Below are 72,089 nucleotides of genomic sequence, written 5' to 3' on the forward strand. Positions count from 1 at the left end.
TGGAATAGTGATGTCACTACGAGTTTGCAATATTATAATCACATGTCTGATTTCTATTGCTACTAGTTCACAATGAGGTTAAATGTTCAAGGAAGGATCTAGAAGTCCTAAAACCCATGATATTTCTAACATGTGATTTCAAAAAAGGATGGTGAAAACAGAATGGCACAGTGATATCACAATGTGAATGTGATGTCACAATATCATGTCATAATATTGTTAAGGGTGTTCAGAGGAAGATGGCAGAGGAGAAGCTGAAGGGCAAACAAGCTCTCTCATAGAGAGCAGTTTTAGTGTTCCAGTGAACAGTCCTAGGGTAGAGAATCACACCAAGTGTTCAATAACAGTACAGAGAGTTTGGCCAGAGAGGGAAAATCTAGGCAAGGAGACAGATCTGAACATTACCAGTAGCCGTGGCTGCAGCAGATGCAGAGGCAGTGGCAGCTGTAGCCTCCATACCTACAACAGAGAGAGTCCAGGACAAAGGTGCCTGAAACAGAGGACTAGGTGATTCTACTCACCACCAGAAAGAACTGAGAAGGCGCATATATCTTCATCCTGCAGATCGCAGACCAGTGATGACCCAGGAATCAAGACTCTGGCTTGAGTTGAACCCTGACATCCTCACTCCTTATCAGGGAGCAGAGGTGAGAAGGCCAACCCTTGCCCCCCCACCCCACTGGAGATCTCCATTTTTGTGACTGACAAAGGCTGGGCTGAGCAGCTAGCTCAAACTCAGGCCTTGAAAGAAAACAAAAGAGTCATTTTGCAGGTCATAGGAACTAGAAGTTACCTACCAGGCTCAGTTCAACCGAGGGGAAAGTCACCCAGCCCAGGCCTCTAAAGATAGCTCTGCCCTAAGAAGAGTGACTTTCTTCACCGGGTAAACAGAGCCAAAGTCTGTCCCTCCCTGGAGCAGCCTAGACAAACCATTGAAATTCAGTAAACATAAACCCTGAGAATGGCTTCAAGCTGGGATCTGTGAGTGTCTCAGGAGCTAGCCCCTCAGGGAAAAGCTACTGTATACTGAAAGGCCTCAACCCTACCCAGAACCTAACCTCATCACAGCATCTCCAAACTAAAGGAAACAGCCAACTCCCCCTGTTGTGATACTCAAAGAAGATCTCCCTCCCACTAAACTAGCCTGGAAGGAGGATCACAAATTCCTGCCTAACACAGAGCATTTTCTGCCTGCCCAAACAAAATGACTTAAGAAACCAATCAGGCCATAGGAAAACCAAACACCACAAGCATACCAGAAACTCCACTAAGAGAATGGTTACAGACACAGGGGAGATATAGGGTCTTCCCATTCCCCCCCCCAAAAAAAAACCCAAAAAATCAAAGAACTCTTTTTTGAAACTTTTTTAAAATTTTTATTTTTAAGTGTTTTCTGTTACTCTTTTTATTCTCATAATTTTTATTTTTGGTGTGTGTTTGTGTGTGTGTGTGTGTGTGTGTGTGTGTGTGTGTGTGTGTGTGTGTGTGTGTGTGAGTGAGTGTGTGTGGTGTGTGTGTGTGTGTGTGTGTGTGTGTGTGTGTGTGTGTTTAAACTCTTTTGATCTTTTGGTCTTTTTTTGTTGTTTACATTTTTTCTCTTTCTTTTTTTCATCACTTAATTGTTGCTCTGCTCATGCCCAGATATATACCTGTTGTCAATTATTAGACCTTATTCCCAATTGTGTACATACTTCATCCAGAAATTTATTACTCAACAACCTCTTAGGCTTAATTTCTTTAATAGCAGTATTATCTCTTTATAACTACATAATTTTCAAGTAACTAATTATAAATATATTTTTATTGTGAAAATACTGAACAAAGGGTTTACAATTACATGGGCAAAATAATGAGTACATTTCTTATCAAGCATTGTAGCCTCCTCCTTTGTTTCCCTTTCTCATCCCTTGCCATCCCTCCCGTCCCCCCACCAACTCCCCCCCCAAAGTTGTAAAGTTCGTTTTTCGACATAACAACTTGTACATCTCATTATTGTAATGGGTCCACCTGTATCCTTATTTAAAAGGTTTGTTTTTTTCCCTTGCTTCCACAAATTTATGTTTCCTTTCTATCCCTCCCCTCCTGTCCTCCTATCATTTTCTTCTCAAAATAATATCTTTAAACTTATGTAATTTTAAGTGTTTCACTTCTTAAACCTAAATTTTTGTGTTTCCATTTTTTTTGTTTTTTTTAATCTCTCTCCTATCATTCTGTCCAATTCATTTCCCTCTCAAAGATTAGGACTTGGTTAAATTTACTCTCCTTTTACATCTCCACATGCCTCTAGTCTTATTTTTCCCCACATTTCTCCCTAAAGCTAATAATTTCTGGTTTTCCAAATCCTTCTTTGCTGTTCTTAACCCATTAATCAATGATTGTTTGATGTTGAATAGATTGTGTCTATTGAACTAGATTGTATCTTCAGCCATTTTGATTGTGCAACTATAGGACTCTGGTTGATGTTTGCCTTAAAATAGTGCTCTAGCACAAAATTGGTATTACTTTCATACAAAATGGGCAGAACAAGCCAGAAAAACACAAGAAAAATGGCAAGTCCAGGTATCTGAACTCCCACTCATGATAATCAGGTGACAGAATAGTTAATGAATAATCCAGAAAAAAGTTCCCCCAAAGCTCAACAAATACTACTGGTAAACATGGTAATTGAAATTATTGAAAACTTGCATAGGGAGCAAGAAGAGGCAAACAAAAAATTAATACAGGAATCTTATTAGCATTAAGAAGCTACTTAAATATAAATACAGGAGTTGTGTAAGCAGGGTGAGAACAGTCAAAGAGAAATACAAGAATCACGTGAGCAGGCTGAGAACAGTCATAGAGAATTACAGGAGTTGTGTAAAACATGAGGAAGCTAATCAAAGAGTATTGCAGGAATTGTAAGAGTGGGATGAGAATAGACAAAGAACCATAAAGGTATTCATGGAATCCATAAACTGACAGCAGATAGAATTCAGGAAGACCATAAATGAAATGCTGAATGGAGCCAGACAGAAGGAATGGCAGTCCAAGGAAAACATAACCAATCAACTGAGTGATTTGAGAATAAACACGGAACACCAAATTAAGGAAGTAAAGTTCCTAAAGATCTAAAACAAAGTTCCAACAAAGAATTTGAAGCCATCAAAGCTGACCAAGTAGAAGGAAAAGAAATTAAAAACAAGATAGAGAGACTTGACAGTAAGTTAGACCATGCAGAAGATCCAATCTCGGGGATTGAACACAGCCTAGATATTATAGAGAAAGAACATACAACTATCCAAGACAAATCCAAGAAATATGATAGAACTATTCAATATTTGGAAGACACTATCAGAAGGGCTAATCTGAGGATAAGGGGTGTGGAGGAGCACCTAGAGACAGAAGGTAATGGTCTAGGAAATTTATTTAACAGAATCCTAACAGAGAACTTCCCAAACATCCAAAAAGATATGCCTATTCAGATTCAAGAAGCTTTTAGAACCCCAAATAGACCAGACCAGAAAAGGACATCCCACCATCACATTATAATCCACAAAGCATCAATTCAGGCCAAGTAAAGGATCCTTAATGTTCTCAAAGAGAAAAGATCAATTACCTATAGAGGAAAACCCATTAGAATCACCTCAGATTTCTCAGCAGAAATGATTCAAGCAAGAAGAGCCTGGAAGGATGTATGCCATGCCTTAAAGACAAACAACTGTCAACCAAGAATTCTGTACACAGCTAAACGCTCCTTCATAACCAAAGGTCAAATGAAAAGCATCCATAGCAAAGAAAAATTGAAACAATATATTTCCACCAAACCAGGCCTACTTAAGATGTTCCAAACTTAGAAAACCAAGAAGACCACAGTAAAGGCTAGGAAATGGCATCCAAGGGAATAAAATTAGAACTTAACACCAAAAGCCGCCAAAGAAAGTATTGTACCACATGGCGGCTGAACAACACATTGTTGAATCACCAGTGGGTCATGGGAGAGATTAGAACGGAAATTCACATATTCAAAACATTCAACAAAATGAACACACAAATTGTCAACTCCTCTGGGACACAGAAAATGCAGTACTCAGAGGCAAGTTTATAGATTTGAGTTCCTACATCAATAAATTACAAAGATCTGAAACCAACAATTTAATAAGACATCTGAACCTCCTTGAAAAAGAGCAGCAAGATAAACCCTAATCCAGTAGATGGTAAGAAATAATTAAAATTAAAATTAAATCAAAATTAAATGAATTAGAATCCCAAAACACCATAAAAAGAATCAACAAAACAGAGTTGATTCTTCAAAAAAAATTAACAAAATGGACAGACCCTTAGCAAATCTTATCAGAAAAAGAAGAGAACACACCCAAATAAACAAACTTAGAGATGAGAATGTAAAGATCACCACAGAAACAACCAAAATTCAGAACATTATAAGGGAATACTTCTCAAAGCTTTATGCTAATAAGTTTGAGAACCTGGCAAAAATGGAAGTTTTTCTAGCAAATATTGTCATGCCAAAACTAAACCAAGTTGAATTAAATCAACTTAACATGCCCCTATCAAGCATTGAAATAGAAGCAGCAATAAGAGACCTCCCATCTAAGAAAAGTCGGGACCAGATGGATTTACAACAGAATTCTACAAGGCCTTCAAAGCAGAGCTGACACCAATACCCCTACAACTCTTCAATGAAATTGAAAGAGGAAGTTGATTACCGCACTCATTCTATGAAGCCATCATGACCCTCATCCCAAAACCAGGCAAGGACTCATCAAAGAAAGAGAACTAGAGACCCATTTCTTTGATCTACATTGATGCAAAACTCCTCAACAAAATTTTAGCCAATCGACTTTAACAATTCCTCCAAAAAAACATACACCAAAATCAAACAAGTTTCATTTCAGGGATGCAAATCTGGTTCAATATATGCACATCAATTAATATAATTCATCACATCAACAAGAGGAAGGATAAGAACCACATGTTTACCTCAATAGATGCAGAGAAAGCATTTGACAAGATCCAACACCACTTTATGATGAAGGCTCTGGAAAAACTATGAATCCAGTGAACCTTCGTCAATACAATAAAGGCTGCATATGACAAATCTAAAGCCAGCATTATACTTAATAGTTAAAAACTAAAGCCATTTCCTCTTAGCTCGCAAACAAGGAAAGGATGTCCACTCTCTCCACTTCTGTTCAATTTAGTATTAGGATGCCTATGTACAGCAATAAGACGAGATGGAAACATAAAAGTGATCAAAATAGGGAAAGATGATATAAAACTCTCCCTCTTGGCAGATGACATGGTCTTGTATTTAAGGAATCCCATGGACTCCAATCCCAAATTACTCATGCTGATTCAATACTTTGGCAAAGTAGCAGGGTATAAAATTAACTCTGAAAAATCAATGGCTTTTCTATATGCCAACATTGAGAAAAGTGTGGCTGAAATCAGGAAAGCAACTACATTCATAATAGCCCAACAAAAAATAAAATAACTAGGAATGAACTTAATCAAAGAACTGAGGGATCTTTATGAGGAAAAAAAACTGAAATAGGAAATCAAAACGGAACTTAGAAAGTTGAAAAATCTCTGATGCTCTTGGATTGGAAGGATCCACATCGTGAAAATGGCAATACTTCCCAAGGCTATCTACAAATTCAATGACATACCTATCAATATTCCAAGCTCATTCTTCAAGAAAATAGAAGAGTCAATCCAAAAAGTCATATGGAACAATAAAAGACCCCAAATAGCAAAAATGATACTTAATAGAAAGAACAGTGTTGGAGGAATATCAGTATCAATTTTCAAACTCTACTACCAAGCCATAATAATAAAAACATCTCGGTACTGGCACAAGAACAGACCTCACAACAAAAGGAATAGAATTGAAAACCCAGAAATGAACCCACAGACCTATAGCCACCTAATTTTCGATAAAGGAGCTAAAAAATAGAATGGAAAAAACCAACCTCTTCAGTAAATGGTGCTGGCAAAATTGGTTAATCACTTTTAGAAAACTAAAGCTAGATCCTTATATATCACCCTGCACAAGAATCAACTCCAAATGGATCAAAGACCTTGGAGTCAAGGCAGTAACCCTGAAAACATTACAGATCAAAATAGGAGAAACGATAGATCTCCTTGACATAGGCTGAAATTTTTTAATAGAAATCCAGAAACACAACAAATCAAAGAAAGGTTAGACAAATAGGATTGCATAAAATTCCAGAGCTTCTGCATGGCAAAGGCATAGTTAGCAATATCAATAGAAAGCCCACAGATTGAGAGAAGATCATCACTAGCCATACAACAGACAAGGGTCTCATATCTGAAATATACCTGGAACTCAAAAAACTACATCTCCCAACAACAAATCCTCAAAGAAACAACTGCCCAATAAATAAGTGGGCTAAAGACTTACAGAGAAACTTCTCTGAAGAGGAAATTAGAATGCCCAATAGACACATGAAGAAATGCTCTATTTCTCTAGACATAAAAGAAATGCAAATCAAAACAACATTGAGATTACACCCCACCCCAGTTAGAATGGCTATAATCAAAATCTCTAATCACAACAGATGCTGGAGGGGATGTGGATAGAAGGGAACTTTACTGCATTGTTGTTGAGAGTGAAAACTTGTTCAACTACTTTGGAAAGTAGTATGGAGTTTCCTCAAAAGACTCCACATAGAGCTCCTCTATGACCCAGAAATTACAGTTTGGGGCATCTACCCAAATGATCACAGACAAGGCAATACTAAAGCTATCAGCACAGTATGTTTATCACAGCATTATTTACCATAGTTAAGATATGGGACCCACCCAGCTGCCTCTCAGTAGATCAATGTATCAAGAAAATGTAGCATATTATATATATATATATATATATATATATATATATATAGGAATTTTATGCTTCTATCAGAAATAAGTACATTGCTCCATTTTATAGGAAATGGAAAGACTTGGAAAAAATTATATTAAGTGAAGTAAGCCAGGCCCAAAGAAACATAGGTTCCACGGTTTACCTTATTTGCAATATCTAGTACATATGTAGGACAAACAGTAAAGGCCAAAAGCTATGTACATATGACCATATATGATGATGTTAAGTGAAATGAACCCCAAGATAGGGACACAAATATGTTTTTTCTTTCTTACTATAGTTTCTAATGTCTTTATAATGTGCCATGTAATTTTTTGTTGCTTTGCATGTTCTCCCCTCATGCTATAACCCCTACTGTCACTGTATTTGTTTTCATTGCCCTGCATCTACTCTAATTCAGGGAGCAGAAGGGAAAAAACAAAATGCTTAGAAAAGGATACAAGTTGACCGATATAACAATGAGATGTACAAGACATTATGTTGAAAATGAACTTTACAACTTCGGCAAGGGGGTGTGGTAGTTGTTCAGGTGGGACGGATGTAATGGTAGGGGGAAAACAAAGGAGGAGGCAAGTATTTAGTGATGATAAACTCTAGGGAGGAAGCCAGAGACAAAATGTTGTTAGTAGTTGTATTCTTTTCTGAAAGGATGACCTTTCTCTGTCATGAGAATGACTTGTCACAGAGTTAAACTTTAAGCTGCAGCCTCGTCCAGAGCTGAAAACAATACCCACCATTCTATGTCTTCTTCTTCCTGTAGAAAAAGACCCAATCCTCAGGGTTCTAGGGCACATCACAACACTTATGGCCTCTAGTGCTTGCCCATGTCCAACACACATACACACACATACACACACACACACACACACACACACACACACACACACACACACACACACACACACACACACACACCAACATGCTGAAGAAAATTATCCTCCCTTGATACCAAAGCATTCTTACTTTCTGAGTTGGTCCTATGATATGAAGTTCAAACTGGAGTTGAGAATTTCATTCTGTCTAGATGAGTCTTTGAGGACTTCACACCTACTGAACTCTTCAGGATTTCTAGTGTTAAAGAGAGTTCTCTATTTCCTGAAGCCCAGCAGAGCGTGGGTTTCCTGATCATCTTAGGAAACTACGCTCAGTTTCTAGAAATAACGCTTTTATGCTGTAGGTGCTCCATACATATGGACAACCAACCCCAGATATGTCTGTGTGACTAGAGTCTTCTCAGTCTGATCTCTGCTATCTTTGCTCTGTATATATCTAGGATAGGAAATTTCTTCCAGATAGAATCTGGTGTCTTCTTCATAAAAATGTCTTCTTTGTTTCTTGCCTCAGATAACTGAAACTATATGCAGAGAATGTTATACTTATAAGGAAAGAGAGGCACAGAAAAGTTTCCACAGCTGTGGACAGCACACTTCAAAGGACCAGCCTAAGCTAGCACCACCACTGTTTATGGACACGTGGTTCTGACATCAGCCAAAAGGGATGCTTCTCTGAGCACATACTTCACAAGCCTATTCCTTATGTTCTTCCTGCAGGTAAAGAGTCCCATGGTATTAGAATTGGCACTCACCTTTTGAACAGATAGTTCAGTATATGCTGGGTGTTAGCTAACTTATGGTAGGTGTACAGAAAGGGTGGGCTGTGAAGTCAAGTTCTACAACACCTTGTAATAGACTTAACCCTGTCCAGGTTAAAGTGACAATGTGTTGTACTGTGATATCCTAATGGCATTAGGGAAGACAAACTATACATACAATAATTCTAGCGGCATAGAGATACTCTATCTTTCACTCAAATAGCAGGTAAAATCTTTGTTGTACTATTCATTTTGAGCAGAAATGCCCTATTTTTGCCATTATTGTATGTGGAACATCTGCAATTATAATTCAATTCAATATCCCCTTAATTCTTACAAACACTTAATGGATACATACTTCATCTTAGAAGATTATTCTTTTACTGTTACGGTAAAAGTGATATACAGATGGCTTACTGTTAAGTAAGTCAATTAATGAATACATTTCTTTTTGAACAGCATCAACCCTACCCTTTCTTCCTCCATTTTTATCATCCCAATCTTGCTCACGAGTTGTAGTTCATTTTCAAAATAGTGTCTAGTGATTATCTCTGCTGCATTTTGTCCTACAATTTCTATGCTCCCCCTTTACACTCCCCAAAAGGGTTAAACTTACATACAAGACAAAATGTACAGAAAATAAAAACAAGACAAAGAAAACATAAACAAAATATCGAAACCTTCATTTCCAAGTCTTTGAGTTCATATCTATAAATATCATTTTATATGCTCATATGCAATCACTTATTGGGATTCATGACCCTCTTTAGAATATCCTCCTTGGGTCTCACAGTGTGAATTATTGGAGTCCAGTATAATTTATCATGTGTTTTTGTGTATTTTTTTGTCTTTTTCCATCCAGTGTATTTTTGGCTTTTATCATCCAGCGTGTTTACTTTTAACTTATATGAATATTCTAGTTAGAAAAAAGGAGGGAAACCATGCAACCTATGTCTCTGTGGGTATGGCTTACTTTACTTAATATAATTTTTTCCACATTTTTCCATTTCCTTCTGAGTGGCACAGTATTATTCTGTCTTATGGAAGCATATAATTCCATTGTGTCCTTTTTTGATGCATTTGTCTTTTGTGGGACTTTACTCAGAGTCCTGGAAGCAATTGCTGTCTGCAGAGAGAGAGAGAGAGAGAGAGAGAGAGAGAGAGAGAGAGAGAGAGAGAGAGAGAGAGAGAGAGAGAGAGAGAGAGAGAGAGAGAGAGAGAGAGAGAGAGAGCACCAGGCAGCCATGCCCCTGGGTGTATAGACCCCACATGTGTACACACAAGGCCAGCCCATGTGCTGATTAAATGCTTCTTTTCACAGAGGTTCTTTAGGGACACACTTGCAGCCATCTTCCCTGGACACCGTGTCCAAGTACCAAGGATGCCCTATATTGTGAATGATCATTGTTTTTCAGCACCCTGATGTTTATGAGCTAAAACTTGAGATAAAGCACTACAATATGGACAAAAATGGAAAATTTCGTTTAGGTAGTAACTTCCTGATTAAAACTCCAAATAGCTCAGTAAACAAGAACAAGAAATACCAACTGGGATTATATCAAACTAAAAACTTTTAGCACAACAAAGTAAACAATCAATAGATCAGGAACATTGTTGCTTCCTTAGGCAATGGTAAATGGATGCATTTGTAGAGACCTCTGTATATTGAATCTGGATTGTAACCTGCTTGAATCAACCAGCAATGTTCTGTAGCTGTTTTGGATAATAGGTGTGTGAATTTACCATCTTGGTATGATGCAATAATATCTTTCATTGACATCTCACTGGCATAATTTTTTTGGCCATTTCACCATGCACCTGAAATGGCATATTCTGATGCAATCCGGTTGCGTCATCCCAAATAACTTTGATGCAAATAGTTCCTTGACACAGATATTAGAGCAAATACATCAAAGACAACTTCATCCCTGGGGCATCACTATCTGCTGTCCTGGAGGAAATCACATTACTTAGGATGAAGAAGGAGAATCTGCAAACATGTTTTCAATTCATGTTTTTCTCTGCATTCAGGGCCACAGATGCAGAGCCCCAGGGAAGTTTTACCCATTATTCCTGAGGATTCACAGAGGCTTTAATGAAAGATGCGCTACAGTGTACCTCTCTGTCAATAAAAAGACACATAGACACCAATAAAAAGATTTATGAATATATATACCTGACAGCCAGAATTTCACCTAGGCAGGTGCGTCAAAAATGAGCCTTTTGATGTTCACAATTGTTCTTCTCCAGCTTCCCCTCCTTATCAGGTCCTGTGCTGGCACTGGCTGCTTTTCTACTATGAAGCAACGAGCACACATGGATGGAGATGTAATGATTGCTGGGTTTTTCCCTCTCTACACTTTGGGAACAGATCGCAGTCAAAGTGATGATTCTGGAGATGGACAGAACAAGCCGTAAGTAACTCATCATTGTATTTCCATTTACAAATTTGTTCTCAGGATGGGCAATGGTAACTCCAAGTGCACACATAAATGCTCTGTGTCTTCCCATCCTTTTGCTAGAGAAACACCTCAGTTTCATTATTTTATCTCGCATCTACTTTTGAGCGGTTTTCTGCCTACAAGTAAGAGAGAAATCTAGTTTCCATCCAAGTATATTCTTCTTTCTATGATGGTAAGCTCTTCGTGATATTTACTTCAGTTTTATCTACCTTTTGATTTGTAGAACGTCCTCTTTGCTTGATTGATTATTGCTTCTGTGTTTTCATACTCTATTTCCTTTTCTTTTTGAATTTAATTTTAATATAAAGATGATTATAGAGAGGTTATAGCTATGTAAGTCAGGTAAAGAATACATTTCTTGTTGAACAATGTTACGCCTCCACATGTTTCCTCCCACTGCTTGATCGCCTGACTCCTCTTCTGCTCCAAGATGTAAAATTCATTTCCAAAGCAGTGTCTAGTAAGTATTACTGTTAAATTGGCATACCTTTTGTCTCACTGTTTCTACTTGATTATTTCATTCCTTTTACTAACTTGTGGAAGTTTTTACCATTTCCTAAATTTTCTATAGCCATAGTTTTTTTTAATTTTCTTTTATCTTCATTATTTTATTTTCAATTTTTAAAAATTACATTGTAAAGAATATATACAAAGGGGTTAAATAATTAAGCTAGTGAGTATATTTCTTTTTGAACAGTGTCACTCCCTCCCTCATTCTCCTTCAGTTTCTCCTATCCCGACTACTCTCCCTGACAAGGGGTATAGTTTATGCCATATTGTCTAATGTGTATCATTGCTTAATTGTTTCACCTTTTGTCCCACCCTTTCTGTTTTTCATTCTCTTCCACAAATTAGATAAGCTTATATGCAAAACAGAGGGTAGAGGAATAACAAACAGGACAAGAGGGGATTATACCAAAGAAAAAGCGAAAGGAAAAATGGAAAAAGAGGAAAAAGAAGAACAGAAAACAGTACAATAAAAAAATCAATTTGTTTCTAGTTCTTTCAGATGCAGTGCAGGTGCTTCAGCTAATTATCTGTTCTCTTGACTTATAGGAAAGGTTATGTTTTCCTTTTATTCCCCTTTTTCTATACCAATATGGTTTTCATTTTATTTATTTCATTTTATTTTCATTTATTTTCATTTATTTTCATTTATTTATGGTTTTCATTATATTTATTTCTTGAAATTTGCCTTGAAAACAATTCACTTTATCATCCATTAATCATTTAATTAAATTGAATAATCTTAATTATTATTTTACTACTTAATTTTGGTTAATGGATAATTCATGTAATTTTCATGTTATATGCTTATTTTCCTTTTTAATTTCTATCCTTACTATATGTGTTTGTATATATGCTCAATATACTTTCAACATTTTAAAAATCTGGATGGCTTTGTGTCCCATCCCATGATTGTTTGCTTGGAGAGAAGTTTTACTCAGAAGTTGAATGAGGTGTTCAGCTGGTGTATGTGAGGATCTTCTGATCAAGTTTGAAATTTAGATCTGCTGCCTCCCTGTTGATTTTGTCAGAATGATCCATCCATAAAATCTTCAGCTATTATTATATTGAGGACTATCAAAGTCTGCTTAACATAGTTTAGTGATTGTATAGTATGTAAATACACATTTTGAATTGCTATTTCATCTTGTAAACTTGATATCTTCATCATTACATTACAAAATGTCACTTCATTGCTTTGATTAAAGTCTATTGGATATGTTATACACACTCCTAATTTCTTTTGTATTTCAATTGTATTTTCTGACCTTTCTTATTCTCACTGAGGGCCACTGATGGTGAAGTGAGTTTCTTGGCATCAACGTTTCCTTTGGCCTTGTGTTTTTATTCATTCATCCATTTTAGCTCTTACTGGTAGAATTTCATGCATTTACCTTTGCAGTCATTGTTGACAGGTCACAGTTCCTTATTGCTATTATGTAATTTGTTCTCCATGTTAATTGAAGCTTCTTCGACTTTTTCTCTCCTTCAGTGGTTATGAAGGAAGTTCAATAGTAGTGTCTTTTGATTACTGGATTATGTGCTTTCATTTGCTGTTATATATTTTCTGGTAATTACTGGGCTGAAAATAGATGATAAGAAGCTATTTTGGAATAACAACTCTCTGGGATGAGGAGGATGAAATAAAAAGAGAAAATAAACATACAAGCAATAGAGGGCTATGATCAAAGTCCATAAATGAATGTTCAGAAATGTCATAATGAAATCTTTTAATTTAATTTTAAATTAAATCTTTCATTTAATATATTAAGATGAAATGTTAAAGACAAACAGGAACTGCAACTGCATTATATTCCTCTTATCATTTGTAATATTGGATATCCAATTTTAGATTCTACAGTAATTACAAGATGTAATTATATTAACAATTTTCCCTCTGCATAAAAATTGTGTGTGTGATTTTGCTAGCACATTTACAATGTTAGAGTATTTTCAACTAGTTTTATAGCCACTTTGACTAGTAGGTTTTACACATTCTTGAATATTTTTATTACTCATCTATGGTTCAATCTTTTGCACAAAATGCTTTTCTGTTAACTATGTAAAAATAACTATTTATTTTTGTATACAGTAGTTCCATAAACATTTAACATTTCCCATTTAAAAACTTCTTCAAACAGCTGTCTACCCATTCTGATTTTCTCACAAAGTGGTCATATTACATGTGCATTAAATTTGGATGACAAATAGAATACTTTTGTTGTTTTTTTGTGGAACAGGTGTGTGGGAGTATATTCTTTTAATTGTACTTGTCTGGGAATATCTTTACCCTTTTATCCTTCACTTCTAATGGATGTCTTTGCTGGCAACAGTAATCTTAGTACCCAATTTATCCATTTTTGTCCCTAATATTTTAAAGATTGTCTGCCGTGCTCTCCAGGATTCTATGGATTCTAATGTGGAGTCAGCCATTAGGAAAACAGAGGAATACCTATGTGTTATGAGTTCCATTTATAGCTTCTGTACACGAGTGTGTGTTGTGGTCAAATATTTGATTAAGCTTTCATCTCTAGCTATCTCATATTTCTATCATTGTCTACATTAGGAAAGTTAAATTCTGCCATTGCTTCTTAGAACAAGCATTTTAACTTTTGTCATTCTCAACCATTTACTAAATCCTCAATACACTAATATTTGCTTTTTCAAAATAGTGTTGTCAGCTTTTGACCAATCATTTTCCACACGTCTTCATTCTTCTTTCAGGTTCCTCCTATATATGCATATGTTCAATTAGACTTTATTCAAGCTTACTATTTGTTTCTGTTTAGAAGACATCATTAACATGATAGGCTTCCAAATTGAAATTTCAAGTATGTGTATACCATGAGTTAAACAAGTTAAGCCTCACATTTTTATTTCTTCCTAGCCTCCATTATTTCCTTTTTAAACAATATGTATTGATTCAATATTATTTCTTTAGAATGTGTGTGTACACATACTCACACCATTGCACAGACATAACAGAGAGAGAGAGAGCAAAGTGTTGATTCTCTTTATTCCTCTGTAGTCTTTCTAGAATCTCAACCTAACAATGTTGGGAAGGCAATAGAGATTACTGCATTTTACAATGATGGCCTTGAATCTTTGGATTTCAATGTAAAGCTTACAATTCTTTCATTACTCTTCATGTTGGAGATTTCTTTCTCCATTATGATGTGCTTGTAGTTAGATTCATCCCCTTTGTTTTATTACATAAATAAGAATAAAATTCCTTCACCTGGTATTTGAGCTGTCTTCTGGCTGATATTGCAGGAAGAGCTGTTCAATATTTCAGGTCTGTTAGTTAGAGAAACTTAATATAGAATCTTCCTTAAATAACTATTGAAGATGTATTACTTAGCCCAGCCTGCCTTATAACCACATAAGATAAACTGGGTGACCGAAAACACAAGATTTTTCACACAGTGGAGCTAGTTACTCGAAGATAAAAAGCAAGAGAATATTTGGTGTCTCATGAAAGACTATTCCATGTTTAATGGGCAACATTAGTGTTTGCTGTGGTGCATGTGATTATGGGGAATAAGCAAGCTCTCTCTTAAGTTTCTTAATCTTATGCATGACAAATTCCCTTCATGTCCTTAATCCCATAGAGAAGCATAAAAGACTATATTTGCATTCCATCATAGTTGGGATAATGCTTTAACATATTCATTGGCAGAGAAGCAAGTACTTAGTCCATCAAATTGATGTTTTAAATTTCTATGCTCATTATGCAGGTTTATCTTCAACACCTACCAGTTTGTTTTGGCCTTGGCTTTTGCTATTGAAGAGATCAATGAAAATCCTCATATTTTACATAACTTGACGCTAGGATTTAATATCTGTAATGCTCATATGGAAACTTGGAAAACATTTAAAAATCCCTTCACGAGCCTCTTTGGGAAGGACAACCTTCCAAACTACTCCTGTGTGAGAGTGAGCAAGTCTATAGCAGTACTGACAGGACCATCAGGATTATTATCTTCCCAGATTGGTATATTGCTGAACCTGTACAGGTTTCCCCAGGTGAGAGTGGGAGGAGTGAAGGGATATAAAAAAGTATCTAATTTGGTGCCATTTCATCTGTTAGAAGATAATTATAGGAAGATACTGGATTTATGAGGCTATCAAATTTTGTGATATCAAGAGTAAGTATTCAAAGTAATAGAGATCCACACTACCATTTTTAGTAAAGGGACTGGAAAAGTTAGAGCCACAAAGAGATTGTTTGGACTTTTAAGCATTGTCAATAATTTTCTTAAAAAATCAGGAAATGGAAAAATGACTTTAAAGTATAGCAATATGTTGAGCTGTGTCCTGATGGCTAACTGTAAACCAAGCTACTAAGGAGAAATCTCTAATTAACCAACAAAAAGCAGGAAGTAATGTGTGGTTTGAGTGATAGAGAGGTAGCTTTGAGGGAGAAAGCCAAGGAAGTGCACGAGGCCTTGAGTTCATGCTCCTACAATAGTACACACACACACACTCTCTCTCTCACTCACACACACACACATGTGTGCACATGCACGTAAGATATTATGTTGAATGATATAACTCAGACTCACAAAGGGAAAGGGACATGTGTTCTCTCATATGTGAAAGTTAAATCTAAAATATGAACATGTAATATAAAATAAATATAGGACACACACATATCCATTTACAAATAGATTTGATTAATCTGTAAACTATGGTACACATAGAGGTGGAATCCCATGGTATAACATTTCTGATCAACAAAGAGATATAAAAAACTAGCACTAGAACATTGAAGCATAACTTGTCTGGGGAGAGTTGTTAGAGGGATGTGCAAAGGGGCAGAGAAATATGGAGTAGATGTTGGGAAAATACAACGTATCACATATATGTATGTATATGTCTATATATAGATATTTAGATATATATACATATTCAGATGTGTGTGTGTGAAAATGGACCTAGGAAAGTCAAGGAATGGGTAGAGTTGCTATAAATTGAATGAGTTGATGGAAATAGTGACAAAGATCAAGGAGCTTTGTAGGAACAAATTGAAATGTACAACTATTAAAAACAATTTTTTAAACTAAGAAAAATCTACCTTCCACCTACTTCAAATGGTTATTTAATACATATCATAAGTGAGATCATAATGGATAGAAATCTTCTCATTCATGAAACATTCAATTTTCATTCCGTTTAGCTTACATTTGGGCCTTTTGATCATGCTCTGAGTGACCATAAAAACTTTCCTGCTCTGTATCAGATGGCCTCAAAGGACACATCGATAGCCATTGCCCTGATCTCCTTACTCCTTCATTTCAGCTGGAACTGGGTTGGACTATTGACCTCACAAGATGAGAATGGCTTGTGGATTCTTCCTGAATTAAAAGAAGAGATGGACAAGAATAGAATTTGTGTAGACTTTGAGCTAGCAATCCCAACCTCTGGTTTGGCATATGTTTTTAAAGTCATGGCACTTTATAAACAGATTAATAAATCTTCAGCAAACGTCCTCATCATACATGGTGATAATGAAGCCTTACTAGATATGGTAAGATGTATTGAGCAATTTTTAGTAAAAGGAAAAGTTTGTATCATGAACTCACAGCTAGAGTTCACCATGAGGAGGAAATATTTTGTATTAGGTTCATTACATGTACCTCTCATTTTTTCACACCATCATCCAGATATTTTGGGATTCACAGATTTTGTAAAGGCAGTTAACCCTTTCAAATATCCAGAAGACTTTTTCCTAGCAAGGCTATGGTTTCTGTCTTTTAATTGTTCAGATTCAGAGTCAGACTGTGTAACGTGGGAGAACTGTCCTCATGAAGCCTCCTTGGATTTGTTGCCTGGACACATTTTTGACACGACTATGTCTGGAGACAGTTACCATATATACAATGCTGTGTATGCTGTGGCCCAGGCTCTCCATGAGCTGCTTCTTCATCAAACAGAAGCACAAACAGTGGGAAAGAGGGAAGGGGCAGTGACTTCCCCTGCACAGGTAAGGCCTTCTGTGTTAGATCACATACCCCATAGGCAATGTCACTTCCTAGATAGTTTTCATGCCATATAAAATTTAAGCATTTTTGGTATGTTTTCCAAAAACCAACAAATAATGTTTGTTTAAATGTCTGTGAAGTACTCTGGACGTATTTTAGTGCTCTTCAGGAAAAGCAGGCCATAACATGGATCAAGTGAGTTCCATGTTTCATAAATTCTTTTAATTACAAATAGCCTCAACATATTCATAGGAGATAGTTTTCCGTATTTTTTATTGTCAAGATGATATACAGAGCGGTTACAGTTACACAAGTAAGATAGTAAGTACATTTCTTGTCAAACTTGTTACCCCTTCATTCGTTTTTCTCTTACTTTCCCTCCCTCTCCCCCTAAAATTGTACAGATCATTTCCAAAATATTGTCTTGTATATATTGCTGTTGCTTTGACCCCTCCCTTATAGCAGATGTTTTGAAAACTATAAATGCACCTTGAGTTTCCCTATGAGTTTCTTATGTAATAGCAAAAGAATGACCTGCTGAATAGAATTATCCACATTTTGGATAAGGGACCTAGTTTTATTCTACTTTAAATATTAAAATTTTACCAAGTTCAGATTAGCAACATGCATAAAATTAGTGGTTGTGGGAAACACTGGCTAGACTACTGAGAGTCATCTTATTTGTGACTCTCTAGACTTGGTTTCTTTTGAAAAGATTGCATCTACCCCTTTGCTGAGTGACCAAGATTTGGCAAAATTATTTTTATTCCTCCATAGATTCTCTTCTGGAATGCTTCATTAGGTGGTTCTACTATTCTTTCATTCTACATCAAAATTTAAAGGCAATCAGGAACTTTTTTTCTTCAGGTTTTCTTTCGTAACTCAGGATGTACTTCACCATAAGATGATGTATGTCTTTTAGCTGCACTCTTTTCTGAAGAACATCCAGTTTCACAATACTGCTGGAGATCAAGTGACTTTGGATGAGAAAAGGAAATTGGAAGCAGACTATGACATTGTAAACATATGGAATTTCCCAGAAGGTCTTGAACTTGAGGTGAAAGTAGGAAAGTTTTCTCCATATGCTCATCAACTGTCTTTATCTGAAGATATGGTACACTGGGCCATAGGAACAATAGAGGTGGGTTGGGTTTAATTGCAATGATTTTAAGGACATATAAGTAAGAAAATTTCAGCCTTAAAATGTATATCTGGTTGGATAACATATAAGAAAATTTCAGCCTTAAAATGTATATCTGGTTGGATGCCAGCAACCTATTCCTGTAATACTAGCTAATTAGGAGACTGAGATAAAAATATTGTGGTTTGAAGGCAGTCCAAGCAGGATCTTCTCTGAGAGGCTTATTTTCATTTAACCACCATAAAAGCAGGGCTGGACACTAGTGACTCATGCCTGTAATCCTATCTACTCAGGAGAAAAATATCCTGAGGACTAAGATTACATATCTGTTGAAAGTCCAACTGGGCAGAAAAGTCTTTGAGACTCTTTTCTCAATTGACCATCAAAAACCTCAGATGGAACCTCAGGTCAAGTGGTAGAGTGCTTACCTTCAGGAGAAAAAAGCCCAAGGAAAATGAACATGTACTTATATCAAACCCTGGGACTAGGACAAAAAAAATAGACATTCACAGTCTCTACATGGTGATTTAGAATAGTGTCATAAGATACATATTTCTTTTTTCATTTTTTATTTTTTATTTTATTTTATTTTTTTGTGAACATAGTGTACAGAGTGGTAACAATTACATGGGCAGGATAATGTGTACATTTATTATCAAGCATTGCAGCCTCCTCCTTTGTTTACACTTCACATCCCTTCCCAGCCTCCCCCACTCAGCCACCCAATCCGTCCCCCCTCCCCCCTCCCGCACCAACATTGTAAAGCTCGTTTTCGACATGACAACTTGTACATCTCATTGTTGCAACAGGTCCACCTGTATCCTTAAACGACTTGTTTTTACCCATGTCCTCCACAAGTTACACTGACATCAACTATAGTGAAAGCAGGGGTTATACTGTGGGAAAGGGACATACAAAGCAACGAAGAGATACTCTTATAAATGCGTTAGAAATGCATGAAAGAAAAAAAAAACATTAAAGTACATATCTAAGGGTTCATTTTCCTAACATCACATTATCTGATCTTTTCCACTTGACTCATACATATACAAGATATTGCAATAAGGGAAACCATGGGACCTATGTTTCTTTGGGCCTGGCTTACTTCACTTAATATAATTTTTTCCAAGTTTTTCAATTTCCTAACAAATGGGGCAATGTCATTCTTTCTGATGGAGGCATAGAATTCCATTGTGTATATATACCACATTTTCTTGATCCATTCATCTACTGAGGGGCATCTGGGTTGGTTCCAGATCTTAGCTATGGTAAATAATGCTGCAATAAACATAGTTGTGCTGGTAGATTTAGTGTGGCCTTGTTTGTAAACATTTGGGTAAATGCCCAAAAGTGGGATTGCTGGGTTATAGGGGAGCTCTATGTGAGGTCTTCTGAGGAACATCCATACTGCTTTCCAAAGTGGTTGAACAAGATTACATTCCCACCAACAATGAAGTAAGGTTCCCTTCTGTCCACATCTCCACCAGCATCAGTTGTAGTTAGAGTTCTTGATTTTTGCCATTCTAACTGGAGTGAGGTGGTATCTCCATGTTGTTTTGATTTGCATTTCTTTTATGGCTAGGGACGTTGAGCATTTCTTCATGTGTCTATTGGCCATCCTTCTTTCTTCTTCAGAGAAGTTTCTCTTTAAGTCATTACCCACTTATTAATTGGGCAGTTGTTTCTTTGAGGATTTGTTGTTGGGGTTTTAATTTTTTGATTTCTAAATATATTATAGATATGAGACCCTTGTCTGTTGTATGGTTAGTAAAGATCTTCTCCCAATCCATGGTCTTTCTATTAATCTTGCTAGCTATGTCCTTTGCCATGCATAAGCTCTGCAACTTCATGCAATCCCATTTGTCCAACCTTTCTTTGATTGGTTGTGTTTCCGCGTCTCTATTCAGAAAATTTCAGTTTGGGCCTAGGAGACGTAGGGTTTCTCCTATTCCATCCTGTGATGTTTTCAGAGTGTCTGCTTTGACTTCGTGGTCTTTGATCCATTTGGAGTTGATTCTGGTGCAGGGTCATATATAAGGATCTAGCTTTAGTTTTTACAAGTAGTGAACCAATTTTGCCAGCACCATTTACTGAAGAAGCTGTCTTTCTTCCATTCTGTTTTTCCAGCTCACTTATCAAATATTAGATGGCTATAGGTCTGTAGGTTCATTTCTGGGTTTTCAATTCTATTCCATTGGTCCTGAGGTCTGTTCTTGTGCCAGTACCAAGCTGTTTTGATTACTATGGCTTTATAGTAGACTTTGAAATTTGGTATTGATATTCCTCCAGCAGTGTTCTTTCCATGGAAGAGCGTTTTTGCTATTCAGGGTTTTTATTGTTCCATATGAATTTTTGGATTTCCTCTTCTATTTCCTTGAAGAATGAGGTTGGAATTTTGATAGGTATCGCTTTGAATTTGTAGTTACCCTTGGGAACTATTGCCATTTTCATGATGTTAATCTTTCCAATCCAGGAGCATGGGAGGTTTTGCCATTTTATAAGTTCTCTTTTGATTTCCTTTTTGAAGATTTCAAAGTTTTCATCATAGAGGTCCTTCACTTCTTCGGTTAAGTTAATTACTAGATATTTTATTTTTGTGGGGCTATTACAAATGGGGTTGCTTTCCTAATTTCAGCCCCACTTTTCTCATTGTTGGCATACAGAAAAGCCATTGATTTTGGTGGGTTAATTTTTAAACCCTGCTAATTTGACAAAGTTTTGAAGCAGCTTGAGTAATTTGGGAGTGGAATCTCTGGGCTTCTTTTAATACAAGATCAGGTCATATGCAAAGAGGGAGTGTTTTATTTCTTCTTTCCCTATATGGATCAACATTATGTCTGCATCTTGTCTTATTGCTGAACCTAGGCAATTTAATACTAGATTGAAGAGAAGTGGAGAGAGTGGACATCCTTGTCTTGTTCCTGAGTTAAGAGGAAATGGCTTTAGTTTTTCACCATTAAGTATAATGCTGGCTGTAGATTTGTCATATACAGCCTTTATTATATTGAGGAATGTTCCTTGGATTCCTAATTTTTCCAAAACCTTCATCATAAAGGGGTGTTGGATCTTGTCGAATGCTTTTTCTGCATCTGTTGAGATAACCATGCGGTTCTTTTTCTTGCCCCTGTTGATGTGATGAATAATATTAATTGATTTGCATATATTGAACCAGCTTTGCATCCCTGAAATGAATCCTGTTTGATTGTGGTGTATAATTTTTTGGAAGAATTGTTGAAGGTGATTGGCCAAAATTTGTTGAGAAGTTTTACATCAATTTTCATCAAAGAAATGGGTCTATAGTTCTCTTCCTTTGATGAGTCCTTACCTGGTTTTGGGATGAGGCTTATGATGGCTTCATAGAATGTGTTACGTACTGAACTCTCTCTTTCAATTTCATTGAAGAGTTGGAGGAGTATTGTTGTGAACTCTGCTTTGAAGGCCATGTAAAATTCCGCTGTAACACCATCTGGTCCTGGAGTTTTCTTAGCTGGCAGGTCTCTTATTGCTGTTTCTATTTCAATGCTTGATATGGGCCTGTTAAGATGGTTAAACTCATCTTGGTTTAGTTTTGGCTTGACAATATTTGCTAGGAAAAGGTCCATTTCTGTTAAGTTCTCAAACTTATTAGCATAAAGTTTTGAGAACTATTCCCTTTTAGTGTTCTGAATCTTTGTTGTTTCTGTGGTGATGTTTCCATTCTCATCTCTGAGTTTATTAATTTGGGTGTGTTCTCATCTTTTTCTGAAAAGACTTGCTAAGGGTCTGTCAATTTTGTTAAGTTTGTCGAAGAACCAACTCTTTGTTTTGTTGATTGTTTCTATAATTTTTTGGATTCTGATTCACTTAATTCTGATTTACTTTTAATTATTTCTTTCTGTGTACTGGATTGGGGTTTATCTTGCTACACTTTTTCAAGGAGGTTTAGATGTGTCATTAAATTGTGGGTTGTAGATCTCTCCAATTTGTTGATGTAGGAGCTCAGAGCTATAAACTTGCCTCTGAGTGCTGCTTTTGCTGTGTCCCAGAGGAGCTGGTAATTTGTGTGTTCATTTTTGTTGAATAGCATGAACATTAGAATTTCCTTTCTAATACCTTCCATGACCCACTCGTGATTCAACAGTGTGTTGTTCAGCCTCCATGTGATACCGGATTTTCTTTGGTGGCATTTGGTGTTGAGCTCTAATTTTATTCCCTTTTGGTCAGATAGAATGCAAGGTATAACTTCAATGTTTTTGAATTTAGACAAGTTTGCTTTGTGGCCTAAAATGTGTTCTATTTTAGAAAATAGTGCTGCTGAGAAAAATGTGTATTTTGATGCTGCTGGGTGAAATGTTTGGTAATTGTCTGTTAAATCTTGTTGATCTATGCAGCTGTTTAGATCTGGAGTTTCTCTGTTGACTTTTTGCCAAGTTGAACTATCTAGTGTGGAGATTGGTGTGTTAAAATCTCCAACAATTAATGTCTTTGGATCTATATGGGATTTGAGGGAAAGTAGTGTTTCTTGGATAAATTTGGGTGTTCCATTGTTTGGCGAATAGATATTTAGAATTGTAATATCCTCCTGAAGGAGATATCCCTTAATTAGTATGTAGCCACCGTCTTTATCTCTTCTCACAAATTTTAATTTGAAGTCTATTTTATCTGATATTAGGATTGCAACTCCCGCCTGTTTTATGGGGGCCGTTTGCTTGTTAGATTTTGTTCCAGCCTTTAACATTGAAAATGTGTTTTTTTTTTACGGGCAAGATGTGACTCCTGCAGGCAGCAGATAGAAGGGTCTTGTTTTTTAATCCAACTAGACAGTCTGTGTCGCTTAATTGGAGAGTTAAGTCCGTTAACATTAAGATATAAGACTGAGAGATATTTGGGATTCTTGCCATGTTATCAACCTTCTTGGGGGCTGCAAAAACTGTGTTCTTCCTATGGTTCTTGGAATCTCAGTTTGGATGCAGTTTCTTGGACTTTATTGTGGTCTTGTTGGTTTTCTATGTGTGGGGCATCTTTAACAATCTTTTGTAGGGCTGGTTTGGTGGAGATGTATTGTTTCATTTTTATTTGCTATGGAAGATTTTTATTTGGCCTTCAGTTATGAAGGAGAGTTTAGCTGGTTACAGAATTCTTGGTTGATAGTTGTTTGTTTTTTTGGGCATGGCATACATCATTCAAGGCTCTTCTTGCTTTGATTGTCCCTGCTGAGAAATCTGAGGTGATTCTAATTGGTTTCCCTTTATAGGTGGTTAATCTTTTCTCCTTGACAGCTTTAAGGATCTTTTCCTTGGTTTGATTTGGTCGTGTGTGGATTATAATGTGGCAGTGGTATGTCCTATTCTGGTCTGGTCTATTTGGGGTTCTAAAAGTTTCTTGTATCTGAATAGGCCTATCTTTTTGCATGTTTGGGAAGTTCTCTGCTAGGATTCTGTTCAATAAATTTCCTAGGCCATTAACTTCTGTTTCTAGCTGCTCCTCTACACCCATTATCCTTAGATTAGGCCTTCTGAAGATGTCTTCCAAGGGTTGGACAGAACTATCATATTTCTTGGACTTGTCTTGGATGGTTGTATGTTCTTTCTCTATAATATCTAGACTGTCTTCAATTCCTGAGATTCTATCTTCTGCAATTCGATCTTCTGCAATATCCTGGCTATTATGAACAGTGCTGCAATAAACGTGGAGGTGCATGTGTCCTTGTATAGTGGTTCCTGTTGTTCAGGATAGATGCCTAGAAGTGGTATGACTCAGTCATAAGGGATGTCAATATTCAGCTTTCTAAAGACCCTCCAGACTGCTTTCCAAAGTGGTTGTATAAGTGTACATTCCCACCAGCAGTGTAATAGGGTTCCTCTTTCTCCACATCCCCTCCAGCATTTGTCGTTGGCTGCCTTGATGATGTGGGACATTCTGACTGGGGTAAGGTGGCATCTCAGTGTTGTCTTTATTTGCATTTTCTTCACATCCAGCGATGGTGAACATTTCCTCATGTGTTTCTTTGCCATTTTTATCTCTTCATCTGAGAAGTCTCTCTTTAGTTCCCTTTCCCATTTAGTAATTGGTTTGGAAGGGATTAGTTTCTTGAGTTCCCTGTATGTACTGGATATAAACCCCGTCCCTGATATATTGCTGGTAAATATTTTTTTCCCAATTAGATGGTTGCTTTTCTGGCTTGGTTGTTATAGCTTTAGCTGTGCAGAAGCTTTTTATATTAAGGTAGTCCCATTTGTCGAGACACTTTCCAATTTGTTGTGACCCTGGGACTCTGTTCAGGAATTTCCTTCCTGTGCCTATAAGTTCAAGTTTCTCTCCTACTCTGTCCTGCAATAGTTTCAGAGATGCTGGTTTAATGTTAAGGTCTTTATTCCATCTTGAGCTGATATTAGTGCATGATTATAGCCTGGGGTCCACTTTTAGTCTTCTCCATGTGGCCACCCAGTTTTCCCAGCATCAGTGGTTGAAGAGACTGTGTTTCTTCCATTGTATGTCTTTGGCCTCTTTGTCAAGTATCAGCTGACTGGAGGCCTGTGGTTTTATTTTTGGATTTTCTATTCTATTCCATTGGTCTTCGGGTCTGTTTTCATGCCGGTACCATGCTGTCTTTGTTTTTATGGTTCTATAATAGAGCTTGAAGTTTGGCATGGATATCTCTTCCATGTTATCTTTATTACCTAGAATTGTTTTGGCTATTCTAGGTCTTTTGTTGTTCCACATTGATTTTTGGACTATTTTCTATATTTTAGAGATGTATGTCATTGGGATTTTAATATGAATTGCATTGAATTTGTATATTAATTTTGGCAGTATTGCCATTTTCACTATATTAAGTCTGCCTATCCAAGAGCATGGGAGGTCTTTCCATTTCCTAGTGTCTTCTGTAATTTCTTTCTTTAACTGTTTATAGTTTTCATTAAATAGTTCTTTTACATCTGTGGCTAGGTTAGTTCCTAAATATTTCATTTTGGGGGAGGTTATTGTGAATGGGTTTGCTTCCTTTATTTCCACTCTGCTTGTACATTGTCAGTGTACAGGAAGACAACTGATATTTGTGGGTTGATTTTGTATCCTGCTACTTTGCCAAAGTGATTTATGATTTCTAAGAGTTTGGGGATGGAGTTTTTGTGATCGTGAATGTATAGTATCATGTCATCTGCAAAAAGGGATAGTTTAACTTCTTCTTTTCCTATATGGATCCCTTTAGTGTCTTTTTCTCACCTTATTGCCTGGCTAAGGGTTCCAGGACTATATTGAAGAGGAGTAGAGACAAGGCATCCTTGCCTTTTTGCCTGATTTTAGGAGAATTGGTTGTAACATTTCCCCATTAAGTTTAATATTGGCTATTAGTCTGTAGTAAATGGCTTTTATTGTTTTAAGAAAAGTTCCTTCTATTCCTATTTTCTCCAGAGCTTTTAGCTTGAATGAATGTTGAATTTTATCAAAGGCGATTTCTGCATCTGTGTAGATAATCATGTGATTCTTGACGTTGGCTCTGTTGATGTGTTGGATTACATTTATTGACTTACATATGTTAACCATCCCTGAATCTCTGGGATGAAACCTACCTGGTTGTAGTCTATGATTTTTAATGTTTTTCTGGATTCTATTAGCTAGAATATTGTTAAGGATCTGTGCATCTGCTCATCAAGGAAATTGGACTGTAATTCTCTTTTTTAGTTGGGTCTTTGTCTGATTTTGGGATGAGTGTGATATTGGTATCATAGAATGAGTTTGGGATAGCTCTCTCTATTTCTCTGAAGAGCTTGAGGAGTATGGGTATTATTCCTTCTTTAAGGATCTTAAGGGTCTTCTTTAAGTGTCTTTAAGAATTCTCTTGTCAATCCATCTGGTCCTGGGCTTTTCTCTGTTGGAAGACTTCTGATTGCTTCCTGTATCTTGTTGTAGGATATTGGCTTATTTAATTGATTTACTTCTTTGCTCAGTTTGGGCAACTTGTGTTACTCTAAAAATGCACCCATTTCTGCCAGGTTTTCTTTCTTTAGAGAGTATAACTTTTGAAAGTAGTCAGTTAAAATTGTTTGGATATCTTGGGTATGTGTTGTGATTTTTCCTATGGCATCCCTAATCCTGTTAATATGGGTTTCCTTTCTTCTTTTTTTAAATTAATCTTGCCAGTGGTCCATCAATGTTGTTTATTTTTTCAAAGAAACAGCTTTTTCTTTGGTTAATTTTGGCTATGATTCTCCAATTCTCTATTTCATTGATCTCCACTCTTAGTTTGGTTATCTGGCTCCATCTAGTAACTCTAGGTTCCATTTTTTTCTTTTTTTTTCTAGCTGTTTTAATTGCAACATGAGATTATTTACTTAGTCTGTCTCCATTTTCTTGATGTGGGCACTGAGGGCAATAAATTTGCCCCTCAGGACTGTTTTTGCTGTGTCCACAAGTTTCTTTGTGATGTGTTTTTCATTGTCATTGAGTTGTAGGAATATTTAAATTTCATCTTTGATCGCTTCCATTACCCAGGCATTGCTTAGAAGTGTACTGTTCAATTTTCATGTATTTGAGTAATTTCTGCGGTATGCTTTGTTATTGAGAACTAGTTTGATTCCACTGTGGTCAGATAGGATACAGGGGATTATGTTGATCCCCTTGTATTTCCTTAAGTTCCTTGAATGAACTTTGATATGGTCTATATTGGAGAAAATTCCATGAGTTGCTGAGAAGAATGTGTACTCTGTTGATTCAGTGTGAAATACTCGGTAGATGTCAGTTAGTTCCACATGAAGTATGGCCTCACTTAACTCGGTAGCTTCTTTGCCAATCCTCTGGTTGGTAGACCTAACCTTTGGTGAGAGTGGGGCATTAAAGTCTCCTAGTATTATCAGATTGGGATCTATTTTATTCTGTAAGTTTGAGAGTATTTGCCTAACATATTTGGGTGCACCAATGTTTGCGGAATGTAAGTTGATGATAGTAATATTCTCCTCTTGGATTGTTCCCTGTATTATTATGTTGTGTCCGTCCTTGTCTTTGTGCATTGAATTCAATGAAAAGTTCATTTTGTCAGATATCAGGATTGCTACACCTTCTTTATTGCTACACCTGCCTTCTTACTGGGGGCATTTGATTGGTAGATCCTTTTCAACCCTTCACTCTGAGTTTGTTTGTATGTTTGGCTGAGAAGTGGGTCTCCTGAAGGCAACAGATGGATGGGTCATGTTTTCTGATCCAGTCTGCAGTTCTTTTTCTTTTGATTGGAGAATTAAGCCTGATAATATTAAAAGACAGTATAGAGAGATGCATTGTGGTCCCTGTCATTCCTTGTTTTTCTTCTTTCCTTTCCTACTGTGTTTGCTCAGTTAGACGTCTATTACTGCCTGTCTGGGTACAGATCCCTGTTCCCTGTTGCTATCTTCAGGTTGTGTTCCCCCTCTTAGTATTCTTTGTAATGCTGGCTTAATGTTTATGTATTCATTTAGTTTTTCTTTGCTATTAAAATTTTTCAGTTCTCCATCGAATGTGAATGCTATCTTTGCCGGGTATATCAGTCTGGGTTGGCAGTTGTTTGCTCTCAGGGCTCGTATGGTACTTTCCCAGGCCTTTCTTGCATTCAGTGTTTGTGTGGAGATCTGCAGTGATTCTAATTTTTTCCCGTTGTAGTAGAACTCCTTCTTCATTTTTGCTGCATGCAAGATTGTTTCCTTATTATTCAGACCTATCATTTTTACTATAATGTGTCTAGAGGTGTTTCTCCTAGGATGTTGCTTGTTAGGTTTTCTATATGCTTCTGTAATGTAGGTAAGATGTTCTTTTTGGAGATGGGGAAATTTTCACTGATTATCTTGTTGAATAGGTGTTGCATTCCCTTGCTTTGATATTCCTCACCTTCGTCCACTCCAGTTATACGAAGGTTAAATTTCTTGGCACTATCTGCTTACTCTTTAACTTCCCTTCGGCATAATTTATGTGATTTTTCCATATCTGTAATTTTTTGGTCCAGTTGGTATATTCTGTCTTCTGTATCTGACAATCTACATTTCATTTCGTTCTCTCTGTTATCGGTGTCTTCCATTGTGGTTTGCATGGAGGAAATGGACTCATTTATGGATTTAATATTGGTTCTCAAAGTCCTAATCTCACCTTTCAATGAGGAGTGTACTGCCTCTATTTTGGCGCTAATCTCACCTCGTAGTGAGGTGTGGTCTGCCTCTATTTTTGCTTGCATCTCCTGTTTGATATCCTGCATCTCTTTCGATATTTCGACTCTGTGCTCTTTCAATTTCTGGTCTATTTCTTGCTTTATTCCTTGAGTCATTGCCTACAGCATCTCTTGGATGTGGCTTTTGTCTTCCATTCCTGTTTGCTCCCACTGGAGCTCTCTTCTGCTTGGCTGCTTGCTTTTGGTGATAGCTTGCTATCCTGGGTATTGATAAACCTTGTAATTTTTCTCTGTGATTTTGCAGGGGATTCAGGGATTATTGGAGACTAATCTGAAATTTTGTTTTGTTCAATAGGTGTTTGTCATTGCTTGGTTGCTGTTTCTGTGCTGGTAGAGAGTCTGTAACTGATTTCGGTTCTGTTGGGAGCCAACCTCCAGTTGTTGGTCTGAACCACATAGGGGTTCTTGGCTCTCTGCTGTAGATCACTGGCAGTTCCTGCCTTTAGAAGGTTGAATGGCCTAGACTGCTCCTGTTTTCTCCTACAGATGCTCTTGGCGAGATCGGATGTGCTGGATGCACTCTTCCAGATGTTGGAGTCTGCTATGGGCTCCTGATAATTTTTTTTTGGCCGGTTGTGGGTTTGAACTCTGGGCCTGGGTGCTGCTGTCCCTCAGTTCTACAGGTCAAGGCTGGCACCCTACCATTTGAGCCACAGCACCATTTCGGTCCCTTTCTGCTTATGTGTTGCTGAGTATTCAGATCCACGGCCTCATGCACCCAAGACCAGCACTCTACTGCTGAGCCACCTTACCAGCCTATCTGACTATTATCAGATGCTTATGGCCTGTGTTGTCCAATTCCCAGCCTAGAATATATGGGTCAGGTTCTGGTATGGATTGGGCTTCTCTTGTCCTGACCCCTCGGGTCTTTTGCTGTCACAGGCGTGCTGCCCAAGGGGTGCAGTTCCCTGTTTTTCTCCCCTCTGCTGAGGCATATGCTCAGCTTCTGACTTCAGTTGGGAGGAATTTGTTGTGTTGCTCAGGCACTGGATTCCCATGCCCCCTAGCCTGGGGCATGCCGGTTGGACCTGTGCTGTTGTGTATCCTGCCTAGGTTATGCAGCCTGGAATACACAGTTCAAATTTCTTCCACTGTTGGTTGTCTTGACACAATGGCGGTGTTCCTGGCTTGGGCATTTAAGGTCCCTTCCAGGGGCACTCTTGCTCTAGCCTGGCCAGCTGTGTGTGCTCCATGGGCTGATGGAGCTCTCGAAAAGTTCCCATTTTTAGTGGGTCCTGTGGTCCAGATGTTGGGATAGGGAGGCTGGGTCAGGGTCTGGGGATTCCCACCAGCTGTGGTCTCCCTTGAGGTATACACTGTCCCCTGTAGGGTACTCACCCTGGAGCTAGTAGCTGTTTCTGTGTGATGTAGGTCATTGGTTGTTGTTGCAATCAGAGTTCAGTTGAGGTGGTTGTGGGCTGGGATGGGCGGTGGTCGCTCTGCATGTTTCACTTCTGTCTCTGTCTCAGTTGATGCTGTTCTGGTCTGCGCGGTAGGGTGGGCCTCCAGCATCTGCCCAAAGGTAGGGGAGGGTCCTCCATGCACTGAGCACTGGGGTTTGTCTCTGCTTATGCTCTCTGGATCAGCACTGGTTCCTTGCAGTTTTGCTCTGCTGTTCTGTGGGTGTCCTCTGTAGCTCTGGGGTTCCCGGTGTCGTGCATAGTGGCTTTGGTGGGATGGAACCTCTCTGCTCAGATATACAGTGAGGGGTGGGGGTGGGATTTTTGTGCAAGCTCCTGGCTCAGAGGTTTCTCTGTTCATAGCGATCAGCAGGTCCAACATCGGTACCTTAGGTGGCTTCTGTGTGGGTGACCTGCAGACAAACCCCTGTGTCTCTAGGACTCTGGCAGCCCCCACTGGGCTGGGCTGGCAGCGGCTTCACGTGCAGCAGTGTCGCCAGTAAAGATTGGGGGAGGGGTCTTCGCTTTTCTTTTGTCTGAAATTCTTCTTTTTCTCTCTTATTTTGTTTTTTTTCCTCGTTCTGTTTTTCTCAGGGTGTTTGTCTTTTTGTTGTTGCCGGTCACTTGGGGAGATTAAGCGATGGAACTTGAACTCTCTTTTTTGGGGGGGAGAGCTGTGGTGTTTCCCTACTGCTCAGTTGCCATCTTAGTCCCCCCTCTAGATTCAGTTCTAATAATTCAGTATTTTAATACTATGGATTGTTGGAGCATTATGTAAAGTCTAAACAAATACTGACAAATATCTGCTTGTCCTCAGCCTACTCAATCTGCCTGCAGTGAGAGTTGTGGTCCTGGATTCAGGAAATCCCCTCAGGAAGAAAAGGCAGCCTGTTGCTTTGATTGCACACCGTGCTCAGAGAATGAGATTGCTAATGGGTCAGGTAAGTTCATGCCATAGTGAGAAATTCATTTTCTTTGCTGGTATCCCCAATCCATGCAAGCCAATGCAAAAGTTGTATATTATGATTACAGAATCAAATTCTTCCTTCCTTCACTTAATCATCTAATTGTGACACTGGTTGATTCTTCTTGAAAAAAACATCATGGACTCTGATTTATGCATAAGATTAATTTTTTCTGGTCTATTGTATATATGTTTATTCAAATACTCAGAAATGTAAGCTTAACTTCTATCATAGTAAGTGCAAATCTTTTTAAGCACGAGGACCCCATCTTCTTCAAAATTACCTTCAGACTACAAAGAAAACACAGATCGTGTATATCTTTATTTCCTAGATCTTAGAACTGTTCTTGCAATGGAGAAAATACTCTGGGTTTGGTTTGGTGTAAGATGCAGGCAAAAGTGTTGTGCATAGTATGACTTTATAGTTTCAAAGAGTGATTTCTCCATCCTCTATAGGTGAGTAGAAGAGACAAATATAACAATTTCAAGGAAGGGTCACAGTTGTCCAATTTATATTGTATAGAGAATATAGAGGAAGTTGCAAAGTTTTACTACCCACAATTTTGAATAAGGGGTTTGACTTGTGCACACATGTCTGAGAATTATGGCAGCATGAAGAGGCAGAGAAAATTATTCATAGGATATTAGAAATGGCAAGTAACAATATTTGTGATGGTCATTACAAGCAAAAGAATTTCAATCAGACTAAAGTATGAGAATATGGGAATGAGTGTGGGAACATGACGAAGACATAAAAATAATAGTGATCATGTCTGGTAATACTTGGTAATATTTACTTTATGCTACTAAGAATTCACGTGTCAGTATTATCTCTAGACAGGGACTTTCTAATTTCCTTTTAAGTATTGGAAATGGATAAATGTTTATTTGAATTCTTCACTAGATATGGAGCAGTGTATGAAGTGTCCAGATCATCAGTATGCCAATACAGAGAGAAACCAGTGCCTCCCAAGAGCTGCAAGATTCTTGACTTATGAAGAACCCTTAGGGATGGCCTTGGCCTGCATGGCTCTTTCTTTATCTACACTCACAACAGTTGTTCTTGGGGTCTTTGTGAAACACAAGAACACTCCCATTGTCAAGGCTAATAATCAAGCTCTCAGCTACATCCTACTTATCTCCCTCATCTTCTGCTTCCTCTGTTCCTTGCTCTTCATTGGCCGTCCCAACACCAGCACCTGCATTCTACAACAGACCACATTTGGAGTTGTGTTCACTGTAGCTGTTTCTGCTGTCTTGGCCAAAACTGTAACTGTGGTTCTGGCCTTCAAAGTCACTTCTCCAGGGAGAAGGATGAGGTGGCTTATGCTATCAGGAGCTCCTAACTTCATCATCCCCATCTGCACCCTGATCCAGGTGACTCTCTGTGGAATCTGGCTGGGAACCTCTCCTCCCTTCATTGACACAGATGCACACTCTGAACATGACCACCTCATCATCCTGTGTAACAAGGGCTCCCTCACTGCTTTCTACTGTGTCCTGGGATACCTGGGCTTCCTGGCTCTGGTCAGCTTCACTTTGGCTTTCCTGGCCAGGAATCTGCCTAATACGTTCAATGAGGCCAAGTTCCTGACCTTCAGCATGCTGTTGTTCTGCATTGTCTGGCTCACTTTTCTGCCTGTCTACCACAGTGCCAAGGGGGAGGTCATGGTGGCTGTAGAGATCTTCTCCATCTTGGTGTCTAGTGCAGGACTACTGGGGTGTATCTTTGCCCCCAAGTGCTACATTATCTTGTTAAGACCAGATAGAAATTTTCTGCTTGGCTTCCGGGACAGAAGTCATCCCGGGAGAAATACACCCTCTTAAGGTGAAACTTAAATGTTAGGTCAAATATATTCCTTTTCCCATCAGATATTAGTTTATATTGTTGTAATAACTTCGATGAATAAATGACTCTTACTCATTTTTCTAGCCAGAGCCAAGTAAATTTGAAATTTATTCTCTATATGTTTTATTATCCCATCATGTCAACTACTATATTTTCTCTGTTGACTTGTTTTCTAATATTGCTTTCTTAACCATTTGCCTAAAATTTCCTATTTAGTGCCAGTACTGGGGCTTGAACTTAAATTCTGGGTACTCTCTCTGAGTTTGTTGTTTGTGTTTTTTTACTCAAAACTGTGGCATTTCCACTTAATTCACAGCTCCACTGTTGGCTCTTTGGTGGTTAACGAGATAACATTTTCATGAACTTTCTTGCCCAGTTTGGCTTCATACTGTGATAATCACATCTTAGCTCCTAGAGTAGCTAGAATTATAGTATTTTCTAAATTTTAAAGAACATTAGCTTCTTGCCTACACATCAGTATGCTGCTTAATCCTCAATGAAATCCTTTAATATTGTCCTCATGATGAAGTTCCAGGCTTTTATATACTTTGTAGAGCTTACTTTGTTTGATAATTGTGTATTTACATTCCTACGTGTGTTTTTTGCCAATATTCTTCAATATGTTTTGTTTTGGTTTTCTTTCCCTCTCTCTGTTACTTTTATTTTTCTTCATGTGCCTCGAAGGTCACATTTTCCACATGTATTTAATACCGACTTGCCCCAGCATGACTGCCATACCACGTCCAATGGAGCCAGGCACAGCCGGGACCTCCACCACAGGGATGTCACAGCATCTCCCCATGGTGGTGTGCGACACCCTAAACGCCGTCACCACTTCCCAGGGGAAAAAGCACATGTGGAGAGACCCAGGCCGTGTGGACAGGGACAGGCACGAGAGAGCACACAGCCACCGGTGCTTGGAGGAAAAGAGGGGAAGCAGCGATGGTCTGGGAGTGAGTCAAGGACAGAGCTCAACAGACTGTGCAAGAGTGAGACGTCGTCTTCAGGGACCTAAGTGTGCAACTGAAGCATTCAGGTCAAGCATCTGCCCAACAGCTGGTTATTTTGCATACGTGTGTGTGTGTGTGTGTGTGTGTGTGTGTGTGTGTGTGTGTGTGTGTGTGTGTGTGTGTTTGTGAATAACCAGCTTGGTTTTCCCCAGCATAAGCCATACCTGTAAAAGCTAGAGACAGAATCAGTGAGCAAAACCTTCTTAAGAACAATTACACATCTGAGAAAGATGAGATTTAGCAAAATTTAAGCAGTCAAATTTGGAGTTGGAGAGAGTGACAACTACAGGAATGATCTTAAAAGTGAAGCAATTAAGATAGCCAACAGTGTGCTGTCAGATTACTGTGGACAAAAAGAAGGACTGATGATTTATGTTACCCTTAAATTACGGGGTGAGTTGCCATAACACCATGCCACCACGGGAAAGGTGCAGGTACGGAGATGTGGCCGGCTTCCGGCTGTACCTTCCTGAACTTCACCACTACAAAATATCAGCCAAAAAGTACAAGACAGAACCTTGCGACACTCAAAGAACACGCTCGTGGGTTTAGTGCTGGAGAAGATCTAAGGAATGAGTTGAGGCTGTGTCCCAAACATCTACCAGGCCACCTGCAATGCCTTGACCCTGCCAATCCATGAGTGCGTGCTAGCCATCGCCATCTAGTCAGGCAGAAGCTGCGACCCAGGGCACACAGGTGGGCTCGAGGTTCCTGTGGTCAGCTTCCTCTTCTCCGTCTCCTTATTCTGCTCCTGCTACTTCCTCTTGCCCTACCTTGAACTCTGTATTGGCAAGGACTTGTCCGACCGTATTCTTCAATTTCTACTCTTCTTGGCCATTCCCAGTGTTCTCTTGGTAGCTCTTTTCCTGCCGTTAACTGTGTTAGTGGACATTGGTGTGGACTTGGAGCTGCCCATCCCACCATGGCCAAATGACACGGAGGAGAGGCCTCCACGACCCACAAACCCAGGTGAAGGAAACCGGGAAGGCAGAGTGACACAAGCCTTCGCCCTGCTTCCCACTTCCTCCACGACCCCTTTGATCCCCAAAAGGTCAGCAAATGGGTCTTCAAAAAAGTCTAATGAAAATGGGTCCCTTCCACCAAAACATCCCTGAAGCAAGCATCTGGGTTCCAGAATGCACAACTCGGTCAGAATGACTTCCTCTTCCTCCTCTACCATGCAGCCACTTTTGGCATTCTGGATCCTAGATGACCATCTTTGAGCTACCATCACCTCCTGTTTGAGTTTTCTATCTGCTGCTTCTTGGTTCTCAGGGTTTTCACCTGATGCGCTTCACTGCTGCTTTGGGGCATGTTTCTTCTTGTCGCAGTGGAGGTGTCTTCTGAAGGCCTCACTTCACGGCCATCCACCGAGTGTCAGCAGACTAGGGGCTGCAGGTGGCCACCGTCTGCCCTGGTGGCTGTAGTGGTGGCCGGTCCCCAGCCTTTCCTTTGTCTCCCTCTCTCTAAGGTCGTAGAATTGCAACAATGTGGTGCACATTCTACAAAAACACACTTCAACTGTATATCAAAATAATTGGATTTAGGAGTAATAGCTGAGGGAAGTGTAGATTCCTAATAGTTTGCTTATCCATGGCGGGATATACTTTTCAACTTATTCTTGTTTAATCACTTAAAATATTAAACATACAGGATGTATACACATTTTGTCATTTTATATCATTAATTGATGTTGTTACATCTCTTGATAACAAAAATGTTATATTTCCAGCACTATATTTTTTGAAGAAATGCATTATACATTAATTTTAACAGACTGAATTATTTGGTTCTATACATCTTTAAGGAACACAGGACTATTTAAGACATGGTTGCATAACGGCAGTCTTTCTAGCTGTTTGCTATTGCTCATTTAACCTTTAGAAGTTTGTACTTCTAATAGGCAAGTGATTATATACTGACAATGGGCTTCTATTTAGTTTTAAGTTGGAAATATGATAATGTATTGGGTAAAATTGTATGTTCCTTTATACAGGGATACTATTTAGCAAATATTTATAAATTGTTAATGTTTTATCAAGAGATGGTAAAATATTCCCATTTCTATTGCAGTTCATGTTATATATTTTTTTCTTTATTTGAATGATTTCATCAATGGGGTTGGATTACTGTTGCTGTGTAAAGCACTGCTTACCCATTAAGTAGCACTCAATTAACAATCATCACAACATACGAGTTCCTCAATATCAACTATGAAGAAGTGAGAGTGCCTGGTAGCCATCAGCAAGTTATTAACTCCCTGTAAGGAAAAAGAGACAAGAGACAGTCCTTAAGACATCCTGTCAATGTTGTACAACCATCATCATCTTGGTGAAGTTCTGACTTTAACATTAGTGATCATAAGGCATTAAAAATCAAGAGAACATTCAAATGCTTATGACTCAATTAAATAATAGGTCATGAGAAGAGTAGGCCACTCAAACTGGTAGCAAGTTTGCCACGGAAGTACATAGTAGATATATACATGTATTTTATGCATGTCTATAGTGAGTATTCACTAACAAAGGCAGAGATATGAGTGGTCTGAGGCCACTCACAGTTCCATAGGATGATGTCCCTGGATTTTGATCACCTTAATTTCATGTGAGTCACAAAAAAAGAGTGACGTTGCATTACAATCATGATTAAATGAAGTCACACACTTTTACATTACAGTTCTTGCTGGAGGGTACAGAAGACCAGATTCTCAAACACACAAGAAAAAGCAAAGGAGGTTAAAATCAACAACTCTTTTAGAGACAGAATATTAAGATCAAATGCAATACATAGTATACATATTGGTGATAAAAACAAGACTCAGCCTGGCGCTGGTGGCTCATGTCTGTTAGCCCTAGTTATTCAGGAGGCTGAGATCTGAGTTCAAAGCCAGTTTGGGCAGGAAAGCCTATGACACCTTTATGTCCAACTAACCTCCATCTACCCGAAAATAAAGCCAGAAGTGGGACTGTGGTTCAAATGGTAGAATGCTAACCTCGAGTACAAAAGCTGACAGCACTCAGGCTTTTGTTCCAATCCTTAAGACCTACACACACACACACACACACACACACACACACACACACACACACACACACACACACAAATCAACTTACAAAAGAACAGGTACATATGAAGTCCATCACCGGGCATCTATTTGGGAAGCCTAATCTTTCACTTAGTTGTCCAAAATTGAATTAATGTGATAATCCTTGGATCTCATTGGCCTTCAAGTTCCCAGACCTGCTATTGCTAGGTATGCTCTCTTTTCTTTTCTTGACTAAAAAAATGTCCACACAAGGATGCTTGCTGATGAAAATCAAACAAAATTCTTTGAAAGACGAAATTTAAGTAGCCAAGTAAAAGTAATTTACCCATCACATTTATAATCTGGAAGTAAATACTACATTCTGACATACTTCTATTTATTTAAGTATCGTGACAAAGAATCTGCTTATGTTTAACAATTGCAAAAATGTAGTGTCACCTCTTCTGCCTCAATACTTCTCCCTTTAGGTTGAAAGAAACATGTGGAGTGTACCGCCTTGCTCCAATGTGAAAGCCTACCCTTCTAAACATAGAACTGAAACTAAAACACTGACTTCTTAGAAGAGAGACATGAAAAGGCTGTTTAAAATACAAAGAGCTTTTGTAGGATATAGGTTAAAATACAGTATTAATACGTTGCACTCATTAGTCTAACAATTTTAGTTATGGTTAACTTTTAATAAAGACTTTACTGAGAATATTTTATCCAGAGCTACTGATTCCTTGGGATGAAAAAAAAGATTTTCACATTTAAATAGGAAAAAATTGAGTTTATGGCCTAAGATTAGATACTTAGTTTACACTGATTTCAAACATAGGACTTTAAATCTTATGTTTTCTGAGATATTGCAACACATAGTCTTAAACAGCCCTTTGTTTAAATTTTAAAAGTTTTATACTGAAAAAGTGAAAACAAGCACAACAACCTGTATCATGTCACAACAACAAATATTTCCTAAATGCCTAACCACCTCCGACGTGTATACATCCAAAGATTTCTATACTGGAAGAAGGTGAATCTGAGGTCTGAACTTCTACCATTCTACTATGCAAATGTTCACTCTCCAATGACAATGAAGAAATAAAATATGAAAATAAAATATCAATGGAAATAATATAAATATGAACAATGAAACAGGGAAATAATTTGTCAATGGAAATGAAACAATTTCCAACAAATCTCGGACACAAAACTTATTAGAAAACACTCACTAGCAAGTATAAAGTGTAGTGAAAGGGCTCATAGGCACCATAATGAAAAATTCCTTAGAAACAAGGGGAAAATATGTTTATATATGAAATATCAACAAATAATCAGAAATTACCAAAAAGACTACAGAGAAATTATGCATGTATAAAGTCACTTAAAGGAAGCCATGATTACATTTGCTCAATGGGGCACTAGAGTACGAGGAATAAAAAAAAGTCATGAAGATAAAATTAAGGAAATCATACAGCCTGAAGAAAACAATAAAAGGAAGGGACTCCATCACCAGCTTCCACATTACAGGAACTATTAATAGAAATTTTCTAGAGAGAAGGAAAATGTATATTAAGAACTCAGTACAAAAATGCAGTATTAAGAATACTTACATGAATGTGAAGCAAATTAATCAACTTCTTAAGTTCAAATCTGTATTAAAAAAATGTTTTCTGACAAGATAGGAACCTCAACAATGTAGAAGGAGTTCATAGTAATGATAATATAAAGTGAATGATTTCATTTATTTAAAGGATGGACACCAGGAGTTGGGTACATGCCAAGATACTTACACTGACACAGTACACTGTAATAGGAAAGACCATTTAGATGAATTGTATACATATGTCTGTAAGAGGGACATCAATAACAGTATATGAAATATACTTGATTTCTGAAGGGAGCAGAGAAAACACATAAAGCACCGAATTATAATGAGTGCACAGAAAGCATTAGACATTTATACATAATCTGTAAGGACTAAACAAATAGAAAACGTTCAACTATGCATAATAATCTCAGTAGATCAATGATAACTTTCTATTTGAATTATCTACATATGATAATTAAAATATAGAGACAGTAAACTAGAAGATAAGGACAAAATTTTGTTGCTACACAAGTAAAACCATGTTAAATACAAAAACACATGCTGTGGAGTAGTTCTGGAGATACCATTCAATGGATTGAAATTTTCACCTATACAAAAAACGAGTGACAGATCTATAATAAAAAATGATCACCACAGTTAAGAACATTGAAAGGCACCCGGAAAATCTCCAAGGAATTAGGTTTTAAGTCACCTTACCACAGCAGAATGACAGACAAGAGCTCATATTTACATCAATTGCCTGGTCCATTCGGCAATGTTTACATATTTCAAAACATTATGGTCTATATAATCAAAGTATTACATTTTATGTGTAAATAGATATGGATATTTTAAAAGTAAATCAATATGAAGATATATAGATAACATAAAGGCATAAAAATATATTTATGTGAAACTTCAAATCATACTTCAGAAAAAACTAGACTAAGGGAATAAAGGGACTAAAAGCTCAAGTATTATTCCTAGAGGTATAATTGTCCTTAATTTATTTGATGCTAATAAGTATTATGCTAAAGAGACCATCAAATCACAAAAGGAATAGAAAACTAAAATCAAGATCAGGACTGTATGTGGAGATTTTGACGCATCTAGATCAGTAATAGATTAGAAAGCCAAGAATACCCGTAATTACATCATGGCAATTCACAGCATACTCCATCTACTGAAGTCTTTTGACATTACAGAACACTTCATGTCAACAACTGCAATGTGCGTAATCTACTGAAATAACATAGTGCACTCATCAGCATAGATGATGTCCTGATCTACAAATAGACACTAACAGCTATAACTTTTGTAAATGTTATATGCTCTCAATCTATCCTGAAATAAAAATGGAAATCAACATATTTAAAATATCTGAAGAAACAAGTCATCACAAATTTTAAATTGCACACATTAAAGGGAAGACTTCAGAGAAACTTAAGAATTCCACAGTATGCAGGGGCAGAAATATATGTTACTAGTAGTGAGCTAATGTAATAGCTAGTATGCTCGAGGACATAGAGTCTATGTACAACACCATATAAAAGTGTCAAAATATATGGTAACACGTATTTTGAGAAGAAAAACGTCTTTGTTCTCATATGGCATTAGTGTCTATATAGTCAATACCATGTGTGAACATTCCTGGAACTAATGGATGATAGCAGTATCATACAACACCAGACTAATACACAAAGATGCATCATTTGACTTCATTTACTATAAAATATAAACTTCAAATTAAAAACAGAATACTAGTACTAAGAGGTAAGGAAAAGAAGGAATGGAGAGACAATGGACAGAAAGAGAATACAATATAAAGACAGGAGAGAGATACATTTTCAAATATGAAAGACCACATAGGAACTAAACTCCGTGCAAACAACCATTAAAAATTCTGATGAAATGTTTGTACTACCAAATTTTCTTACTAATTTTGAATCATCCATAGTCATTACACAATTGATGTTTCCTTAACGTAATTTATGATGCAATGAGATTTCAGACAACATAAATAGCATAGTCAATTTATTTTAAAAAGAAACAAATCAAGACATATGGAGAGAAAAGACCAATAAAACAACCCGAAAATATCTTTTAACGTTCACCATAATGTGCAAGTTTATGGCATGTAAACTATTTCTGCATGAGTACATAAAAACCAAAAATAACTCAGAATCCAAGATAGGTAAAACCATGAAAGATGGTAAAAAAAAAAAAGTCTCTTTCACACATACTAAATTAAACAGCCATCAGTCTCCCAGAGAGAGTGCAATAATGATTTGGCATGGTTTTTTTTCTTCCAACAGTTCTGATACCAAACCTGTGGTGTTTCTTTTTTTATTGTGAAAATACCATATAGAGGACTTACAATTACATAGGCAAGATAACGAGTACATTTCTTATCAAGCATTGTTGCCTCCTCTTTGCTTCCCCTTCCCTTCCCTTCCCATACTCTCCCCATCATAACCTACCCCCCACCACCAAAGTTGTAAAGTTCGTTTTTCGACATAAAGACTTGTTCCCAACCCCAACTGAATGGCCCACAATGTAATTCTGACACCACCTAGACTTAGCACAGTCCACACAAGTTCACATCTCAGCCCTGCCACATTTTCTCCAGGGCAGAAGCCAATGCAAAGCATGTGTTCACTCTGTGTAGTCACCAATAATCTTGAAGACAGAGGTCTTGCACCACAGTCACCTCATTAACATCAATTATCAACAGGCTGGAAGATGATTATGAAAAACAAAGATGCTCCTGTTCAAACATGATAGACCTTACACATAGACCAGTCCTTGACATTCATACTGTACAGAATTGGTGCTATGGTTCAAAGAGGTAGAGAACTAGCCTTGAGCAAAAAGATAAGAGACCGTGCCCAGAGTTCAAGCCCCACAACCGACAAAAAAAGGAAACATATTGCACACGCACACCAACACTCAAACACACAAAACCTTTCCCCATCAGGCAGAACCAAAGGTGTCTTTCAGAGTGCCCCTTCTCAACCTTTCTCAAATGCAGTGAATTACCCTGTCTGACCAACTACCTAAAGATAAAACAACAGGTGAAATATTTTGCCCAAATGCTGTAGTCCATCTGGATAAGTAGCTATTATACAGAGCTCTGACTTCAGCCTTTCTGTTTGAAGACATTATAGAGAAAGCAAACATCCTAAAAAGTTACATGAACTCTTCTATCCTCTTTTCTTGTTGTTGTTGTTGTTGTTGTTTGTCATGGGAATGAACTCTGGGCCTGGGCACTGTCCCTCAGCTCTTCAGCTCACGGCAAGCACTCTACAACTTGAGCCATGGCAACACTTCCAGCCTTTTTTCTTTTTGCTTATGTGGTGCTGAAGAATCGAACCCAGAGCCTCATGCATGTGAGGTGAGTGCCCTACCCCTAAGCCACCTTCCCAGCCCCTCTAGGGTCACCTTAAAAACAAGATGATCATAAGGAAAATCTTTTATAGACGGAGAGTTGATTTTGCACATTCAAGCATCTGATATGAATTAGTATCTTTTTAAAAGTCTGTAGAGAGTCACTGGGGCTAAGTGGTCATAGAGGGTCCCCTCTCTTCCCACTCCGGCCTCAGCCACATGTGTAGCAATGTGGGCAAACATGAAGTTCAGAGGCTCCATCAGCAAATCCTGAAGGAATACACTCAAAGCCTCCCTACGGAAGAGAGGGAAGGCACTGAGCCCTCAAGTCTCTCTCAGGTCCCGTCCTATGCAAGTGCAGTCCCCCTGTGCTCCATTGCCTGTATGGAGAGGTAGAGGCCTGGGCAGGGGGACCCAGGCCTCAGGTCCCTCGGAGGGGACTGCAGGAGTCACAGCCAGTCCTCCAGTTTCCCACCCACAGGCGCCATGGTCTTCTCATCTATGTTGTCTCCCCTAATGGATCCCAAAGTTACCAGAGAAACAGTTTCCATGCTGTCCCCACCTTGGGCCTCATGGAACAACAGGTGAACCAGGCGCTGCCATGCCTTGCTTCACTGCCCCTTCTTCTCATTGGACAGTTAGCCTTTGTGATTGGCAATCAATACTGGCCCAGGCCCGTACACTGACTGACAAGCCAGGTAGATCAGATCCTTAATGCCCAGTGCCAGCAACCATCCTCCCTTCTCTGACAGGGGTCCCCACCCCGGCAGGACAGAGAGATTTGCCACAGCAGGTGTCAGCCCTGCCTGTTTCCAGCTTGCCCTCCCTGTTCCCCCTCTTGTAAGCTTCCCCTCTGGGGTGTTCTGCTATCTGTTAGCGCACCTCCCTCCACTGGGGTTTGACTTGCTGCACCCTAGGTCATCTGCTCTCTCCCAGATCAAGTGACCCAGCAGTCCTAGCCACAACCATTGCCCCAAAGTCCCCTCCTGGGGTCACTTGTTACCTTTAACTTCCCCCTGTAATCACAGAACACTCCCCATTCGAAGGGGAACTTTCTACCCCTGCACCCTTAAAAATACTCCCCTGCACATAAACAGGCTACTGCACCCCCTGACAGTGGTGTCTGTCAATTGCTCACAATAAGCTTTGCCATATGTGCTTGGATTTCCGGGGGGTCTTTTGGGCTTGAGCTTTCATTGGTGCCACGACTCTGATCTTGGTCCCCCCCTGGCTCTTGTTCTTCCCCCTGGGAATTCCAGCTGCTCCCAGACCTTGTGCTGGTCTCAGACCCACACAGAGGACCTCCAAGGCTACTCTCCCCACCCCACGACTGTGCATGCTACATCCCCAGCTTCCGGTCCCCCCTCTTCTGGGCGACTGGCCACTTCTCTAGGCCAGGGACTCTGAGTCTGTGTTTTTCAGGGGAGAATCTAGGCACCAAGATCTGAGCATTCTCGGGCCTGGGCCCCAATTGTAAAACCACTCCCCACTACTGGTTAAGGGTGGCTGGAATCCCCCGACAGGCCAGTGGATTTCCAGATGCAGTGCCACGGGCCAATCAGCCGGAGGGACCAGCCCCAAATTACTCAACATTCCTTTCGAGCTTGTCTTTTACACAGCCTGAGGCCCTCAAGGTCTTGCCCAAGCTGAAGCCTATGGGCTAGCACACATAGTTCATCAAGCCTAGCCCCAATATTTGCTGAAAAATGAGTCCAGGTCTCCCAATATTTTATGGAGCCTATGTAATTTCCATGAGTGCATGAGAAAATGGAAGGAAATCCACTATGTGTTCTTTCCCTCTCGCTCTCCTCTCCCTCTCCCTTTCCCCCCCCTCCTCCCTCCCTCCCTTCTTTGCTTGCCTCTCTGCTTGTGCTCTTGAGAGGTGAAGTGCAGACGGGGTCTCAGGGAACCTCCTCTAGGTTCCCTCTCAAGGCAAGCCATCCTGACTTAAATTCTCTTAGCTAAAACTTTCTCTATATCTTCTCGAGTACATCCACACTGTGTTACCGTGTTACTGTGTGATCTGTCTTTCTGTCTTTCTGCTTATATATTTTTCTGCTTCTTGTTTGCCTGCTTCCTCTTCGCTTACTTACTTAATGTTCCACCAAGTTTTCTTACCATCCTGACATGTTTTTTGCCATCTTGGACATGTGGTTGGTTTTTATACAACCCCACACTTTTAGCAAGTATTTAAAGGTCAATTAATGTGATAGTAGGACTTATTATTAAAATTGTTTTAAAGGTTTGACTTTTACATTGTTTGGTGTTGCCTGTTTTTCTAGCATTGAGTCCATGGTTTAATCATAAAATGGCCAAAATGTATTTTGCCACTAAAATTCTGAAGAACTTATGGTCGATTTTCATTTTATTTTAAAAATAATCATGCCTAAAAATTTTTGTGCAAAAGTGTATGTGTGTGTGTGTGTAAATACGTTTAAAGTACTTTCATTGTAATGCATAAAAAATTGTTACCATGATCAAAAATTATTTGCTTTTGGGGCGGGAAGGTGGCTCAGTGGTAGAGCGCTTGTCTTGCATGCATGAGGGCCTGGGTTCAATTCCTCAACATCACATAAGCAAAAAGAAAAAAACCGAAAGTGGCACTGTGGCTCAAGTGGTAGAGTGCTAGCCTTGAGCTGAAGAGCTGAGAGACAGCGCCCAGGCCCAGAGTTCAGGCCCCACGACTGGACCCAAAATTAAATTAAATTAAATTAAAATTAAATTATTTGCTTTTTTCATTTAATGTAACTAATGTGAACCTGGGTCACAGGACATAATTATTAATTTTTCTGCTTGTTAAAAGGAAAAACTTTTATCAATGGAAGTGGTGATGTGAGCCTAAAATCAACGAAATTGATCTGACCATACAGCCTGACTAGGAAGATCCACAGTAAATTGTTTTGAGGAAGTTCTGAGATAGCCTGGCTAGACAGGCCAAAGGAAAAAAAGGGAAATGGTTTTAAACTCAAATATCAGAGAAGCTCATCAATATTGGTGCAAACAAATGTGTCTACGAGTTATCACATTATTTTTTTTTCAAAAAAATAGGGAAAAAGAAAGAAATTAACATTAACCACAAAACAGTTGAGTAACATGATATGAATATATCTTGAATTTTAAAAGATAGGAAAAGGAGTGAAGCCTTGCTAAAGTCGCACCTGCTCAGGGGGTGGAGGAAGAGAGGAATGAAACCCTGGAGAAAATGAAGCATTCTGGAAAGAAGGGAACAGAGCCTCATTAAAGTGGTTCCTGTTGGCTAGGCAGGTCAGAGAGGGGCGGCACTAAGGTGAAAGTAGCAGGAGTTGGCTAGGTGGGGCTATGAAGGGCAGAGCACTGTTCTCACAGCTGAAGGGTTTCCATTTACTGCATCTTGCTGAGCAGGTGAGCTGGAGACTGAAGCTCTGGTGACTTTTGTACTGGGTTTGAAATCACAGGTAGTGATTTCAGATGCTGTGTAGAGGTCTTATTACCTCACCAGATCACAAACCCTCTGAATCTGGCCACCACCTGTCCACATTTAGCTGACTCATGAGACACTTCCCTCATTTGAGAGATGATTCCTCAACTTTTCCATTGAGTAAAAGTAAAGAAACTCTGATGGCAGCACTTCCTATCAGCAATGGGCTGGCGCTTCATTCACCTTCTTTGAAAACAGCAGCAAACATGAACATATAACAGCTCCTGTTATATGTTCCAACCCCTCGTCTTTCTGAGCTCACTTGGTCCTTTCTGAAACCCGGAGGCTATTCAGGAGGCCAAGAACAATATACAGCATGTAGAGTATCAGCTCTAAAGAACAATTATCTGAAATTTCTGAGAAAAATACAAAGAACATAAAGGAATGGAATGGATATCTCTTTGATATCCAGAGGAACTGAAAGATGTGTGTGTGTGTGTGTGTGTGTGTGTGTGTGTGTGTGTACAATATAATAGATAATGACAAACACTCCACTCTCACACTCTTTCTATAATCAGAGTTATGTAATACATAAAACATAAACCAAAAGGTGTTAGAAATTTGCAACTCCAAAGACTTCAAACCCTGTTCCAATATCAAAGGAATGAAATTCTCATGCCAGCCTTTGAGGCAGTACTCAATATACTGGTGGTATTTATTTATCAAGATTCATTAGAATGTCACCTTCTTTGGATTTTTTCCTTTTTCTGTGACTGGAATTATGAATCCTTAGAATTGTATGAATAAATGTCCCCAAACAATATCACAGGAAGCTTCTCTAGTCTGGAAATGGTTTGTTCTGGGAGAAGCCATTCTGACAGAAGGCTAGGAAAACATGAATGAAATGGTCTTATGTCAGAATTGTGGCCTTAACAGGTTAGCTTCAAACTTAAATGGGATGGAGGAGGCAGTTCCATTAGAGGTCATCTCTCTCAAGGGTTTGGAAACCAAGAAAAGTGATGGTGCACTCGGTAGTTAATTGCTATTTGAGACCTCACTATGGGTAATGTAAAAACAGTTGCAGCAGCCAGGCTCTAATCCTAGCTACTTAGGCTGTAAGGACTACAGTTGGAAACCAGCCTGTGCAGTAATGTTCACCACACTCCTATCTCAAATTAACCACCAGAATTCTGGATGTGGAGCAGTGACTAAAGAGATATGGTGTAATGCCTGAGCAAGAAAAGCTCAGGAGCATCCAGGGCCTGAGTTTAATCTCTAGCTTAGGCACAAAAATGTTAAGAGCAAAAATATGTCTACTGTGAAGATTTCAGGACAATTTAGGATGTGGACGTTCCAAACTAACCTTGGAGACTGTGTTTTGATAACGACTCTTACTTTGCCTATAAATGAAGTGTGCCCAACTACAGAAATGAGAGCACACATTGGTAGAATCTTTTCTGAATGTGGGAAGAGGAGAGGCTACCTGGATGATGGAAGAAGTTAAAGTTTGCATCTCTTAAAGCACTGCTCTTACATGGTGGCAATCACCTGATAGTCCCCAGGGTTACCACGGAAGCATGGAGAATAATATGGAAGAAAATTCTTTTCTGGTTGTTTTTTATACTACAGTTATAAGATGAATTGTTTTTCTTACAGCATAAAAGAAAAGTTGTGTCCATGAAAAGAAACCAATAACTCACAGTCCTGGATTGATATTGGAACATCCTTTACCAGATTGTCCTCTAATTCAAGCTGCTTGTGAATGATTACCTGCTGTGCAGCCCTGACCAGGTTGCTAGTTGGGTACTCCCTTAGCCACCATAGAGAGTTGTCATTTTCCACTTAGGTAGTCCTGACTGGAATCTGTGGCTGCCTGGATATGATCCCATGCCCTCAGGACTAGACTATAGGCTGGACTACCAGGCTCTAACTGTGCAAGCCTACACACCTACACATGCTGAAGTGGAAGCGCTGGGACTGGAATGACATCCTTGGCCTGGAAGGAAGACCAACAGAGGAGGGAGAAATGGAAGAAATCTTTGGAGCTAAGATGAAGAAAACAAAGGATTCATTTTGTCTAAGAAAGGGAAAATCCAGCTTAAAGGCTCTCCTTGCATATATGAATGTATGAGGACTTGTTGGGACTATAGCTAGCAAGTGCAAAGTCAAGATATACCCTATGCTGGTGGCAGAGCCATACCTTGGAGTATCCAACATCTCTGAGCCATTGAGTGGACCCTTTATGTCCTCTAGACATGGTAGCAATGGCTTATCATATCTAAGTGGAAGCCAGGCCTTAGGCTCACCCCTCACTCCACCAGCTTCACTAATATACTCTCCTCAACCTCCACGTCTGACAACTGCAGAAGGTCAATAGACACTCCCTTGTGGTATCTGGGCTGGTGCACACCATGAGCACTTAGACTATGAAGATTCTCTCTGATCTAAATGAGAAGATCTTTGCTAGATATAATCTCCCTATGGGGCATGCTCATGTCAGTGAAAGCTGATTTCTGCGATAGTGTGTTAATAATTGTCTAATGGGAACTGGGGAAAGTAGCGTCGTCCATTGAATCCATGTGGATTTAGATTATGATTTAGTAACTAGCAGCAACCACAACAAATTTGGTCAATAAGTCAATATCAAGGACTACTAAAGCTCCATACTGGTTACACATACCTATAATCCCAGCTCCTCAGGAGGTTGAGATGTTATGCTCAGAGTATGAAACCAGACTCTCCAGAAAATTCCTGTAATACTCTTAAGTACAACTAACCATGAAAAAGCTGCAATTGGTAGATCCCTGGCCTTGAGCGTAGGAATAGTACACAGAGCCTCCATTTCAGCATCAGTACTAGCATGCACACACACACACACACACACACACACACACACACACACACACACACACACACACACACACGTGTTTACATGCCCAGACACACACATGTTAACTAGTTAGGCATGGAAGATTGAAATGTAAATTCAGTCTCTAGGCATATGTTACATTTTCCTATCAGACATCAATTACCAGGCAAGATTTGAAATTTACTGTAGCAAGAATTTTAATTTTTATTGCCCAGCTTCTGCCACTGCTGGGATCACATTTCTTTCAACCTCATATATCACCTCAATCTACCTAGCTGCTTTTAAAATATGTACATTGAGTATAATGATTGCATTTATCCACTCTTCCTTTCTCCATGCCTTTGCTCCTTTCCCTTGACTTCATCCTGCCACCACTCACCAACAACACATGTTCCATCTTCCTGATATTTATTTTCTTAAACTGTAAAAATTACTCAAAAGAGTTACACCACTGAAATCCTCTGGTGTATATACTATACTGTAATTATTCAGTTTGTAAGAAATGCATATGACCCTGTATGTGTTTTCATAAATATGTATACTTTAAATCTAACGTCCATATGTGAAAGAAAACATGTTCTTTGTATCTCTGGGCTATACCTATTTCACTTAACATGATTTTTTTCCATCATTTCCTTGAAATTATACAATAATATTCTTCCTTATGGATGAATTAAATTCCATTGTGGATATACCATATTTTCTTGATCCATTTGAAGACATCTAGGCTGATTTCTAACTTGGCTACAGTGAATAGTACAGCAATGAACATGGGTGTGCAAATATCTTTACCATATCATGACTTGTAAACATTTGAATAGATTCCCAAGAGTGGTATGGCTGGATCATCCTACGTTGGTTATTTTAAGAATCCCTAAACTGCCTTCCATAATGTCTACACCATTTTATATTCTCACAAACAATTCATCCTCACTAGCATCTGTTGTTTGTAATTTTGATGATGACCATGCTCACTGGGGTGAAATGGAGTCTCACTTTGTTCTGATTTGCGTTTACTTCATGACCAGAGATGTTCAGCAATTCCTGATATGTTTATTGTCCTTTTTTACTTCTCTTCTTAAGAAATCTGTACTTAGTTGCTTTGCCCATTTATTTATTGGGTTATTAATTCTTTGACTTCTAATTTCATAATCTTTCAATTCTGGATATTAGACCCTTATTGAATGTACAGCTGGTAGCGTTTTCCCATTCTCCTATTTTCTGATGTTATTTATTTCATTGGTCTGAAATACATATATTGCTGTACATGAATTTCAAATGGAAAGCACAAGTTTAATTAAAATAGTTGATTTTAGCTTGGTGCCAGTAGTTCACACCTATAACTCTAACTACTCAGGAGGCTGAAATCTAAGAATTGTAGTTTAAATCCAGCTTAGGCAGGAAAAATCCAGGAGACTCTTACCTCTAATTAATCACCAAAAAGCCAGAGATGGAGGTCAGGCTCAATTGATGGTGCAGTAGAATTAAGATGGAGGGGGAAATATCAAGGACAGCACCTAGACCTCTGAGGTTCAAGCCCCAGGAATGCACGCGCGTGTGCGTGAACCCCTCCCCCCCCCCCACAGTTAACCTTTATTTTATTCATTTTGCTTCTTACAGTATATGGTCTTTTTAAAATTGATTATTTTAAACAATGTGAGAAAATTGATAGAAATGGTACAGACGTTTTAATTTTCCTGAGTTCATTTGAGAGCTTATTGCTAACAAGCTCTGATCAACCCTAAGTGTTTTATTGCATACCTCCCTAAATAAGTATGTGCTTCTATATAGAGACAAAATAAACCATCCAGGTCCAAGAATATATTCACATTAATACATCACAAGAAACAAAAGTTGAAACTCCATTGTTTTATTACCAAACATAACCCCTAAAATTATTCAGTCTTGGCATTCTCACTTGCAAAAAGGATGGTTGAGATTCCTTTTTATTGTTTTCTTTTTTTTTTTTTATTGTGAAAATACTGTTCAGAGCGGTTACAATTACATGGGCAAGATAATGATTACATTTTTTATCAAGCATTGTAGCCTCCTCCTTTGTTTCCCCTTCCCATTCCTTCCCATCCTCCCCCCGCCCCCCACCCAATCCTCCCCGCCCCCACTCCCTCCCCACCAAAATTGTAAAGTTCATTTTCTACATACGACTTGTACATCTCATCTTATTTATTCTTTAAGTAGTTTTGCACAGGGTATTCATCAAATTTGTCAGTTTCTAAGGTCTCTTCATTTGTGATCACTTACCACTTTGCTTTCCTACCCAAGGCATTTTCAGTCAGGCGCAGTGTTGTGGTGTATACTTAAGGAACCCACTCTCATTGCAGCATGATTTTCTCTCCTTTATACCATTAAAACTTTTTAATTGAATGTAAGATAACATTCTTGTGACACACAGTAGATTATGTCAGTGGTGTACATCTTTAAAACACAAACTGGTTAAGACACAGAAAGGTAAGCAATTTCTACTTAGAATAGTGCTCCCATCTTTACATGGTTATTAACTATTTAAACTCCTTCATAACATATTCAATTGGAAAAGATTATAATTATATTATTATAGTTGACCTCTTTCTTTCTTTCTTTCTTTTTTCTTCCTTTCTTCCTTCCTTCCTTCCTTCCTACTTTCCTTCCTTCCTTCCTTCCTTCCTCCATTCCTTCCTTTCTTTCTTTTTGTCATTCATGTGGCTTGAACTCAGGGCCTGACACTGTCCAGGCTTTGAACTTCCATCCTGAGCTCAGCCTCCTGAGTAGCTAGGATTACAGATATAAACCACCTGCTCCTGTCTATAGTTGACCCTCTCATTGTAAGAAAATTCTCCTTCTTTATTGTTTTCTTTTCATTGATTGCCATGTCATAGCTCTACTTCTTACTTTTATGGTACTTAAGATAAGTTTCATGGAGCCAAGTACATGGTAGGTACTCAGGAGGCTGAGCTTAGAGGCTCATGGTTCAAAGCCAGCCCCAGGCAGCAAAGTCTGTGAGACATTTTGTTTCAATTAATCACAGAAAAAAAAATGCGATTTGTCTAGAGTTTAAGCCCCAGGACTACGCAAAAAAAGCCAACTAACAGAAAAAATGAGTTTCATGGACTTTTATTCCCAGACTGGCTTCAAAACACATCCTCAGACCTCAGCCTCCTGAGTTGGTAGGATTATAGGCATAAGGTACCAATAAAAGCGCTTGGTTAGTATTTTAGTCATATATAAACATAACTATATAATAAGACCTTGTTTTGTTCAAAGTTAAATTTCTGAGATCATCTATATTGCTGTGTATTCTGATGGTTTATATAATATTATTGCAGTGTACTATTCAGTTATATAATTGTTCTACTCATCCATTGTAAAGTAATTGATATTTGGGTGGTAATTAATTCCTACCTATTCTGAATAGTGCTCTATAAACATTCTTGTAGATATTTTTAGTGAACAGCTTACACACATTTTCTCTTTGGCCAATAGTGAGAACCATGATTCTAGAACTTAATGATGTTTCAACTTCCATTCCTAAGAGCAATGTAAAGCATTCCACTGACTCCGGATTCTCACCTCACCAGGTTTTTATGACAAAATTAAATATTATTATTATTATTATATGCCTATAGTTAAAGAAGCACATGATTTTTTGAAACACTGAAGCTTTAAATAAAAAAATATAATCTTTGCAGAAAAGCTCTCTCTCATGCTACATATTATACATATTATAGTATATACTATGTATACACAATTATACTATATCACATGTATAATCTATGATAATCTATAATGTATTATATGTCATCGATATAATCTATATTTTTATATGCCATATATAAACTATGATATAATTTATATATTATAGATATAATCTGATATAGATTATATAGTAATATATATAGTGTATAATATATAGTATATATTGTATAATATAATATATCATAGATATAACCTATGACATATATAGATATAATACAGATATTATAGATACAATCTGTAATGTAATTAATAATATAAAATATATACATACAAATCTAATTACTATACATATAATATTTAATATAATATGGATATAATCTATGATAACTTTATATTGCTAAATAAACTATACATATTTTGTAATTATATAATAATCTATTATATATGTATATATATACATATATATGTGTATAGATATATATATACATATATATATGTATATATATATATCTATACACACACACACACATATATATATATATATATATATATATATATATATATATATATATATATATATATAAAACAGTCCTAACTGAAAGATACTTTTGTTCCAGTACTGGGGCTTGAAATCAGGGCTTCATGTTCTTAGATTTGTGCTCATGTCTGGCACTCTACTACATGAGTTACACATCTATTTTCACCATTTTGGTGGCTCATTGGATATAAGAATCTCATGGATTTTCCCACCAGGGCTGGCTTTGGAAGCTTACTCATTAGATCTCAGCTTCCTGAGTAGCTAAGATTACAGGTTTGAACCATGGATGCTTGGCTAAAATAAATCTTTTAGAAAGATGCAGTCTGTGATTCACTGTAAATATGTTGCTTGGATGAGAATGCACTAGGTGGCCGTGTTGTTTTACTGTGGAGATCAGAGTCGGGGAGAGGAGGGAGAGGAAGAAGAGAAAAGAAATGAGGGGAAAGGAAGAGAACATAAAGAAGGAAAGGGAAGGGAAGGGTTATGGTCACACGATTCTCATATAGAGATAACCTTATGATTGTTCCTTATAATTAATTAATTGTTTAAATTTTTTATGTTAGCTGGATACTTATGGCTCATGCTTGTAATCCTTGATACTCAGAAGGCTGAGATCTGAGGATCACAGGTCCATCCAGGCAGACAAGTCAGAGAAACTTATGTCCAATTAACCACTAAACATCCAGAAGTGGAGCTGGTGCTTAAGTGATAGAGTGCTAGCCTTGAGCAAAAAACTTAGGTCCGGGGCTGGTAATATAGCTTAGTGGTAGAGTGCTTGCCTAGCCTACAGAAAGCCCTGGGTTTGATTCCTCAGTACCACATGCACAGAAAAAGCCGGAAGTGGCACTGTGGCTCAAGTGGTAGAGCACTAGCCTTTAGCAAAAGAAGCTCAGGGACAGTGCCCAGGTTTAAGCCCCAGGACTGGCAAGGAAGAAAGAAACAAAAAAAGAGAGATGGGGGAGAGGAGAGGAGAGAAATAAGAAGGAGGAAAAATACTCAGGGACAGCACACCAGGACTGGCAGGCAGCAGGGCAGAGTGGGGGTAGAAAAGACATGCATTCTCTTCCCTTTCCTTTAGATAAAATAATTCCTGTCTATATGACATTAGAGCCGATCATGAAAAATTGATCAATAATAAGCCTCTGATTATATGTGAAGGAAAATATAAATGTCTATAATATAAAACAGAAACAATCAATGAAATATAAAAATATAATGATAATAGCGAAGTTTTCTTTAACACCTTCATTAGGGCAAGCACTGAAACTGCAATTTTACTTTTAATGAAACCCCTAAAACACTTGTTCCCTAATTCAGATTACCCCAGGCCGTTTGACCTCAGTTTTGTTTAGAACTTTCATCACCAATCTTCCTCAAAGATAGTGGCTTTGAAGTGTGCAAGCTATCACAGTGACTCACAAAAGATGTTCTTCTATTTCTATCTCAGCCACAGGAATTCGCTCCATGAATTGCATGTCCAGTTTCAGTCGCTTTTCCTTTGCAATGTCATATTCTGCAAATTAAATAAGTGAGGGCAAAAGATTACAGTACTAGATGATCTTGATATAGATGCATTGTACTAATGAACAACCATGTTGAATTGAAATCTTTTTGTACAATTACTTAAAGATTTTTTAAAAGGTCCCCTCATAATAAAAATAAAAAATAAGGCCAGGCCTTGGTGACTCATGCCTGTAATCCTAGCTACTCAAGAAACTGAAATCCAAGGATCCCACTGAAAAGCCAGTCTTGTTAGGAACGTCCATGAGACTCTTATCTCTAATTCCCTACCAAAAAAAGTTGAAAGTAAAGATGTGCCTCAAGTGATAGAGTGCTAGCCTTGAGTGATAAAACTCTGAGTTCATGTTACAATACCAGCACAAAAAATAAAACAATAAATGGAAAAAAGATACAGAATTAACTATTCTTGATTAAAATTATATGTATATAAAATTCTAAAGCCTAAACTAGGGATGGTAGCCTAGATTGTGAGACAGAGCCTGAAGATCGAGATCTTTGACCTGTAGGAACGACCATCTTAGCATTCTAGACATCAAATATTCAAAATGCATAATACAGGCATAAATTCTGTGGATATAAGTGGAGAAGGTACTACCTCAGACCCAATTTACCACAATCCTAATATTTGAGTTCCATAACTAGGGTTCAGATAAAATTGAATGGAATTCCAATAAATAAACACATATATAAATACATAAATATACAAATCTAGCTGGGCACTGGTGACTCAAGCCAATCATTCTAGCTATTCAGGAGGTTGAGATTGTGAAAATCAAAGTTCAAAATTAGCCCAGGCATCAAAGTCTATGACATTCTTGATAATTAACCACAACAACTGGCAGTAGAACTGTGATGCAAGTGGTAGAGTGTCAGCCATGAGTGAAAAAGCTAAGAGACTATCCCCAAGCCCTTGTACCAGGAGAGACAAAGAGAGAGGGATGAAGGAGGAGAGAGGGAGGGACTTGTGGGGGAGAGGGAAGAAAGAGAGGAGGTTCATGGGTCTTAGGGACTGTGCGACTTAAGGGAATTCTTGTCTAGGTGTTACTGCATACTTCTCCAATTAAGAAATAATAACAAAGACAAAAGACAAATATGAAAACATCCCAACTTCACTTTGAAGTTGACCTCTCCTGCATTTTTTCTTGTTTGATTCATGTAAACAATATTTCTAGATAAACAAGCCACCACACTACTTATCCTTTTCTACCCCCATCCCTTTTCAATATATTTAATTTTGGCTAGTTACTTAAAAAATAAAAAAAACAAAAATGTAGTACTTGATATTTCTCTTTTTAATATAAATATGATTACATATTTTTTAAACTATCAACATATAAGTAAATGTCTGAGTATTAAGATACGTAGGTATCTAGGGATCACTTGTGGGTATAAAGTAGTTAAAATGACCCAAAGCTATACAGAGATATAAAAAAATAAGAACCACTGCAATGCAAATAAGAATTCTTGCCATTTATAAGATTCTGGGTAGGAGAGAGACTAAAAAGAATCAGAGGAAGAAATAAACGCCAGACAGGATGAGTCACATCATGTTCTCCACGCCCCCACCCCCAATCATCAAATTTCCACTCTCTAAAATAAACAACTTGGTTATAACTCTTTTTACTAACGGTATAAAAACTTTAATTTATTCACAGCATTGCTAAACACTAAACAGAAGCATTGTGTCTTTTAGTTGTTTTTCCTGAGAGCATGTTTCACACCATTCTTTTCTAGGACTTGATATATAAGATCTTTTATTCCAGAGCAATTACACCTCTTGTTTGTGTAAAACCTGAATTTGTTCCATAGTATCCATGAACATTGAAGGGAAGATTTACCTCCTAACTACAATAGTGAATCACTTAGTAGCTTTAACAATCCATTGAGTCATCCTTCCAGAATCTTCCTTGAATTTCATCAGTTTTTTCTTTTGTTGCATAGAGAACTTGGGCTGCGGTTAGATGAATCTCATATAAGACATACTCCTTAATGGTTGAGCATCATGAACTTCCTCAAACAGGCAACTCTCTACATTAACCTAATTGGATTTTCTTGATAGGCAAAGCTATGAGGGTAGTGGGAGAAAAAAAAGCAAACTAAACGACTCCAAACCCAAACTCTAGCACTAACTGTATCCATAAAACCGATGGCAGCGATTTTAGTAGAATAGAGACTTACAAGGGAATGGTAAATTAATACATCATGGAAGCTATGCATTCATGTACCCTGTAGTCAGGCTGTAGTAGTTTTACTTACATTTTTATTTCTATATTTTAACTTTCCCACCTAGTATGTCACATTTTATTGACATTGAAGGTTTGGGTGTTTTTTTTTTTTTTGGAAGAACAAAGAAAGATTTAAACTAATTGAAATAATATTGATTCCTCAGTAGGGAAAATGGTGCGGTTTTTTAATTATAGTAATTTCAACTTATGAAAGAAGTTGGGGTTATTATTTCAGGAATAGTCGCCAGTTCTTTAGACTTAAAGGTGTTCAAAAACTCCCTACATCACACGGATCTGTATTTGTTGCCCTGCAGTCTCTGCCTGAGCCTGTGGGACTGGTCTCTGCTCTGTGTCTGGTTTTTAATATCCACAGCCTGGGCAGGAACTCCTGAGGTGAGAAGTTTATCAGCCCTGGGCTCTTGGAAAAGCTCATCACCAAAGAATTTCCCCCAAGGGAACAGAACACAACACAGCTCTGTCATCTTTCTCCTGCTTCTTATTAGAGAAGTCCTTTATACAGCTGATTTGTTTTCCTAGCAATTGAGTATGCTCAGATGCATTGTTTCATTTGCTGACTATTTCACTGATGGTGGAGTGGGGAAGCAAAAAACCTGCTACAAGAATTTCCTTAGCAGGCTGGGAAGTTGGCTTAGTGGTACAGCGCTTGCCTTGCATGCCTGAGGCCCTGGGTTCAATTCCTCTGCACCACATAAGCAAAAATGAAAAAAACCCGAAGTGGCGCTGTGACTCAAGTGGTAGAGCGCTAGCCTTGAGCAGAAGAGCTAGTGCCCATGCCCAAAGTTCAGGTCCCACGACCAGACCAAAAAAAAAAAAAAAAAAAAAAAAGAATTTTCTTAGCAACCTTGAAATGTCATGGGGGCTCATCAAAGAACTTACCATTTGGAGCACTCTTTCTACCCAGCAAGGTCACTAATAATTTCTCTAATATTTCCAGCATTTCATCTCTGTGGCCTTTTTGAAAAAGTGCAAAACGGCTGTCCACTCACAAAAAAAAGAAAAAAAAAGGGGGCTGGGAATGTGGATCAGTGGTAGAGTGCTTGCCTAGCATGCATGAAACCCTCGGTTCAATGGCTCAGTACCACATACACAGAAAAAACTGGAAGTAACACTGTGGCTCACGTGGTAGAGCCTTGAGCAAAAGATGCTCAGGGGCAGTGTCCAGACCCTGAGTTCAAGCCTCAGGACTTGCAAAAAGAAAGAGTAAGAGAGAGACAGACAGAGAGAGAGAGAAGACAGAGAGAGGAGAGACAGAGAGACAGAGGCAGAGGCACAGAGAGAGACAACAAAAGAAAGAAAGGAAGAAAGAGAGAGAGAGATAGAGAAAGAAAGAAAGAAAGAAAGAAAGAAAGAAAGAAAGAAAGAAAGAAAGAAAGAAAGAAAGAAAGAAAGAAAGAAAGAAAGAAAGGAAGGAAGGAAGGAAGGAGGAAGGAAGGAGGAAGGAAAGAGGGTGAGAGAGCGGGAGGAGGAGGGGAGGAAGGGAAGGAAGGAGGGAGGGAGGGAGGGAGAAGGAGAGAGAAAGAGGAGGGCGAGAAAGATCCATTGGAAGAAACACATTTTTAATGATTCCAAAAATTTTCTTCCCATTGTCAGCTTATGCACAATTAAACAATTCTAAAACTTGCATGTGCATGTGGAGTGTCCACACTGTCTCAGGTACCATTAAAGGAATATGCAGCTGATTGCAGATGTCTCATGCCTATAATCCTAGCTAATCATGAGGCTGAGCTCTGGGGATCATGATTTAAAACCTGCCTAGGCAGGCTTTAAACTCCTGGAGAATCTTATGTTCAATTAACTACTCAAAAAAGTCAGAAATGGCGCTGTGGCTCAAGTTGTAGAGTGATCACCTTGAGCAAAAGAAGCTCAGAAAATGTCCATTTTGCTTAACATCATCTTATTTGGTCCTATGTACAGAGCTTTTGACCTTTTCCACTTATCCTATACATGCACTAGTTATTGCAAATAAGGGAAACCATGGGACCTATGTTTCTTTGGGCCTGGCATAATTCACTTAATATAGTTTTTTCCAAGAGTTCCCATTTCCTAACTTTCTGATTGAGGCATAGAATTCCATGATATATTTATACCACATTTTCTTGATCCATTCATCTACTGAGGGGCATCTGGGTTGGTTCCATACCTTAGCTGCAATAAACATAGTTGTGCTGGTAGCATTAGTATGGTCTTGTTTGTGATAATTTGGGTAAATGTCCAAAAGTGGGATTGCTGGGTCATAGGGAAGCGCTATGTGGAGTCTAAGCGAAATGAACCCCAAGATAGGGACAGAAGGTTTTTTTTTCTTTCTTGCTATTGTTCCTAATGTATTTGTAATGTACCATGTGATTTTTTTCCATTTTTTTATTTTATTGTGAAAATACTGTACAGAGGGGTCACAATTACATGGGCAAGAAAATGAGTACCTTTCTTTTTAAGCATTGTAGCCTCCTCCTTTGTTTCCCCTTCCCTTCCCATCCCTTCCTATACTTCCCTCACCCACCCAATACTCCTCTCCCCCTTCCGCCCCACGAATGTTGCAAAGTTCGTTTTCGACATAACGACTTGTACATCTCATTGTTTCAATGGGTCCACCTGTATCCCTATTTAAACGATTTGTATTTTCCCTTCCCCTCCACAAATTATACCAACATAAAATACAATGAAAGCAGGGGTTATACTGTGGGGGAGGGACTTACAAAGCAACAAAGAAATAATATTATAAATGCATTAGAGACAATCACATGTAAGAAAAATACATTTGAATACATATCTTAGGGTTCATTTCCCTAACATCAACTTACCTGACCTTTTCTGCTTGACTCAGAAATATACTAGTTATCGCAAATAAGGACAGAAGGGAACCTTACTGCATTGTTGGTGGGATTGTTCAACCATTTTGGAAAGCAGGAAAGGAGGTTCCTCAAAAGACTCCACATAGTGCTCCCCTATGACCCAGCAATCCCACTTTTGGGCATTTACCCAAATGTTCACAAACAAGACCACATTAAAGCTAGCAGCAGGGCTATGTTTATTGCAGCATTATTTACCATAGCTAAGATCTGGAACCAACCCAGATGCCCCTCAGTAGGTGAATGGATCAAGAAAATGTGGTATATATACACAATGGAATTCTATGCCTCCATCAGAAAGAATGACATAGCCCCATTTGTTAGGAAATGGAAAGACTTTGGAAAAAAATATATTAAGTGAAGTAAGCCAGGCCCAAAGAAACATGTTTTTTTTTGTTTGTTTGTTTCTTTCTTTCTATGTTCCTCCCCGATGGTATAACCCGTTTTCACTGTATTTGACGTTGGTCCCTGCATCTTATATATACACTTCTCTAGCTTGGGGAGGGGAAGGGAAAAAGCAAAATTCTTAAATAGGTATACAGATTGACCGATTGTGACAATGAGATGTACAAGACACTATATTGAAAAATGAATTTTACAATTTAAGCGGGGAAGGGGGAGGGAGAGAGTGTAGTTGGGGAGATGGGGAGGGTAAGGATGTTAGGAGAAAAACAAAGGAGGAGGTAACAATGCTCAATAGGAAATGTATTCATTACCTTGCTTCTATAACCGTAACCCCTCTGTACAGTATTTTTTACAAAAAAAAGTATTTAAAAGAAGGAAAAAAAGAAATAGTGTCCAGATCGAGTTCAAGCCCTAGGACTGGCAAAAAGAAAAGAATACAGACTTCTATATGTAATGGCATTCAGGAATAATCATAATAACAACAATAATGATAATAATAATACAGGAAGAATAATATCTTGTTTGGTTTTGGTTTAGTTTTAGTGCTTCTTGTTTTGGGTTTTCTTTTTGTGACAGGGTCTTGCAATGTAGCCCAGACTGCCTTGATCTCTTAATCCTCCAGAGTCCAGAGTGCAGGGATTATAGTTATGCATTACCAAACTTGGCTACTTTTTAAAATAATATAGTATACATAACCTTATTTTAATAATAGTATATATATAACCTTTTAACTGTTTTAATAATAGTGTATATAACCTTTTAATATAGTGTATATGTATAACATTATTCACATTATGCTTTTTCTTTGGTTTTTGTTGTTGCTGCTATTTTTGAGTGTGCTAGTATTAGGGCCTTGCACTGTCCCTAAGATATTTTTCGCCCATGCCTGGTGCTCTATCACTTGAGCCACAGCTCCACTTCTGGCTTTTCTGCTGATTGCTAATCCTATAATGGTAAATTGATTAAAACCTGTTTTCAAGTGGCAATATTCTAGTTGTATGTAGGTAGTCAAATATATTTCTTAAAATTCATGTAATTCTTAGAAACTCTAATATTACATTTTACATTATACATGATTATGATACATAAATTTTATTATTAGTTCTTAAAGATTCTAATATTATATACTTCTTTTATTACCACTGATATATCTAGGTTGAGTTTTTTGTTGTTGGTGGTAGTCATGGGCCCTGAAATCTGGGCCTGGGAGCTGTCCCTCAGCTCTAAAGCTCAAGGCTAGTGCTCAACCATTTGAGCCACAGCTCTACTCCTAGTTTTCTGCTGGTTAATTGAAAATAAGAGTCTCATGGACTTTCCTAACTAAGCTGACTTTGAACCACAAGCCTCAGATCTCAGCTTCATGAATAGCTAGGATTACAGGTGTGAACCATAAGTTCCTGCCTCGAGTGAGTTTCTGTGGATTTTTGTCTTCTCCAACTCCAGTGAATAAATCAGCACCTTCAAAGGACCCATGACCAGATGTCAAGGCTCTACCAAGTTCCAGATGCCAATGTGTGGTACGGAATTTGGTCTCAACTCTGATATAAAGCAGCAAAGCAGGAGGAAGGTGGCTTTGTAGTCAACCTGACTCAGGTTTAAACCCTTGCACTGACACTTAATCTTTTAAATAACCTTGAGCAGGTTATTTTACAGGTCTCTGGTTTCTTGAAATAAATAAGTAAACACAAAATAAAATGAATAACTACACTAACTGCAATATGCAGTAAACATGTATATGTAGATATAAACCATGTATTTAAAATATATACCAGTGCTAGGACTTGAATTCAGACCCTGGGAACAGGTCTGACTTTCTTCTCTTCCAGCATGGTGAACATACCATCCCCACTATGCTACAGATTTACCCAGACCCTGAGTTCAAATCCCATGTCTAGCAGAAAAAAATGGCATGAATTCCAAGACAAGGAGCCTCAAAAAATTTTAAATATTTTTAATGTATGTATATATGCATGTATGTATGTATATATTTTTATTTTGTCAAGGACAGGGCTTGAACTCAGGTCGTGGCAACTCTGCCTCAGCTTCAATCTAGCCTAGGTTGCAGCCACTGGACCCACAGCCGAACCTGGATCCTGGGCCCCAAAGGCTGACAGGAAAAAAATAATAATAAAATGACACAGGAGGGGGATGAGTTCAAGATGGTGGAGGAGAAGCTGGAGGCTAAACAAGTTCTCTCATAGAAAGCAGTTTTAGAGTTCCAGTGAAAAGTCCTAAGCCAGAGAATCACATCAAGTGTGCGATCGCAGGACAGAGAGGGAAAATCCAGGCTAGGGGACAGATCTGAGGTCTTGCCAGCAGCAGCCACTGCCAGTGAGGCACTGGGGCAGCAGTGGCCGAACCTGCCATACCTGAATCACAGAGAGTCCGGAAGAAGGAGCCTGAAGAAGTGAGTGAGCAGATTCTACTCAACACCAGCAAGAACTGACAAGGAGCAGACATCTTCATCCTGCAGTTCCCAGACCAGAGATGACCCCCGAATGAAGACGGCCTGAGTAGCAGCTGGACGTCCTCACCCATTCTCAGGGAGCAGAGGATGAAAGGCCACCCCTCCCCCCACCCAGTACCAGAGATCTCCATCTTGGATACTGACAAAGCTCGGCGGAGTTGCTTGCTCCAACTCAGGGCTTGGAAGAAAACTAGAGTCATTTAGAAGGTCACAAGAACCTAAGCTGACCTGCCAGACTCAGCTCCACCAAGGGAAAAGTCACCCAGCTCGGGTGCCAGCCCTAGGAGTGGCATTCTTCACTAGGTAATCAGAACCAGAGTCTGCCCCTCCCTTTAGCAGCCCTGACAATCAATTGAAATTCAGTAAACATAAACCCAGGCTGGGCTCTGTGAGTTTCTCACAAAGTAGCCCCCGGGAAAAGCTACTGTTTGTTGAAAGGCCTCAACTCTACCCAGAACCTACCTTCATCACAGCATCTCCAAACTTGAGGAAAAAGCCATCTCCCTCTAATGTGATACTCAAAGCAGATCTCCCTCCCATTGAACTAACCTGGGACGAGGACCACAAAATCCTGGGTAAAGCAGATCATTTTTCTGCCTGTTCAAACTAACTGACTTACGAAACCAACCAAGACACAGGACCACAAGCAGACCAGAGACTCCAACAAGAGGCTGGTTACAGACAGAAGGGAGATATAGGATTTTCCCCAACCCTCCCCAAAAAATCAAAGAACTTTTTTTGTGTACCTTTTATTAAAAAAAAATTCCTTTTTCTTTTCTAAAATTTTTTAATTTTTAATTTTTACCTTTTTTGAAAAAAATTTTTTTCCAGTAAATTTTTTTTCCTCTTATAATTTTTATTTTAGGGATACATGTGTGTGTGCGTTTTTTCTTTTTTTTTTTCTTTTTTTTTTTAAATTATTTTTGTTTTTTGTTTAGCTCTACTGAACTTCTGATCTTTTTTCTTTCTTTCTTATCCTATTTACCTTTTCTTCTCTTTCATTCTAGTTTATGTGACTTTATTGTTGTTCTGCACATCCTCAGATAAACCTGTAGTTGATTATTACACTCTACTCCCCATTGTGTACACACTTAATCCACAAATTTATTACATAATTCAAAACCTCTGAGACTTAAATTCCTTTATAGATGTACTACCTCTTTATACCTATATAATATTTTAAGTATTTTTATTTTTAAGTTTTTCACATCTCCTTTATATCCCTCCCCTTCTCTCATTATATTCACGTTCTTTTCTGGATAGTTTGTCTTCTGTTCTGCATAATATTTTTTTTTTTTTTTGGTCGGTCATGGGCCTTGAACTCTGGGCCTGAGCGCTGTCCCTCAGCTCTTCAGCTCAATGCGAGCTCTCTACCACTTGAGCTACAGCGCCACTTCCGGTTTTCTGGTGGTTTATTGGAGATAGGAGTCTCACGGTCTCTCCTGCCCGGCTGGCTTTGAACCGCGATCCTCAGATCTCAGCCTCCTGAGTAGCTAGGATTACAGGCGTGAGCCACCAGCGCCCGGGTATGCATAATATTTTTTAATTTTAACTTTTCTATTTTTTTTCTGGTCTCTTTTTTCCCCTTTCTCTTTCTTCTTTTTTTCTCTCGACTTTCATCCTATCCAACCCATTTCCTGCTTTCAGATTAGGACTTAGTTAAGTTAATTCTCCCTGTGCCTTCCGACATCACTCAATTCCTATTTTTTACCCACATGTCTCCATAAACCTAATAATTTCTGGTTTTCCAAATTGTTCTTTACGGTATGTAGCCCATTAATATACAGATGTTTGAGGTTGAATAGATATATCGGTTGAACTAAGTTGTATCAGCAGACTATTGACTGTGAAAATACAGACGTTGGTTGATGCTTGCCTTAAGTTAGTGTTCTAGCACAAAACTGGTGTTATTTTCATACCAAATGGGCTGAATAAGCCAGAAAAACACAAAAACATGGCAAATTCGGGTATCTCAACTCCCACTCATGATCATCATGAGAGAGAACAGATAATGAATAATCCAGAGGAGAGTTCCCAAATAGCTCTACAAACACTTCTGGCAAACATGATAAATGAAGAGATTGAAAACATACAAAGGACTCTGAGTGAGCGTGATAGGGAGAGAGAGGAGCCAATCCAAAGGTTTATACAGGAATATCATGAGCGTGAGGAAGCTACACAAAAACTGATACAGGATTTGCGTGAGCAGCTTGAGAATACTCAAAGAGAAAGGCAGGAATGGCGTGAACAGTTTGAGAACACTCAAAGAGGACTACAGGAATGGCATGAACGGGAGGAGGCTAAGCAAAGAGTAATACAGGAAAGAGAGAGCAGTATGAGAATACACAAAGATCACTACAGGCATTCATGGGATCCATTAAAAAAGAGCTGAAGGAAGTGAGGGAGACCACACAGGGAATCCTGAATGGAACCCAACAGAAGGAATGGGAGACCAAGGAAACCATAACCAATCAACTAAGTGATTTGAGAATAAACACTGAACATCAAATTAAGGAAGTACAGAAGTTCATACCAGATCTAAAACAAAGATTCAACGAAGAATTTGAAGCAATCAAAGCTGACAAATTAGAAGGAAAAGAAATAAAACACAAAGTAGAAAGTCTCGACACCAGGTTAGTCCATGCAGAAGATCGAATCTCAGGGATAGAAGACATCCTAGATATTATGGAGAAAGAACATACAACCGTCCAAGACAAGTCCAAAAATATGATAGATTTATCCAACACTTGGAAGACACTATCAGAAGGCCTAATCTAAGGATAATGGGTGTAGAGGAGCACCTAGAAACAGAAGTTAATGGTCTAGGAAATTTGTTTAACAGGGTCTTAGCAGAGAACTTCCCAAACATGCAAAAAGATAGGCCTATTCAGATACAAGAAGCTTTTAAAACGCCAAATAGACCAGACCAGAATAGGACATCCCATCGTCACATTATAATCCACACAGGATCAACTCAGACCAAGGAAACGATCCTGAAAGTGGTCAAGGAGAAAAGAGTATTCACCTATAAACGGAAACCAATTAGAATCCTCACATTCCTCAGCAAAGACAATCAAAGCAATAAGAGCCTGGAGGATGTGTGGAATACTCTAAAAGCAAACAACTATCAAACAAGAATACTGTACCCAGCTAAACTCTCCTTCATAACTGAAGGCCAAATAAAAACCTTCTATACTAAAGAAAAATTGAAACAATACATCTCCACTAAACCAGCTACCTACAAAAGATTCTTAAAGATGTCCTACACATAGAAAACCAACAAGACCACAATAAAGGCCAAGAAACTGCACCCAAACTGAGAATCTAAGAACCATTGAAAGAACGCAGGTTTCGCAGCCGCCCAAAAGGTGGATAACACGGCAGGAACACCCAAATACCTCTGAGTCCTATCTCTCAATATTAACGGACTTAACTCTCCAATTCACCGACATAGATTTTCTAGTTGGATTAAAAAACAAGATCCTTCTATGTGCTGCCTTCAGGAGTCACATCTTGCCCATAAAAACAAACATGTTTAAATGTTAAAGGGTGGAACAAAATCTACCAAACAAACAGCCCCCATAAACAGGCAGAAGTTGCAATCCTAATATCAGATGAACTAGACTTCAAATTAAAATATTTGAATAGAGAAAGAAGGTCACTACATACTAATTAAGGAATCTCTCCTTCTGAAGGATATTACAATTCTAAATATCTATTCGCCAAACAATGGAGCACCCAGATTTATCCAAGAAACACTACTTTCCCTCAAATCCCACATAGATCCAGACATTAATTGTTGGGGATTTTAACACACCAATCTCCCCATTAGATAGATCAACTCGGCAAAACTCAACAGAGAAACCACAAATCTAAATAGCTGCATAGATCAACTAGATTTAACAGACATCTACCGAATATTTCACCCACCAGCATCAGAGTACATGTTTTTCTCAGCAGCACATGGAACATTTTCTAAAATAGACCACATTTTAGGCCACAAAGCAAATTTGTCCAAATTCAGAAACATTGAATTTATACCTTGCATTCTCTTTGACCACAAGGGAAAAAAATTAGAACTCAGTAGCAAAAGCCACCAAAGAAAACCCAGTAACACATGGAGGCTGAACAACACACTGGTGAATCACGAGTGAGTCATGCAAGAGATTAGAAAGGAAATTCAACTGTTCACGCTATTCAACAAAATTGAGCACACAAATTACCAGCTCCTATGGGACACAGCAAAGGCAGTACTCAGAGCCAAGTTTATAGCTCTTAGCTCCTACATAACAAATTGGAGAGATCTGAAACCAAAAATTTAATGATGCATCTAAACCTCCTTGAAAAAGAGCAGCAAGATTAACCCCAATCCAGTAGACGGAAAGAAATAATTGAAATTAAATCAGAATTAAATTAATTAGAATCCAATAAAACTATAGAAAGAATCAACAAAACAAAGAGATGGTTCTTCGAAAAATAGAATTGATAGACACTTAGCGAATCTTATCAGAAAAAGAAGAGAACACATGCAAATAAATAAACTCAGAGATGAAAATGGAAACATCACCACAGAAACAACCAAGATTCAGAACATTATAAGGGAATACTTCTCAAAACTTTATGCTAATAAGTTTGAGAACTTGGCAGAAATGGATCTTTCCCTAACAAATATTGGAATGCCAAAACTAAACCAAGATGTGTCAAACCATCTTAATAGGCCCATATCAAGCATTGAAGTAGAAACAGAAGTAAGAGACATACCAGCTAAGAAAAGTCCAGGACCAGATGGTTTTACAGCTGAATTCTACAAGGCCTTCAAAACGGAGCACACACCAATATTCCTCCAACTCTTCAATGAAATTAAAAGAGAAAGTTCATTACCGAACACATCCTATGAAACCATCATAACACTCTTCACAAAACCAGGCAGGGACTCATGAAAGAAAGAGAACTATAGACCCATTTCTTTGATGAACATTGATGTAAAACTTCTCAACAAAATGTTGGCCAATCGCTTTCAACAACTCATCCGAAAAATCACACACCACGATTAAACAGGATTTATTTCAGGGTTGCAAACCTGGTTCAATATACGCAAACCAATTAATATTATTCATCACAATAACAGGAGCAAGGATAAGAACCACATGGTTATCTCAACAGATGCAGAAAAAGGATTCAACAAGATCCTACACTCCTTTATGATGAAGGTTTTTTAAAATTTAGGAATGCATGGAACATTCCTCAATACAATAAAGGCTGTATATGACAAACCTACAGCCAGCATTATATTTAATGATGAAAAACTAAAGCCAGTTCCTCTTAACTCAGAAACACAACAAGGATGCCCACTCTATCCAATTCTCTTCAAACTACTATTAGAATGCCTAGCTACAGCAATATGACAAGATTCAGACATAAAGGGGATCCAAATGGGGAAAGAAGAAATAAAACTCTCCCTCTTTGCAGATGACATGATCTTGTATTTAAAGAATCCCATAGAGCCGGGCGCTGGTGGCTCACGCCTGTAATCCTAGCTACTCAGGAGGCTGAGATCTGAGGATCGCGGTTCAAAGCCAGCCCGGGCAGGAGAGACCGTGAGGCTCCTATCTCCAATAAACCACCAGAAAACCGGAAGTGGCGCTGTAGCTCAAGTGGTAGAGAGCTCGCCTTGAGCTGAAGAGCTGAGGGACAGCGCCCAGGCCCAGAGTTCAAGCCCCACGACCGACAAAAAAAAAAAAAAAGAATCCCATAGACTCCAATAGCAAATTACTCAAGCTGATTCAAAACTTTGACAAAGTAGCGGGGTATAAAATTAACCCCCCAAAATCAATGGCTTTTCTGTATGCCAACAATGAGAAAAGTGGGGCTGAAATTAGGAAAGCAACTCCATTTGTAATAGCCCCACGAAAAATAAAATACCTAGGAATTAACTTAACCAAAGAAGTGAAGGAACTCTATGATGAAAACTTTAAAATCTTGAAAAAGGAAATCAAAAGAGAACTTAGAAAATGGCAAAAACTTCCATGCTCCTGGATTGGAAAGATTAACATCGTGAAAATGGCAATACTTCCCAAGGGTATCTACAAATTTAATGCGATACCTATCTAACTTCTAACATCATTCTTCAAGGAAATAGAAGAGGCAATCCAAAAATTCATATGGAACAATAAAAGACCCCCAATAGCAAAAACACTCCTCAATGGAAAGAACACTGCTGGAGGAATATCAGTACCAAATTTCAAACTCTACTATAGAGCCATTGCAGGGAACAGGCTCTGTCGGGACGACGGAGGACACCTAGTGTAGGAACTGGAATAGGTGGGGAGATGGCAAACAGACAACTCACACACAAGAGGAGTGGATGCTGAGTGTGATTTAATGCAGAGGATAACAAACTTTTATAGCAAAAGTCTCCATGAGAAAGGGCAAAAGGTTACACAATCTTGCTGGAGGGCTTCATTATTGGGTGGTCACCAGCTGGTCGCCTGATAGGCAATTGTTTCTGGCTTATCTCTATTTTTAAGAAATACAATGGGTTTCAATGTTTATCACCAATTAGCCATTACCTTTTTTTATAGAGGCCTTAACTGTCCCATAAGATCTTTCCTGTTCCTTCTTTAATAGTAAGCACCAAGGAGGCCTAGATCTAGCAAGTTTCTTAGTAAATGAAAGAGAGGAACAGGAAATTATTTCTCCTAAGTAGTTCTTCCAGCAATTGCCATACATTCTTTCTGCTCTAGCCGCGCCTACAGCTTCTTGCAAATCTCTTACCAACAATTCCTTCTGCTGAAGTGGCATCGTGAAACCCCCAATACTTTTATATTTACTTATGACTTGTCTACTATCCTCCATAAGAGGGGCTTTCAGGGTAGCACTTAACTTGGTGAGTTAGTCATATTTTTAAGACACTCATCAGATGTTGGAGTCGTCAACATTCTTAAGAAAGAGCTTTGATTAAGGGAACGTTGAGCATGAATAAGTACAATGAGCAGCAGGAACAGTAAAAGATTAATAGGCACTCTTACACAGTGAAGAAAAGAAAAATAGGAACAGCAACACATCTTTCCCAGGGGCTTGCCAGCCTTTCTAGGAGGTAGGCCTCTTTGAAGCCCCATTCTCTGAGGTAGACTTCGGTGAAGTCCCATTCTCAGAGATAGGTCTCTGTGAAGCCCCATTCTCAGGTATGAAAGCAGGTTTTCCATGCTAAGCAGACTCCACCGGAGTAGGCATGGCAAGCCATAATAATCAAAACAGCTTGGTACTGGCACAAGAACAGACCTCAGGACCAATGGAGTAGAATGAAAACCCAGAAATGAACCTACAGACCTAGAGCCATCTAATCTTCGATAAGGGAGCCAAAACAATACAATGGAAGAAAGACAGCCTCTTCAGTAAATGGTGCTAGCAAAATTGTTTAACTACTTGTAGAAAACTAAAACTAGATGCTATATATCACCCTGCTCCAGAATCAACTCCAAATGGAACAAAGACCTTGGAGTCAAAACAGACATCCTGAAAACTTTACAGGAAGGAATAGGAGAAACCGTAGGTCTCCTTGGCGCAGGCCGAAATTTTCTTAATAGAGACCCAAAAACACAGCAAATCAAAGAAAGGTTGGAAAATGGGATTGCATGAGGTTGCAGAGCTTCTGAAAGGCAAAGGACATAGCTAGCAAGATCAATAAAAACCCTACGGATTAGGAGAAGATCTTCAGTAGCCATACAATGGACAAGAGTCTCATATCTAAAATATACTTGGAACACAAGAAATTAAATCCCCCAACAACAAATCCTCAAAGAAACAACTGCCTAATAAATAAGTCGGTGAAAGACTTAAAGAGAAACTTCTCTGAAGAAGAAAGAAGGATGGCCAATAGACACATGAAGAAATGCTCAACCTCCATAGCCATAAAAGAAATGCAAATCAAAACAACGTTGAGATACCACCTCACTCCAGTTAGAATGGCAAAAATCAAGAACTCTAACAACAACAGATGCTGGAGGGGTTGTGGACAGAAGGGAACCTTACTTCACTGGTGGGAGTGTAAACTTGTTCAACCACTTTGGAAAGCAGTATGGAGGTTCCTCAAAAGACCTCACATAGAGCTCCCCAATGACCCAGAAATCCCACTTTTGGGAATTTACCCAAATGTTTACAAACAAGACCACACTAAAGCTACCAGCACAACTATGTTTATTGCAGCATTATTTATCATAGCTAAGATCTGGAACCAACCCAGATGCCCCTCAGTAGATGAATGGATCAAGAAAATGTGGTTTATTTAGGTAATGGAACTCTATGCCTCAATCAGAAAGAATGGCATTGCCCCATTTGTTAGGAAATGGAAAGGCTTGGAAAAAAAATTATATTAAGTGAAGTAAGCCAGGCCCAAAGAAACATAGGTCCCATGGTTTCCCTTATTTGCAATATCTAGTATATGTATGAGTCAAGCAGGAAAGTTCAGATAATGTGATGTTAGGAAAATGAACCATTAGATATGTATTTAAATGTTTTTTTTTTCTGTCAAGCAATTGTTTCTAACACATTATAAGATTATTTCTGTGTTGCTTTGTATGTCCCTCCCCCACATTATAACCCTTTCTTTCACTATATTTTGTGTCGGTATAATTTGTGGAGGAGAAGCGGGAAAACAAGTCATTTAAGGAAACAGGTGGACCCGTTGCAACAATGAGAAGTACAAGTTGTCATGTCGAAAATGAAATTTACAACTTTGGTGTGTGGGGAGGATTTGATGGAGGGGTGAGGGAGGTTGGGAAGGGATGAGAAGGATAAACAAAGGAGGAGGCTACAATGCTTGATACGAAATGTACTCATTAGCTTGCCCATGTAATTGTAACCCCTCTGTACAGTATGTTCACAACAAAAAAGACACAGGAAAAAAAAAAGGCCACTTGAAGATAGCTGCAGGTTTTACATTTTTTTCTTTGCAAGTTGACCTTTCTGGGTTTAAATGACATGGCTGAAAAGTGTTGGTAACCTGGCATTGCTGAAGGCTTGCAGTCTTCCAGGGAAATCATAGGCCAACATGGCAACATGGGCCCTAGGTTTGATGCCTGGCCCTGACCCCTACCAATGGAGGGAGATCCTAAGTGTCTCATTCCTATTCATAGATATACAATTGGAAGGTTATGAATGTCAAGGTTGAATTAGTTGTTCCTGAATGATACTATTATAAAATTAGAGTGATTTTAGGAGGCCAATGGACTTTACTGAATATTTTTGACACAATAAAAAAGTACTATTAATTACATGGACACAATAATTCCAGGACAGTGATTGATTTAATTAATAATTCATTAAGGATGAAGACAATATTAATTACGTGGAGGCAAAATAAATGCCTAAGATTTGGTAGGAATGTAGCATATATAACTGAATATTGTATAGACATCTCTGGCACTCTATAAAGAACTATATTTATTTGTGTAATACCATCTGAATGTCAATCTGTTCGTATTTTATCAACCCCTGTGGCTCGATCTCAGGTGCTGGGAACTACTTGTCACCTCAATATGCAGCAGGCTGGCGTGCTTACAATCACCCATTCATGCATTGATCTTGTAGGCCGTGAGTTCAGATGCCAGCACTCACAAAAAATGAATCATGCAGTAAGAATCCCATGGTGACATATTTTCCTTTTTTGTGAAAGTCCTGGCTGTCAGGTGTGAAGTTTCATACATAGGCAAATCTATATCCTCTGTAATAAATGTAATAAATATTCCATGTGTAATAACAGTCAATAAAATTAATGGTAAACAGATGAATAAAACAAAAATTAAATGAATAACTATACTAAGCACAATATGGAGTCAACATATGGGGCTCGATCTCAGGGCCTCGGAACTGCATAGGAGCTGAATTGGCTAGAGGCTGCTGCACTGAAAATCACCCATTCATGAACTTCTAGGCCCTGAGTTTAGATCCCAGCACTGACAAAAATGTAATCTTTGAGTGAGAAGCCGAGCATGACACGTTATCTTTTTCTTTGAAAGTGCTCTGTATCAGGTAGGATGTATATTTCGAGTGCAAATCTATATGCTATAAAATAGGATGTCATAAATGTAATAAAGGTCATAGGCGGAATATTGTCACTACAATAAATGATGAAGGGTTGAATTAGT

The 72,089-nt window shown here is 38.4% G+C and overlaps 1 protein-coding gene across 1 annotated transcript; it reads left to right on the plus strand.

The window, feature by feature from the left end:
- The first annotated feature begins 8,823 nt into the window (after positions 1-8,823).
- On the plus strand, positions 8,824-32,930 carry LOC138831514 (vomeronasal type-2 receptor 116-like). Its single transcript, XM_070028597.1, has 8 exons — positions 8,824-8,868; positions 9,893-10,000; positions 10,728-10,891; positions 15,184-15,472; positions 16,626-17,432; positions 18,353-18,571; positions 30,957-31,080; positions 32,008-32,930. The coding sequence occupies exons 1-8, from the start codon at positions 8,824-8,826 to the stop codon at positions 32,928-32,930; spliced, it is 2,679 nt and encodes an 892-aa protein (XP_069884698.1).
- Positions 32,931-72,089: the final 39,159 nt, after the last annotated feature.

This window comes from Dipodomys merriami, unplaced genomic scaffold (assembly GCF_024711535.1).
Source record: "Dipodomys merriami isolate MVZ:Mamm:240054 unplaced genomic scaffold, mDipMer1.0.p SCAF_199, whole genome shotgun sequence".
NCBI classification, from domain to species: domain Eukaryota; kingdom Metazoa; phylum Chordata; class Mammalia; order Rodentia; family Heteromyidae; genus Dipodomys; species Dipodomys merriami.

Coding starts and splice junctions, on each gene's coding strand:
- LOC138831514 (XM_070028597.1), top strand. CDS start 8,824: ATGGATACATACTTCATCTTAGAAGATTATTCTTTTACTGTTACG. Junction 8,869..9,892: donor ATTATTCTTTTACTGTTACG/GTAAAAGTGATA, acceptor ATTGTTTTTCAG/CACCCTGATGTTTATGAGCT. Junction 10,892..15,183: donor GGAGATGGACAGAACAAGCC/GTAAGTAACTCA, acceptor CTCATTATGCAG/GTTTATCTTCAACACCTACC.